Source organism: Gossypium arboreum, chromosome 5, assembly GCF_025698485.1.
Source record: "Gossypium arboreum isolate Shixiya-1 chromosome 5, ASM2569848v2, whole genome shotgun sequence".
Lineage (NCBI taxonomy): Eukaryota > Viridiplantae > Streptophyta > Magnoliopsida > Malvales > Malvaceae > Gossypium > Gossypium arboreum.
Window position 1 is genome coordinate 87205014 of NC_069074.1, and position 72089 is coordinate 87277102.

At 32.2% G+C, this 72089-nt stretch overlaps 2 protein-coding genes and 1 long non-coding RNA gene across 3 annotated transcripts; 2 read left to right on the forward strand and 1 right to left on the reverse strand.

Annotated features, from left to right (window-relative positions):
- The first annotated feature begins 24256 nt into the window (after positions 1-24256).
- LOC108452006 (NAC domain-containing protein JA2L-like) lies at positions 24257-26240 on the forward strand. Its single transcript, XM_017749734.2, has 3 exons — positions 24257-24587; positions 24685-24953; positions 25474-26240. Exons 1-3 carry the CDS (start codon positions 24407-24409, stop codon positions 26050-26052), a joined length of 1029 nt encoding a protein of 342 aa, XP_017605223.1. The 5' UTR covers positions 24257-24406; the 3' UTR covers positions 26053-26240.
- Positions 26241-27498: 1258 nt separating this feature from the next.
- On the forward strand, positions 27499-28942 carry LOC128292715 (uncharacterized). The gene is made up of 2 exons (XR_008282646.1): positions 27499-27830; positions 28714-28942. It is a non-coding gene; the product is annotated as an uncharacterized LOC128292715 (long non-coding RNA).
- Positions 28943-35818: 6876 nt separating this feature from the next.
- LOC108451707 (uncharacterized) lies at positions 35819-36811 on the reverse strand. The gene is made up of 3 exons (XM_017749367.1): positions 36703-36811; positions 36129-36364; positions 35819-36013 (listed from the first exon to the last, which is right to left on the reverse strand). The coding sequence occupies exons 1-3, from the start codon at positions 36809-36811 to the stop codon at positions 35819-35821; spliced, it is 540 nt and encodes a 179-aa protein (XP_017604856.1).
- Between the last annotated feature and the right edge of the window lie 35278 nt (positions 36812-72089).

Genomic DNA, 72089 nt, shown 5'->3' on the forward strand with positions numbered 1-72089 from the left:
TCATTGTTCTAGAATTTCCCTTCGTATAACATTTCGTTGGGTTAATTGTTGAATCATATCATTCTGTTGGTTGTTTCGATGCTTAAAGGTAAGATTAAACCGTAGTAATTTTGGTTGTTACGTATGAATTGCAAAATTTCTTTGAAATCTCTAAGTGAAGGTGTTGATCAGTTTTGTTTTACTTTGTTTGCTCATGGTTACGAAAAGTTAGGGAAAGGTCAAGAGACGTCTAATGCTTCTCTCATCGTCTAGAACTCGAGTGTGCACTGTTGAACTTTCGGTAAGCAAGTTTTCTTCATTTTGAGTTTGTATGTTAAAGTTTGAGACGTTGATTGTTGTTTTAATTTAGCAAATTCCTTTGAATCTCTGTTAATTGAGTAATTGGATTTGGTTTCTAGGTTTTGGGAGTTTTAGGATATCTTCTAGGTCGTCATTGTTTTAGGTAGGGTATCGAAACCCTTTTTCTTTACGTTTTTTTGTCGTCGAAAATGGGACAATTGACAGCACATGAACTACCAAACGGGCATGTGGAAAACCGTGTGGTGGACCGTGTAATTGACTTACTTTGGATTTATGACACACAGACAAGTTACACGGGTGTGTGGTAGGTTGTGTGTGAGATGTTATGGTGCAGTGGTCACATAGGCTGGCACATAGGCGTGTGTCCAGACATTGTGACTCATTATTTATGTGTTAGGGACATACGGGCAAGGAACATAGGTGTGTTCCGGATCGTGTGAGGTACATGAGCAACACACGAGCGTGTGCCCAAACTATGTAACTCATTGACTTGGTGAATAGGGGCATACGGGCAGCCACACAATCGTGTGCCAGGCCGTATGGAGTCATACGGGCACCCACATGGGCATGTGAGCCTGAATCATCAAATTTTTATTAATGCAATGATTTCTGTACAAAGCGGGTGTAAGTCGTGTTTAGGATATGTATAAACTAAGCTAGACTGTATGATCTGCTTTATTATGATTATAAATTGGTTCTACATACCTGTATGAAACAATTCATAAGAATTTCAACCTTCTCTTATATTGGAACTGTATGATTGTATCTGTATAAGAATATATATAATTGGTCGTTTGTTCTCTACATTTGCATAGGGACGAAATTATGAATTAAAGGAAATGTTCTGTATTGATTTGGTGGTCAAACCACCTGAAATTATATCTAACCTGCTAGTGAGACTGTAAACATTACAATGTGTTGTACCAACACTATAAGGTGTGTAGGGTTGGATGGGTATTATATACCTACAAGTGTGTTGGGTTGGTCGAAAATGGTGTGTAACAAATGGGGGTAGGATAATTGCGTCTGTATCTATATTTACATCTGAATCTATTTCTGTATCTGATCTACTGTGTATCTGAACTGCTTGGTATCCGAAACTATTGTGAATTATTAATCTGATCGAATAAGACCAAGTGTGCTATATGAATTTTTAATGATATCTGAGTTATTTTACATACGTTGAGTATTTGTATTCCACATCAAGTTGCAACGTACTAACTACACTGAACGAATTTCAGGAACCTTCCAGAATTAAGCGGTCGGAGGACGCAGGACTTGGTCATCTAATAGTCCTATTTTAAATATATATGTGTGTGTGTTTAAAATTGTTATTGTTTTCTGACTTTAAGTCTTAAGATTGAATCATGTTGAATGGTTAATGGTTTTAAGACTTATCTATGTATTGATTAAACTGGCTTTAAGTGCATCTGTTTTCTGAAAAGTTCGTTTGACATCCTAGACTTGGTCTTTCCATCTAGGCCGAGTTTAAGGTATTACAAATATTGACAAACAAACCATCAGCCCATCCGGTTAACTCTTATATCTCTCATTTTCTAATAAAAAAATTTAAAGCTTATTCAAGTCCGACGAGCAAGAAGGTCACCTTTGTAAGGAAGAGCTCAACTCTTCTTGTTTAGTTTAATTTGCTTGTCCAAGGAGCTTAATTACATGTAAATTGAAGCCACTTCCTTATTAATATTTTCAATTAGAATTGCTTTTTTAGAAATTGTAATAAAAAAAACAAAGAAAATAACATATATAAGAATAAACTAATGGAAGAAGTTACTTGTATTTCATCTCTAGGGTTAGCTTGTTTGTATTTAAGTTTACATAGTCTAAATAATGAAATAAAATAAAATCCTAGAATTAAGCCTAAGAATATGTAACACTCCTCCTCAAGCTAGAGCATATATATGTTGATCATGTTCATCTTGTTACATAAGTAGTTAATATGATTCTCTTTCAGCGCCTTTGTGATCAAATCAACAAGTTGCTCTTCTGTCTTCACATAATTCGCAAAGATTGAGTTATCCAAATTTTTCTTCTGAAATAAAGTGATAATCAACCTCAATGGTTTTGGTTCTTTCATGATAAACTAGATTTGAGGATATATGTAGAGTTACTTGATTATCTTACAAGAGCTTCGCTAGTGATGAATACTCCAACCCAGTTTCATTTAAAAATTGACGTATCCGCATAATTTCAAACGTGGATTGTGTCATAGCACTATATTTTGATTCAACATTTGACCTAGATACAAAATTATGCTTCTTGCTTCTCCATGATACTAAGTTTCCACCAATAAAAACAAAGCACTGCAATAATAGACAATTTTATCTATCTTGGATTAGGCCCAATCAACAGTTGCAAAACACTCAATGAGTATACCCATGATTTTTGTATAATATGTCACATTTAGGAGTTGTGTCTATATTTTTGTTTCAAGCTTTTTAAGCAATTGTGCATCTGGATATCTTTATAAACATAAATGTTTTGAATTTGCAATGGTCAGCTTATCTTCCTCAATTATCCATGTAATTTCTGGCTTGGGAGTCTTTACACGTCTAATATCAATATTGTGTAGCTTTTAACCAGATAATATTGTCCAAGCTCTTTCATCTAATGACTTGATAATTGACCTCATCCTAGCTTTTTAGTAAGCGTTGTTGGAACCATCAAGCATATGGGCCTTGAATTTGAGCTTCCTTCCATCTCTAATAAATTCAATAGTAGGATCTTCACTTAAAACGTGAGGTGTCTAACTTTGATATCAATTGTTAATGTTGAGTTGCTTGTCAATTATAAGTTAAGTTGCAACTAGAGTAAGAATTGAAAGAGTAAAAAGTGGAGATGGACACAATAATTAGTTACATAGTTCAAATGCTTTTCCTATTTGCTAGGTCTTACCTAAAGAGTGGTCCACTATTAAACAACAATACATGTTGTGATTTAATTTCAACTCACTCACCAAGTTCCGACCTTACACTTATACATCAACTAAGATCGTTCTTCCCACTAAGAATTTTTCGTTGAAAGCTTAGATACAAAATGATCATAAAAATAATTTGTTTACAAGTATTCTGCCCTAAAACATGTTCCTTTCAATGAATAAAATAAGTTCACTCGATTCTTACATAATCAAATAAACAATTCTTCTTTAAATAAGTTGTAGACTTGTAATCTTTAACTATTGTAAATAAGATTTGTTGTTGTAATTGTTCTTCAATTAATCTTCTATATGGTATCAAATAAATAGAGACGTTCTCCATTTGACCTATTTGAACTTCTATAGAAACTAGATCTCATTAAATATAATAGTTCCATCACACAAAAACTATTAAAATAAAATCTTTACTTGATTGATATTTAACATGATTTGATATCATATTATTGCCGTTCAAAATACTCAAAGAGAAGAATTTTTAAAATAAAAAAATATGCCAAGATATAAAGAAGTTACACAACAATCTAAATTAATGATGCAAATGGGATACAACAAAAAATATGTCTCATTTATCTAATGGGATACAAATGTATAATAAATTATCAGTATGCCAAAAATACATTAAATACAATAATGTTATAAAAAAATAATAACAAAAACATGATATAAATACACTAATATTCTTTCTTTCTTTTTCCTTTTCTTTCCTTTTCTTCTTTCTCATTTTCGCCAAACTAAAAAGAAAAAAATTTTTGTTTTAGCCCAATTAAAAATGTTTTAGGTGACAATAGATTTTTTTAAAGAAGGAGATATAGCTATTTGTATACAAATCTATAAATTTCTGGTTTAATAAATTTATAAAATTCTGTAATTTTTATTTGACACTTTTTACAGAAAAAGAAAAAAAGTTTAGATTTTTATTATTTCAATTATTTATATATATAAATAATCTGAAACTTAGTTTTCTCTTCAAACATGTGAACTAAAATCAAAGCAAAAAAAAAAGAAAGAAGGTGGTAAACAATAATTGAAGAAGGCGATCTGTAAAATTGCCCAATCAAAATACCATTTGTTGAACTCTAGTTTGGCAAAAAGAAAAAGAAATGAGACCCTTTTTTAAAAAAAAAATCTTGAATTTTTACAACCCAAATAATATGCTGCCAAACCTCAAAAAAAAGAAAGAAACTTTCTTTATTTCTTTGTCATCAATAATTATTTATAAAGGGCTTCAACTTGAACTCAAAAGAAGCCCTTTTGATTCTTTGTACCTTTCAGTAACACATTTTCCAGTCTACATGTTTATCAAAATAAGAAAAAGGAATCAATTATGTTCAAACCATATGACAGCAAATGCAAATTTTTTTACCGAATTTTTTGAAAGATTGATTGATTGCATATAATAAATATTTTTAAAAAAATTAAAATTAATTTACTTTATTTTATTTTTAATGATGTATTGTAATTAGATTCATTGATAAATTAATTCAATTTTCAATCCAATTTCCTTTAGTGCCCCCAATGCCTCATCTCCCAATCACAACTAGCTTTCTAGCATAAGAAAAAATAAGAACAATTCCTTTATGCTAAAATTGACCCATGGAAAGTTTTCTATTTCATTTTCATTTTACTTTTAAAAAAGACAAATGAGCTTTAAAAATAATACTAACAATAATCAACATTTTGATATGTTCAATAATTTCTTATCTCTATACTAAATCTCTTAGTAGAATTCGTAATCAGATCAAATTCTTATAAACCTTTTAGAGAAAAAAATGCATGAATCTTGAAAGATTTTCGAATACTTTTATCTTTAATTATTATTTTATTCTATACTCAAATTTGGAATTTCATCAGTTTATTTTAATTGGGATTATTGCATACACAAATTTTAGTTATATATTAACTTTAATTTTGTGAGATTTTATATATATAATTTTTATTTGATTCAACTTTGATAGGTCACTTGGCGGCATTGACTAATTAACACAATTTTGCGTTGATATATTGCATACACAAATTATTACTTTAATCTAATATGAAAATAAATGTAACACCCTATAGCTGTCGAGATAATATGGCGTGTATCAAACAGCCAATCAAACCGCCCAACGGACCAGGGCATTACTGACAGATTCAGATCCTTTGGCATTACTTAATTATTTTAGAAAACAGTTATAAAGATTTCCCTTTTAAATTTCAAAGCATTTTTCTTTCTCTAAATCGGTAACGCGTCTTTAAAGTAAATGAAACAATAAGGGTCATAATCAATGGTGATTCCGTAAAGCTTGGTGTACACTTTTATAATAAGGGTAAAATCTTTTTTTTTTTTAAATGGAACAATATACAGACCATAAAGTGAAATACAAAAATTGGTTACAAAATGGGTTTATGCACCACCCGCCAACGTAGCCATGCATGATACAAAAATTAACAAGTGACTCACTTGTTGATGTAGCTTTGACATAGTCCCCTTCTACAGACATTCTTCTACTAATCAATCACCTGATAAAAAAAGGTAACGAAGTAAGTTGAATTGAACTTAGTGAGTTCTAGATAGAGAAATAATGTTTAACAGGTTACCCATAATCAACCCAAAAATAAAGTCATGTTCAAGACTCAGTTTTACAGACACACTACATCAGGTTGCCACTACAATTTTCTGACGACAACACTTCATCAAAACAACACACACAGTGCCCCTGGAGGACTTATATTGCCAACTTATACATACTTCTCTCAATCATGTATGTTTACCTATAACCCAACTTGTGTCAGCCTTGGACCCATTTTTCAGAAATCAAAATTGCATATCAGCCATAATCATATCTATTTTCATATTCCTTGTTAAATTCAACACGTGTTCTCCCACAAGGTCGAGCCGTGATATGCCATTCTAATTTCCAATAAAGCTTCCCTACCGAAGGCATCACAAATAAAATTTCTTTCCACATTTTCACATGTCACAAATAGTCTAGTAATTGGCTCACAAACAAGGTGGGTGTTATCTCGACCATGGCCATGCTTACTCACAACTCTGACTTATTGCACATATGTTAATACACACCACATCGACCTATCTCCAGCAGAGACAAGTTACCTTACACAACCACATATCATAAAGTTTCAAACCCAAATGAAGCAAAAAGGAACTCACCAGAATCTTTTGTCAGAATCTACTCTATTGGCCTTTTGTCCCAATTGCTCGGACCTTCACTAGTTTCTTGAGCTAAATAAAAAAAAATCATAATTATCAAACCCTTTTATGTACTAAAAATTGATCATGCATGCACTAATGCAAAGACGTAAATTTCCTTTACATCAACCTAAGGGTTTTCCAGAAATTACCAGTTAACTGGTACTTATCAATGAAGTTTTGACAAGCTCCTGGAAACCTTCCTCGTCTGTGACAGCCCTATAGTGACCCTAGTCGGAAAGCGGTTTCGGGACCGCTAAACCGAGTCACTAAATTATTTGAATGTGATATTTATGGTCTAAAATATGTGAATATGAATGTGCGAAAATTTTAAGCTTCGATTTAGTTAATTGCATGTGAATGTAGTACATAGGACTTGTGTGACACTTTTGAAATGTGATAAGCTAATCTATAAGGATCTAATAGTGCATGTAATCAAAAGGGAGGACTTGCATGTCAATTTTCCCCCCTAATTAGTAGTGGCCGGCCATGAGCATGGGTGGACAAAATGTTATGGCTAAAAACATGTCATAAACATGTTGGGTTAATGCATTATGTAAGGAATAATAAAATAAAGAGCATGGGCAATGTGTGTGATTGTTTTCCCCCCCATTGCCGTGAGTTGAAGGAAAGAAAACAAAAAAAAAAAGTGTTCATTCTTGAACATCTTTGGCCGAATAGAGGAAAGAAAGGAAGGGGAAGAGCTTGAGAAAATCGGCTATGGTGGTTTGCTAGACTAAGGTATGTTTGATGTTGTCCATGAGATTCATGCATGTTTTTAGTTGTTAGTTTGAGTTCTAACTAGGCCATGGTTCAAATCTTTACTATGTCATGGAGATGACATTCGGCTAAGGTGGATTGTGTTGATGTCATTTGCATGCTAAAAGTGAAGCTTTGTAATGGTGCATGTGATGGTGGATTGATGACTCTTGAATCTTCTTTTTAGCATTTTGAGTGAGACATTAAGTTCTTTGTTTAACCATGACCAAAATTGAAATGGTATGGTGTTGTGATGCATTCGGCCATGGTAGGAAGTAGAAGGGAAATATGGTTGTTGTTAGATGAAGTAGAGTCTAACAAATGAGCACATATGTGCATTAGTTGCTAGATGGAGAAGAATCGGCTAGCAAGTTGTGTGCCAAGGCCGAATATAATTTTGTATATTAATGAGTAATGCATGTGTTCAATTGATGGAAAGGGAGAGGATGCTTTAATAGTGTATATATGTGTATTAGCCAAGTTTTGAACTTGAAACAAAATGGTGTTTAGTCAATACAAGTGACCATACTTGTAGAATGTATTAAGTGTTGCAATCGGCCTCAACCTAGACATGTATATTCGGCCACATGAAATAGATTTGTGTTGTATGTGTTCGGTTAGAGGCAAGCATATTGATGCTTTTATCTTGGCTTAGATAATTGGCTAAAAGAGAGTGTGGGCTAAAATGTTGAGTTTGATTAATAATTCTATATATATGTGACTCTAATGCCTAATGTATATATGGGCTAAGTACCTTGAGGTCCTCTTTTGATGTTCAAATGAATTGTGTTAAATTGCTTAATGTGATTAAAAATGCGCATGACCATTGTGTATTTGAGCTAAAGGGTGGCCATATGACCTATTAAACTCCTTCTCATATTCGGCCATAAGCTAGCATAATGAGACTTTAATAAGTTAAATTTGTTTGAATTAGCTCAAGAGCTTAGAGGACCACAGTTGGATAAGGGAAAGGAAAAAGTTATCGAATAGCCGCCGAAATCGTTCGACCACATCCGAGGTAAGTTTTCGAGTAATGGAACTTAGATTATGATTTGATTAGATCATGTTTTAAGCAAATCAAAATCATGCTCTTTGTATGTGGCTATTGAGCCGAAATTGCAAGTGTGATAAGTGTCTTGTGTTTGAGCTTTGGTAATGAAAATGAAATACGGATGTGTCATGATTTATTGATAAATGTGCATGGTTATTCGAATGATGTCGGGCTAAGTCCCGAAGGCTTTGTGCTAAGTGACTATATCCGGACTAAGATCCGAAGGCATTTGTGCGAGTTACTAATTCCGGGCTAAGCCCGAAGGCATTGGTACGAGTTACTAAATCCGGGTTAAGTCCCGAAGGCATTTGTGCTAGTTACTATAATCGGGCTATGTCCCGAAGGCATTTGAACGAGTAGCTATATCCGGTTGAATTCCGAAGGTACGTGATTCGGGAATGAGCGATCTTGCTGTAAAAATTTCAGTTAATACGCTTGCAAAATCCCAACAATGAGGTATGTTTCAGATGTGCATTGGAATAGTTGATTCCTTGAATAATATTCGCTCAATGAGTAATGAGCTTCCAGTATTTGGCTAAGATGATCCCTTATGTATGAATATAGGGGTTGGAATGTGAAGTAGGAATGATTTGAGAATATGTATATATGGAATTATCCGTTTAGTTATATGAATGCTATACTTTAGTTGTGCTTAAACTCTTTGCTCAAAACTTACTAAGCATTTAATGCTTACTCAGTTTATTTAATTCTCTGCTTTATAGATTTTGGTTCTTCACTATCGGACTCGGATTTTTTTGAAGTCGAAGTCGCCCACACTATCAAAGCTCCTTTTGGTATACTTTTGGTTGAACTTTGAAATGGCATGTATAGGACTACCCTTTTGTTGTTGGTCATGTACCCTTCGGTTTTGTGTAAATTTGGATAGCCATGCGAAAATGGCTTAAATATACTTTGATCATAGCATTATAATCGTTTTGTATGTTGTCCGTCGAGAGGTATGGAAATGTTGGTAACGGTTAGCCATGGGAATGGTTATTCATGATCACTTTTGGTATATGTATGACAAACTCTAGTTGATCCATGGAGGATCATGAAATAGGTAAAGTTTACCTTAAAAATAGATGCTGGCAGCAGCAGTGATGTGGATGTGAAAAATCACTAAAAATAGTAGGAATGGAATTTAATAGTGAATAAATTATGTAATCGAACCTTGATGAATCTATTTTCATAGGAAAGTAACGAAACGTTCATATGAGCAGTATATTATGAGATGTTAAAGTTTTCGTGAGACAGGGCCAGAACGGTTTCTGGATCCCCTGATCTGACTTTGGAAATTCTCTAAAAATTAACCAGAGACAATTAGAAGTCATACCATATATGTATAGATTCCTTTTTGAGTCTATTTTCATTAGAAACAAATGGCATAAGTATTGAAGCCCTGTACAAGGAGTTATCTAAGTTGCAATGCAAGAAGGTCAGTGTAGTCGAACCCTGTAACAGGGGAGAATATAACTAATAAACTGTACTAATTGGCCCGACCAAAAATTCTAGAAAAAAATCTGTAGATGGACATATGAGTCTAGTTTCAGGAAAAATTACGAAACTGATTTACAAGTTTTGGAACTCAAGAAATGATTTTTAAGGTGACAGTGACGCAGTTAGCCAACTGCCTGGAAATGTTTAAAATGGACTGTGAAAGCAAGTGATTTAAGTCTGCAAACCCCTCGTGTCCGACTCCGGCAACGGTCTCAGGTACGGGGTGTTACATCGTCTCCTCTAGTGAAGATAAAAGAAATTTCTTAGGGACGTAGGGAAAAACATAGAGAGGAACAAAAGTGAAACATGTCGGTTACAGACATCCTTTTATAGCACAAACAGTGGAAAAAAACTTAGTGGGAAGGTCAAAAATCCCACTATCACCCTTGAAATCTGAGACTAAGCTTGCCTAACAAGATTTGAAATCTAATCTTTTACCAAAAGCAACTATTACCACTAATCAGAGCGGTAAAACATTGCTTGTACATTTAAGCAACCAACTAAACAAGTCATACAACTGCCTAAACATATCAAGTTGTAATCTACAGTACTCTAGTTCAATTTCAACTAGGTCTCAACTAAATTCTAACGATACTCATCGAGCTATCGTTTCCACGTAAAATAATTCTATCGCTCCGCAAACTAACAAGTTCGCTTAGGACATCTGTAACGGCCTAATTTTCAGTGGTGTCGGAAACGGTGATTTGAGATCACTAAATCCGACAAATAAGATTGAACAAGATAGTAATTTAATATTTATGAGTCAAATAAGAATTTAGAAGAATTTGTGAAATGGTGAAATTAGTGAATTAAAAGAATTTATTAGGTCAAACGGGTCAAAAACGAGGTATCGAGACCTCGAATTTGAAAATCAAGCTATAAATATTTTTATAAATATTTATGAAGTTTCATTTAGCTAGTATTAAAGTTTGGTTGAGAAATTTTAACGATTAGGTAGTCAATTAAATAAAAAGGACTAAATTGTAATAAAAATAAATTTTGCTAAAAGGATTAAATAGCTCAAGTGTTAAAAGAAGGAAGATTTAAAGGGAAATTAAGCCTAAAAGTGAATAGGCTGGACGGCAAAGGCAAGAAAATCAGCAGAAAGATAAGGGAAATAAGGGCAAAATTGGAAATTTTATAATTTTAACATATAAAATAAGGATAAAATTGAAGAATCTAGAGATCTCTTCATATTTTATCAGACAAAACGCCATAGAGGGTCTGGAGAAAGCTGGTCTTTCATATTTTACATCATGTAAGTTTAATTCTTGCTTTTTCTTGATAATTTTTATGCTTTTGTGACTTTTACAACTAGGTCCACTTGTAGAATTCATTAGTTTTTGATTTTATGGGTGAAATTGGAAGTTACCCTGGATGGATAAGGGAATTTTATGATGAATTATTATGAAATTTAAGTTCTAATTTCATATTAAGGTGGTTTTATTAAGTGATTTTGATGGGAAATGATATTTAGGACCTAATTGTGAAAAAGTTGTGAATTGAAGGTTTCTGTTGAAATTCAGAACATAAAAGGTTTTGAAATAGTTTATAATGATAAAATAAAGAGTTAATTGAGAAAAATTAGTTCAATTGATGGGTGAATTGAGCAGGACTAAATTGTGAAAACAGTAAATTTTGGGGTAAAAGTGCAATTTCGAAATTTGAACAGCATAAATTGTGAAGTGAAATAGAATTGAAATGGATGCTAATGAAGGAATGATTTTATAATTATAGATCAAGAAAACAAATGAATCGTGGAAAGGAGAAAATTCAAGAATAGTCCACAATTTCTACGACTTTTGCAAATTAGTCCGTAAGTTCATATGGCAAAGTTCAATGTTTTGATATGAAAATCTTATGATTGTTAAAGTATTTTATTGTTGATGAATACTATCAATTTGCATTAACTAATGAATAATGTGTAACTAAAAGTACAAATTAGTGGAACAATGGATTTGAGTGCTTCTATTCTCATGACCTCGATGAATTGACGAAAAATATGTGATAAGTGCGCCGTTTAAGACCATAGCTGGGCTATGGCATCGGTGCAATGTGATAATGTGACTCAGATAAGACCATAGTGGGCTATGGCATCGGTATAATGTGATAATGTGATTCAGTATAAGACTATGTCGGGATATGGCTTCAGTATGATATGTGAACCGTGTAAGACCATGGCAAGGCTATGGCTTCGTGTGTGATGCGTAACAATGTGAAAGTCCATAGTTTACTATGGCAATGTGATAATGAAGCACTCAATTCTCTTATTGTTCCCTAATTTGACAATGAAGTAAATGAGAAATGGGCCTAAGAGAGTTAATTGTGAGTAGCCATATGGAAATTATTCCAATGAGTTATTAATGAAATTGTGATTTGGAGGATGAAATAGTTAAACTAATAGATATATGATTGTGTACGATATTTGGTATGATTTGTGTTTTTATGCCTATGAGCTTACTAAGCTTCAATAAGCTTACTTGTGTGTGTTTAATATTTTTATGTAGATTGACTTGAAGTGAAGTGGGTAGATCGGATCAACACAACAGGGCACACTATTCAGATCAATTCTGGTAGTTTTTGTTTTATGTTTAAAGATTTATATGGCATGTATAGAGTTTGAATGAATTGAAGTAAAAATGTTATAAACTAGTTAACAATATTTGTAATAAAACAGTTTTTGGTAAGTAGCAGTAGTTTGACTTGAAAAATCACTAAAATAGTAGAAATGGAATTAAATAATGAATAAGTTATGGAATCGAATCTTGATGAGTCTATTTTCATATGGAAGAAGCAAAACAGGTATATGAGCTATATTTTATGAGATGTTTAAATCTTTGTGAAACAGGGCCAGAGCGATTTCTGGATCCCTGTTCTGACTTTGGAAATTCACCATAAATTTTACAAAGATAATTAGAAGTCATACTTTATATGTACAGATTCCTTATTGAGTCTAGTTTTATTAGAAACAAACGGCATAGTCATTGAAGCTCTGTACAGAGAGATATCTGATTCGTAATACACAAAGGTCAGAGTAGTTAAACCCTGAAACAGGGGAGATTTTAACTAATAAACTGTATTAATTGGCTTGACCAAAAATTCTAGAAAAAAATTGGTAAGTAGATATATGAGTATAAATTCAGGGAAAATTTACGGATTTGGATTTCGAGTTTTATAACTCGAGATATGAATTATTTAGCAACTATGACGCAGTTGGACAGCTTGTCTGAAAAGTATGATATCAATTATCTAAATTTGGTTAAGTGCTCAAATAAGTTTAGTAGTGCCTTGTGCTCGACTCCGGCAACGGTCTCGGGTAAGGGGCGTTACATTTATTGGTATCAGAGCCAGGTTTAGCCGATTCTCGGAATATGTATGATATGAAAAGTATCTAGAATTACATGCCATATAAATCTGTGATAGTGTGCTGTGTATGATCCGATCTAATCCTTGTTTTTATTATAGATTATCTTCGATTTGAAAAGATGTCAGATAGACCAGAACAAACTGAGCAAGAAGAAGTTAATAGCAGAGTACAAACCTCTGAACAAGGAACAAATAGTGAAGCTCCGATTTCATTGATGCGAGAACAAGAACTCAAAAATATGATTTATGGATTCATGAATCAGTGGTATAATGAGAATGTGCGAGAAAGAAATCGGACTCATAACCTCCTCCCCTATCTCAACATCTGTAGTACCCCGGTTGCTCCTCCACCTCCTCCGAACAACTGAATCGCAAACGTTCTCCATTTGAAAAGCTCAGAAAACATGGGGCTGAAGAATTTCGGGGAAGAACAGATGATGACCCCGTTAAAGCTGAATATTGGTTACAAAGTATAATGAGGGTTTTTAAGCAAATGGCGTGCTCACCAAATGATTACTTAATATGTGCCGTGTCATTATTGAAAGAAGAAGCTTATAACGGTGGGAAACAATAGAAGGCGTAGTAAATTTGAGAAGATCACTTGGGAATTTTTTCAAAATGAATTTAAGAAGAAATATGTCGTAGAAGATATCCGGATAAGAAGAAAGAGAATTTCTCGACTTACGACGGAAACAAGTCGGTGGCTGAATATGAAAGAGAATTTGTTTATCCGAGCAAATATGCTCGAGATATAGTACCCATGAAGAAGAAATGTATCGATTTGAAGAAGGGCTTAATGATGAGATTAAAATGATGATAGGGGCATTGAAATACGAGAATTTGTTGTTCTATCGGATCGTGCTCGAAGCTTGAAGAAGTATATAATAAAAAGATACAACGAGATAGAAGAAGTAAAGAATCTTTCAAAAGAAGTGCATCTAAGTCATTTTCGGCTTTACCGGTGAAGAAATCTAAAGAGGAATTCAATCGAGCCACTTGATCTAGGAAAGATCGGGAAAAAGTAGGCCAAGACAATCTGATTACAAAGCATCCGATGACCCTCATGTTAGTGTGGGTAGTGTACAAAATACCCAAAGGCCTAAGTGTCAACATTGTGGAAGAAGTCACCCGGTGAATGTAGAAGTAAGTTAGGGCTTGTTATAAATGTGGGGCCACCGATCACTTTATTCGTGATTGTCCCCAATTACAAGTAGAAGAAGTGGAACAGAGGAGAAATGAAAATTCTTCCTCAAAAGGAAGACGCTCGTCGAGCGCGATCTTCTGAGGGCTACTCGTTCGGGTATGAAAGATACTACTAGCCGATCGAAGTTAGGGCTCTGCTCGTACTTATGCCATTCGAGCGAGAGAAGAAGCAATGACTCGGATGTAATTGCTGGTACTTTCTATCTTTATGATGTTCCTGTGTATGCTTTAATAGACCCTGGGTCTACTCATTCGTATATTTGCACTATGTTAGCATCTGAAAAGAATTTATTTGTTGAGCCTCATCGATTATGATGTACAAGTTACAAATCCGTTAGGTCAAAGTGTGGTAGTTAATTTAATATGTCATAACTGCCCTTTGAAAGTTAAGAGTCGTGATTTCCCGATTTGATCTTGCTACCCTTTCGTGAATTTGATATTATCTTAGGCATGGACCGGTTAATGAAACATGACGCGTAGTGAATTGTCGAGAAAACGAATTAGCTTGAAATGTCAAACAGGAGATATTATTTTGGTTGAGTCTGGAAATTTGGATGACATGGTTAGAATGATTTCCTTTATGTCGGCTCGAAAATTGTTGCGTAAAGGAAATGAGGCTTATTTAGCCTATATTCTTGATACTCAAGTTCTATATCAAAGTTAGAGCAACTATCTGTTGTAAATGAATTCATGGATGTATTTCTGAAGAATTACCGGGTTTACCACCGATAGAGAAGTTGAGTTCGTGATAGATGTGCTTCCGGAACGACTCCCATATCGGTGACACCGTATAGAATGGCTCCAGCAAATTAAGAGAGTTAAAAGCGCGCTTGCAAGAACTGTTAGACAAAGGGTTTATCGACCGAGTATGTCACCATGGGTGCACTTGTCTTATTTGTGAAAAGAAGGATGGTTCATTGAGGTCGTGCATAGATTACTGAAAATTGAATAAGGTAACGATTAAAATAAATATCCTTTGCCTCGTATTGATGATTTATTCGATCAGCTTAAGGATGCTACAGAGTTTTCAAAATTGATCTCGGATCTGGGTATTATCGATTAAAGGTAAAGGAATGTGATGTCTTGAAATGACTTTTAGAACTCGGTATGGTCATTATGAGTTCTTAGTTATGCCATTTGGTTTGACAAATGCTCCTGCCGCTTTATGGATTTAATGAATCGAATTTTCCGGTCTTACCGGATAGATTTGTGGTTGTGTTTATTGACGATATCTTGATCTATTCAAAGACGTAATCCGAACACGCTTCGACTTGAGAATTGTACTACGATATTAAGGAAAAACAGTTATATGCAAAATTTAGCAAATGTGAATTTTGGCTTCATGAAGTGGGATTCTTGGGTCACATTGTGTCGATTGATGGTATACGGGTAGATCCGAGTAAGGTGTCGTGGTGATTAATTGGAAAACTCCAAAGAATGTTACTAAGTGCGAAGTTTCCTTGGATTAGCTGGTTACTATCGTCGATTTGTGAAAGATTTTTCACTGATTGCTTCACCGATAACTAAATTATTACAGAAGAATGTTGAGTTTGTATGGTCTGATGAGTGCCAACGAAGTTTTGATCAATTAAAGAAAATGTTGACAGAGGCTCCGGTGTTAACTCAGCCTGAATCAGGTGTGCCATATGTAGTATATAGTGATGCGTCTCTGAATGGTTTAGGTTGTGTATTGATGCAGTCGGGAAAAGTTGTAGCATATGCTTCTCGACAGTTGAAACCACATGAGAGGAACTACCCTACACATGATCTTGAATTAGCTGCCATAGTATTTGCTTTAAAAATTTGGAGACACTACCTATATGGAGAGAAATGTTATGTGTATCTGCACCATAAAAGTTTGAAATATTTAATGTCGCAGAAAGAGCTGAATTTGAGACAGAGGCGATGGTTAGAGCTGCTGAAAGATTACGATCTTATTATTGATTATCATCCGGGTAAGGCAAATGTAGTGGCAGATGCACTTAGTCGGAAATCATCATTATTTGCTCTTCGGGCGTTAAATGCTCATTTGTGCATTAATGAAAATGGTTCTATATTAGCTGAATTAAAGACAAAACCAGATTCTTTCAACGAATTCGGAATTGCAAGATGAAGATCCGAAGTTGGTGTTGAAACGACAAATGGTTCGGATAATTTGAACTTAGATTACTCTATTGATAATAGTGGTATGTTATACCATCGTAATAGAATTTGTGTCCCAAATAATCTAGAATTGAAGAAGGATATCTTATCGAGGCTCATAGTAGTATGTACTCGATTCATCCGGTAGTACGAAGATGTATTGTGATTTGAAAAAATGTATTGGTGGCACGGTATGAAACGGAAATTTGTGAATTTGTGGCAAAATGTTTAATCATCAACGGTAAAAGCTGAACATCAAGTGCCTACTGGTTTGTTACAACCCGTAATGATTCCGAATGGAAGTGGGAACATGTGACGATGGATTTTGTATCTGGATTGCCGGTGACTCAAAGAAAAAGATTCGATTTGGGTGATAGTAGATGATTCACTAAATCGGTAGCATTTTATTCCTACGAACAGATTTTTCACTTGATAAGTTAGCGGAATTATATGTGTCAGAAATTGTGAGATTACATGGGGTGCCGACATCAATTATTTCTGATCGAGATCCGAGGTTTACTTCGAGATTTTGGAATAAACTACAGGAAGCTTTAGGTACTAAGTTAAAATTTAGTACTGACTTTTCACCCTCGATGGATGGACAATCGAGCGAGTGATTGATTTTGGAAGATATGTTAAGGTGTTTGTATACTCGAGTTCGATGGCGGTGGGAAAGGTACTTACCTTTAGCTAAATTTGCTTATAATAACAGTTATCAAACTAGTATCAAAATGGCACCGTTTGAAGCTCTGTATGGAAGGAAGTGCAGAACCCCGTTGTATTGGTCAGAATTAAGTGAATCGAAATTAGTCGGAGTGGATTTAATTCGGGAAACTGAAGAGAAAGTTCAGATTATTCGAGAAAGTTTGAAAGCTGCTTCCGATCGTCAAAAGTCGTATGCAGATTTGAAAAGAAGAGATATAGAGTTCAGTGTGGGTGATCGTGTGTTCTTGAAAGTTTCTCCGTGGAAGAAAGTTTTACGGTTTGGTAGAAAAGGAAAGCTTAGTCCACGATTTATCGGACCATCTGAAATCATTGAGAGGATCGGTCCAGAGCTTATAGATTGGCCTTGCCTCCGAACTTGAAAAGATCCATAATGTATTTCATGTATCTATGTTGAGACGATATAGATCGGACCCTTCACATGTAATTCCTCATCTTGAGATAGAACTACAATCAGATATGACTTATTCGGAGGAACCAATGAAAATATTAGCTCGGGAAGTTAAAGAACTACGGAATAAACGAGTACCGTTAGTAAAAGTGTTATGGCATCGACATGGATTGGAGGAGGCAACTTGGGAAACAGAAGAATCTATGAGATCACAATATCCGCATTTATTTTCAGGTCTGAAATTTCGAGGACGAAATTTCCTAAGGGGGAGAGTTGTAACTACCTAATTTTCAATTGGTGTCGGAAGCGGTGATTTGAGATCACTAAATCCGACAAATAAGATTGAACAAGATAGTAATTTAATATTTATGAGTCAAATAAGAATTTAGAAGAATTTGTGAAATGGTGAAATTAGTGAATTAAAAGAATTTATTAGGTCAAACGGGTCAAAAACGAGGTATCGAGACCTCGAATTTGAAAATCAAGCTATAAATATTTTTATAAATATTTATGAAGTTTCATTTAGCTAGTATTAAAGTTTGGTTGAGAAATTTTAACGATTAGGTAGTCAATTAAATAAAAGGACTAAATTGTAATAAAAATAAATTTTGCTAAAAGGATTAAATAGCTCAAGTGTTAAAAGAAGGAAGATTTAAAGGAAATTAAGCCTAAAAGTGAATAGGCTGGACGGCAAAGGCAAGAAAATCAGCAGAAAGATAAGGGAAATAAGGGCAAAATTGGAAATTTTATAATTTTAACATATAAAATAAGGATAAAATTGAAGAATCTAGAGATCTCTTCATATTTTATCAGACAAAACGCCATAGAGGGTCTGGAGAAAGCTGGTCTTTCATATTTTACATCATGTAAGTTTAATTCTTGCTTTTTCTTGATAATTTTATGCTTTTGTGACTTTTACAACTAGGTCCACTTGTAGAATTCATTAGTTTTGATTTTATGGGTGAAATTGGAAGTTACCCTGGATGGATAAGGAATTTTATGATGAATTATTATGAAATTTAAGTTCTAATTTCATATTAAGGTGGTTTTATTAAGTGATTTTGATGGGAAATGATATTTAGGACCTAATTGTGAAAAAGTTGTGAATTGAAGGTTTCTGTTGAAATTCAGAACATAAAAGGTTTTGAAATAGTTTATAATGATAAAATAAAGAGTTAATTGAGAAAAATTAGTTCAATTGATGGGTGAATTGAGCAGGACTAAATTGTGAAAACTGTAAATTTTGGGGTAAAAGTGCAATTTCGAAATTTGAACAGCATAAATTGTGAAGTGAAATAGAATTGAAATGGATGCTAATGAAGGAATGATTTTATAATTATAGATCAAGAAAACAAACTGAATCGTGGAAAGGAGAAAATTCAAGAATAGTCCACAATTTCTCGACTTTTGCAAATTAGTCCAGTAAGTTCATATGGCAAAGTTCAATGTTTTGATATGAAAATCTTATGATTGTTAAAGTATTTTATTGTTGATGAATACTATCAATTTGCATTAACTAATGAATAATGTGTAACTAAAAGTACAAATTAGTGGAACAATGGATTTGAGTGCTTCTATTCTCGTGACCTCGATGAATTGACGAAAATATGTGATAAGTGCGCCGTTTAAGACCATAGCTGGGCTATGGCATCGGTGCAATGTGATAATGTGACTCCGTATAAGACCATAGCTGGGCTATGGCATCGGTATAATGTGATAATGTGATTCCGTATAAGACTATGTCTGGGATATGGCTTCGGTATGATATGTGAACCGTGTAAGACCATGGCAAGGCTATGGCTTCGGTGTGTGATGCGTAACAATGTGAAAGTCCATAGTTTACTATGGCAATGTGATAATGAAGCACTCAATTCTCTTATTGTTCCCTAATTTGACAATGAAGTAAATGAGAAATGGGCCTAAGAGAGTTAATTGTGAGTAGCCATATGGAAATTATTCCAATGAGTTATTAATGAAATTGTGATTTGGAGGATGAAATAGTTAAACTAATAGATATATGATTGTGTACGATATTTGGTATGATTTGTGTTTTTATGCCTATGAGCTTACTAAGCTTCAATAAGCTTACTTGTGTGTGTTTAATATTTTTATGTAGATTGACTTGAAGTGAAGTGGGTAGATCGGATCAACACAACAGGGCACACTATTCAGATCAATTCTGGTAGTTTTTGTTTTATGTTTAAAGATTTATATGGCATGTATAGAGTTTGAATGAATTGAAGTAAAAATGTTATAAACTAGTTAACAATATTTGTAATAAAACAGTTTTTGGTAAGTAGCAGTAGTTTGACTTCGAAAAATCACTAAAAATAGTAGAAATGGAATTAAATAATGAATAAGTTATGGAATCGAATCTTGATGAGTCTATTTTCATATGGAAGAAGCAAAACAGGTATATGAGCTATATTTTATGAGATGTTTAAATCTTTGTGAAACAGGGCCAGAGCGATTTCTGGATCCCCTGTTCTGACTTTGGAAATTCACCATAAATTTTACAAAGATAATTAGAAGTCATACTTTATATGTACAGATTCCTTATTGAGTCTAGTTTTATTAGAAACAAACGGCATAGTCATTGAAGCTCTGTACAGAGAGATATCTGATTCGTAATACACAAAGGTCAGAGTAGTTAAACCCTGAAACAGGGGAGATTTTAACTAATAAACTGTATTAATTGGCTTGACCAAAAATTCTAGAAAAAAATTGGTAAGTATATATATGAGTATAAATTCAGGGAAAATTTACGGATTTGGATTTTGAGTTTTATAACTCGAGATATGAATTATTTAGCAACTATGACGCAGTTGGACAGCTTGTCTGAAAAGTATGATATCAATTATCTAAATTTGGTTAAGTGCTCAAATAAGTTTAGTAGTGCCTTGTGCTCGACTCCGGCAACGGTCTCGGGTAAGGGGCGTTACAACATCTGGGGTTGGCGGATCGTTTCATAGAAGAGTCAGCCAAACCTTAGAGTTCACCAAACCTTAAAGATCGCCAAATGGTTAATTCTAGCAAGGCGTCCCCCAAAAAGGCATACTATTAAATTCACGCAACATGCCAACCAAACACTTTAACTGATAATTCACCCTTTTTTTACTCTGGCTTACTCAATTATACACCAACAACATATCAGTATGATCTACGCTGAGCGAGCTGTTACAATAGATGTATGTATTTATTTCTTTAAATGTGTACAATTGAATCAAAATCAAAGTTTCTTGTATATATATGAATCACAATTCAAGCTTCATGTTTATAATTGCATCAAAACAAAGTTCATATATCAAATTGTACATTAAAACAAAGTTCATGTATAAATTTAATATTTATCCCACTTTATTTTGACATAAATTTGTCCCTCAATTTATATACATGAAAAGTACATTTTAGGATATTTGAAAAGTACTATTTAAATATTATTAGTTCCAATTAAAAAATATTATAAATATATCCAAATTAACAACACCGTTAATAACTATGGTTAAAGTAAATTAAGTAAATATTTTTCACTATTATTTAACCACACAATTAATGTCATATGAAAATTCTCAATCAACTAAATTTAACTTATAATAAATTTAGAAGGTTGTTTAAAAAATTCCACATCAAACTTAAATGACAGCAATTTATAGTGTTATTAATTTAGACATAATACTAACATTATAGAAATAAAGACACTAAATTATATCAAATTAAAGTGCAAAAATTAAACCTCAAATTTTAACATAATAGAATGATTAGAATCAAAAGTAGACCAAATTTTAATGAAATTTAAATTAAAAATTATACTAATTACGTATAAAAAGTTTAATCAATCTGATTTGACTTAAGATATTCTTGCACAAAAGTAGAGACCTAATTTGCCATTTTGGTTATCACTATTTTGTGAACATAAGCTTTAGATTTAGATCAAATTTGTAGTGAACTTGTCAAAACCCATTGCTCCCATAATACCAAATGTCACTTTCTTTATGTGAGCTAAACCTCCCTTACGTGCCCCTTTGACCCACCAAACACTTATGCCATGCCTTTACCTATATCTTTTCTCCATAACTAGAAGTCTCCACGCATGAAAATTTTTTGAAAGAGACAAAAAAAATAAAATAAAATAAAATAAAACCCAAAATGGAAATTTATTAGAAAGTGAAGTCAAACAATCAAAATTTAACTTGATTTTTGTCCAAACAATTAATCAAATATATTTTTCACATTTATTTTACGGATTATGAAAAATAATTTTATAATTATCTCTTTTAATAATATTATATTAAATTTGAGTTTTTTTCAAAGTGTAATGTATATTACAATTACACGATGAGCAATCATAATCTTAAAATGTATAAAACCTATGAAAATATTACATCTAACCCTGTTTTGATACATGGGTTTCGTTGATTCAAAAGTTGAATGGAACCATTATAGTTTTACAAGCATCTAAAACAATTGAATAAAATAAAAGCTAAGAAGAATCTAGTTCTCTTTTGAAAAACCACTCAATTTTTTTTTTTTAAATGTGCTAAGAACAATTCAAAATGGTCCAAACCCATGTAATGCATGATAACTTGTAAGCTATCCATAGAAGTTCTTGAGTGAAAGAAAACCCTAAAAATCCCAATAAAATAACAAAAAGAAACCATAATAAAAAGTCAAGTAAACGTGTCTCTAAATAAAACCAGCCACCATTTTTCTCTCTCCTTTTTCATATCATTCACCTCCCTTTGTATTCGTCACAAAAATTCTTGCCTAACTCTCACATTTGGATGCATATAGTTGTCCAATATTTCTAACATTTAATAATTTAAAATATAATCGTGTGACATAAATATACACATAAAAATCATGTATTTAAAATGTAGACGTGTATTTAATCATAAAATACAATAAACAATGAAAAGTATAGTTTGAAACAAATTAATCATAATAACATATGAAAATATATACGATATTAAAATAAAAAATAAATTAAATTACGAGTAAAATAAAATTTAAACATATAAATACATAAGATAAACAATACTAAATGCTACTGTAGTTATTTATCATGTTTTTGTCATCAATTATGAGTTAGTGTCGAGTTGCCTTGTAACACCAACTCAATGAACATTACTGTATACAACTGATGGAAATAATAATTTATGTATATCAAAACAAAAATGTTTAAAAATACATTAAAATTAAGCTTTGGTTAAGTGGTGAATTTATTTATTTTAATTTAATTAGTGCAAATTCAAATCTCACCATATGTATATTTTAATTAATTTTATTAAAATAAAAGACTAAAAATCTTCAAATAATATAATTTGTTATAATTACGAAAGGTCAATTTCATAATTTTCTGACTAAATTGATGACTCAATTAAGAATAACATCGATTAAGTGAGAGGCTTAATAAATAATATATTAGTTATATATTATGTGAAATGGTTAATAATGTAATGATGAATTATTTGCATGGCTTAAGGTCTTATTGATACAAAGTTTGGTTTAGATTTATACAACACCTTCAAATTATTACTTTTTAAATATATACATTAGATTTTATCACATTCATAATTTAATTGAAAGAAAAAATATTAATAATTAAGTTATAAGTGGAATAATAAAGTGATTACATTTAAATATATTTTAGGTTTGGTTTGATTTTTAGATATTACATTTTAATTGTTTTATTTAAATATTTTATATAAATATTTTAAAATATGAAAACAATCCTTTATTAAAAGAGAGTTTTTAAGTAATTTTCTAACTGAATCAATATTGAGTTAATTAGTTACATCAACTTAACAAAACTCTTTAAATAAATATAAAAGAGTATTTTAAATACATTTTAACATATAAAAATAAAAAAAGTATTATATAAACTAGATTTTGTTACACCTAGGGTGAAAAAATTTCTTTTAATTTTTTTCAATAATGAATATAAATAGAGTGATAATAAACTTATATTTTAATGCAATTGAACACGTGTTCGATTTTTAGATTTTTAATTTTATTTAAAAATAATATAAAATTATGAAAAGACAAAAATATCATTATAATAAAATTATTTATAATTTAAAAGAAAACATATTTCTATATTTTTATAATTAAGTTAGTAATCCAATTAAAAGTGTCACAAATTCAATAAAAAGTTAAAATAATAATATAGATATATAACATAAAAAAAGTAACCATTTTTTAAATTTCTTTGAGTTTATGAATTTTAAGTAATTTTAAGGTATGTATCAAATATTTTTAATTTATATTAATAAATAGTTGGATGCGATGGTGAGGTACATTACTCAATAGAAGAATTTAAATTTAAACTTTAAAAATAATATTATTAAAAAATAATTATAAACTTAAACAAAAATTACCGACATGAAGAATATAAAAAAACTAATAAATTACATGAATTTTAGTTGCTGGACAATTTAGGGGTGAAGCAAAATAAAATGGGAAAAGGACACGTGTCTAAAGAACTGATGACTCACTTTTGTAAATTTTCGTGATGGTTCATGCACCCTCTTGGTCGGATAAGGTCGGCCGCTTGATGATAGGCACGTGGCATTCTTTCAATGGTGATAAAAATAAAAGTGGGTCGCATTTAGAAAAAAAAAAAACGAGACAAGGACGTCCGTACTTTCTCACACTCACTTTTTAATAACTATCCATTTTCTCTTCTATTTAAATACCTTTCCAATCCCCCAATCTCTAATAGAAAATAGAAAGAAAAAAAAAACATTTTTTTAATTTTTCTTATTCTATTTATCTCTCTAGCTAAAACAAACTACTCTTTAATTTTCTGTTTGGTTGTCGAGAAAATTTTGAAGCATGGGAGTCCCGGAAACTGATCCATTGGCTCAATTGAGCTTACCACCGGGGTTTCGGTTTTATCCGACGGATGAAGAGCTTTTAGTACAATATTTATGCAGGAAAGTTGCAGGGCATCATTTTTCTCTACAAATCATTGCTGAAATTGATTTATACAAATTTGATCCATGGGTTTTACCAAGTAAGTTCAACCAAATGGTTTACCTTTTCTTTCCTGTTTGGCTTATTATGAAATGTTATTTCTTTGGCTAATCAATGTATATTATTATTTTTCATAGGTAAAGCTATATTCGGTGAAAAAGAATGGTATTTTTTTAGTCCGAGAGATCGAAAGTATCCGAACGGGTCACGACCCAATAGAGTCGCCGGTTCCGGGTATTGGAAAGCTACCGGAACCGATAAAGTTATCACGACCGATGGCCGAAAAGTTGGTATCAAGAAAGCTCTGGTTTTTTACGTTGGAAAAGCACCTAAAGGGACTAAAACGAATTGGATTATGCATGAATATAGATTGTTGGAAACTTCCCGTAAAAATGGTAGCTCCAAGGTAATTTTACTTCATTATTTCTAAACCTTTTAGCTCGTATACCTCCAACATCATTCAAGCATATATATAGTTATTATATAATAATAATTACAACCCGACTCAGAATTCGATTCAGAATTCAACTCGATTACTCAACCTATATAATAAAATTCTAATGCACGGGATTAGAGGTTTCTTATTCCTCTCTGTTTCTGGTTTTCTGCTCTTGGAAAATGAAACCACTCAACTCCATCTTATTTCATAACCGTTGATCGAGTGTATCAACAATAGTAAATGGAATATGATTAATTTTTCAAATTTTAATATTTTCAAAGAATTTTTCCTTTTTTTAATTATTATGTCATCCGTTTTTTAAAAACTCTTTTTAATATATAAAATATTTATATATATAAATTTGGGTTTTCCTAAAATTTTAATAAATAATAATAATTTAGAAGATATTCATTATCAATCATGTGTGTAGAATAATACAATCGCTTGAAGAATTATTTTTTAATTTAATTTGATTTATTTGTTGTAGTTGGATGATTGGGTATTATGTAGAATTTACAAGAAGAATTCAAGTGCTCAAAAATCATTATCATGTGTTTCAAGCAAAGAGCATAGTAACAATGGCTCTTCTTCTTCTTCTTCTTCCCAACTCGACGATATGCTTGAGTCATTCCCCGAGTTACACGATCGTTACTTTGCTTTGCCTCGGATGAACTCGTTGAAGACACTTCAAAACGATGACAAAACGGGGTTTCACAATCTGGGCAGTGGGAATTTAGATTGGGCGAGTCTTGCAGGGCTTAACTCGGTGCCTGAGTCTGTTCCCAGTGGACAAACTCAGACTCAGGGGATTCAAAGTTATGTAAATAATGACCTGTATGTACCCACGATGCCGCCTACGCTAACCCAGATGGATATGTCAATGAGTAAAGTTGGTAATTCGGTGGAAGAGGAAGTACAGAGTGGACTCAGAACTCAGCGAGTTAACAACTCAGGGTTTTTTCAACAGAACTCTAGTGGGTTGATGACCCAGAACTTTTCTAACTCAATTGACCCGTATGGATTCCGGTACCCGACTCAGCCTGGTGGGTTTGTGTTTAAGCAATAAAAAGTTGAAAAAACAGAGAGGGGGAAAAGAGGTATGGAATTGAAGAGGGATTTCAAAACTTTGTATACTTGTTTGGAATTCTTTGGGCTAACCTATTGCTGTTATTTTTGAAATGTAACAAAATGAAAATCCGCAAACTGATGAATTGAAATTTAATAAATTTTCATTTATAATTTATTTTCGAGAAATACATTTAAATACATTTTTTTACTTATTGTAATAATAACAATGTTAATTAAATTACGGTTCAATCAATAAATTATTTATACATTTATAAAATGCTTGCAATAAAATCAAATTTTGGTTGGCATTTTCTTCCATCATCTTTCTACATAGTTTTGTCAATTGGAAAATGTTACTATGTCAATTTTTTGGGCACCTACCTTGATAGTAAATCTAATATTGTACACAATTGAAAATATGGTCAAATAAACACACACATAAAAAAAATGAAAATATTTTATTGTGTAACCCTTGTCTTATCTATGAAGACAAAAAAAGAAAAGAAAAGAAATCATTTATCTTATGGATTTTGTTTTGTTTATTTGACCATATACCAAGTTGAAGATAGTTGATATTTTCTAGTTTAATGTAGATTCGGGTTAATCATAGTATCATGTTAGCATTGGAAAATTTTTGTCATAAAGTTCAATAAATTCTTATTCTACCACTAATTCGATTGATGTAACATCTATTTCTATGGTTTAAAATATAGAATTATAAAACATTTCTTAAATGATTAAAGGTACCATGAATATGAATGTCATTTCATTAAATTTTCAATCTTTTTTTTTTGTGTATTTTCCTTATAGGATGAGAGGCACGTAAGCAGGGGGTTTTACCTCTAATAATGGATTTTTTTCTCGAAATTAGAATAATCATCGTCAGTAATAATAATTAATCCCTTAATTATAGGTGTTTTTCGAAAAGAGAAATAATTGATTATGAAATATGTTATATTCTTATAAAAATTAATATTTTTGTCCCTTCAATTATTATTATACTCCCTAGAGCTTCAACACATGTCAATATTATGAGCTGTAGGGATTGGCCTCTCTACGCTTCGACATCTTCCCAGACCAAGATACTCATTCTCTCCACCTAACCCCTCCTATTTTCAGTTAAAAAATTGGACCACCCGCTCTGTGGCCTTGGCCACTTGGTACCATGACAAGACCATCTGCTCATCAGGATACTAATATTCATTAAATTAATTAATAAATTGATTAAGACAAATGTACATATTAATTAATAGTATAATTATAAGGAGCACAAATATTGTTCTCTTGAAGACTATAATTACTAGTAATTTATTTTATTTTTTTCTATTTTATTTTGTTTTCCCTTAACCCACGTTTTGGCTTTTGTTCCCCCACTTTGCGCCATTTTGCACATTCCCTGCTTCTGCAATCTGTTTGTTTCTTTTTCAATTCAATTTTGTGCTCCTTATAGCCTCTCACGTCTGTTCTTGTTCCTTTCGTTGCTGCTGATGCTTTCAAATTCTTGTGTTCCATATTCCAATTTTTCAAGTATTTTTTAATCTGTTTTGGGTTTTTTTTAGTTGGTTTTCAATCCATAAAGGTAAGGTTGATCGCTTTTACTCGATTTTGTTGTTGCAAGTGTTCGTTAAGCATGTGCGTTGGTTGAATTTCAGGTTTATGGTACAAAGGGTGTATTTTGGATTAACTAATTAATTCAGTTCGTTTTAGGGGATTTTCATGAGACGATTGGCGATCTTCCAACGACCTAAATTTCGTGTTATTGTTGTACGTTAAATGGTAAGGGTTTTGATTATGTTTTGGAAGGTTTTAGTTAGTTGTTTGTGAACAGTGTTTGTTTAAATTCGCAAATTGTTACTGAGTTAGGTTGTGTTAATTATTAGTTTAGGTGTGAAATTATTCGGTTGTGGAATTCCATTAGAAATTATTCAGGTGTGTACCGAAAATACTAAAAAATAGTAGTTGGCGAAAGTCGAAAAAGTTCATTATCAACGCCACACGACTGTGTGGTAGAACATGGGTGATGCGCGAACTGGGCTATTTGGGCTGTGTGGGCCACACGGGCTGGGCCGTATGTGCCATATAGCATGTGGGGCCAAAAATCTTAAATCTTTTCTAGGGCCGTATACGTTGTTTCAATCGACTATGGACTTTCTGTATGGTCGATATGAGATTAAATGTGCTGTAAAATATGAAATTTAGGCAACTATTTGCATGAATTTCGATATCTATTCGTATAACTAAATTGTCACATGTTGATTAAACCTTTGTATTTGTTATGCTATGTGGTTGTACTGTGAGCATGTTTGATATATGTTATATTTTGTATTTGCATTTAGGATGGGGTATATTAATATGTGGAGAAAGTGTTTAGAATGACGATAGTTCACCTAATGATCCTGCAACTTAGCTGCAACTATTTTGTAAAATGTCCTAACAACACTAAGTGGTGTGTAAGGTTGAATGGGTGTTTTACACCAATATGGTGTGTTGGGATAGACAAAGTTGGTGTGTAGCAGTTGGGGGTAGGATTATATGTTTGTATCTACCCCGTTATAAATATGTTTCTAATAAATCTGTTTGATATGCATTTAACTGTTTTAAGTTATTCGTTATACACTGAATTTCAAAAACTCACTCTCCGTTTGATTAATATTTTCAGGTAATCCTCACACTTTGGCGGGTCAGTGCAAACGGGAGCTCAGTTAATGTAATAACCTATTTAAATTGATTTATCTAAAATTTGGTATTTTGGTTCTATAAATTTTTGGACCCTCTAAACTTTTTAGACGGTTTAGATTTTTAAACTTTATTTCCATATTTTGCTTTACTACTCAAATGTTTTAGTTGACAAAATTCGCTTCTCTATAAAATTAAATGCTTTCAAACAATGAACTGTGTTTCTCAAATATTCCTTTTATACAGTTTTTTGTTGCAAAAATTAGAAATTTTAGAAAATAAAAACAAAACAACATTTTCGGTAAATAGAATAACAAGAAATGATTTTGAAAAAATTGAAATTATGAAAATGTATGACGATTTTCGGGTTATTCAAAACTAAATTTTCAATTATATTAAGTAACAACTTCAAATTTGACCATAACGTCTATACTAGATTTAGAGTGTTACATAATTAATTATTAACATAATATACATATAAATATCATATAAATAAAATTAACAGATATTAAATTTTTATGCATTTTAAAATAATTTAATAAATAATACAAATTTAAAATTGAAAACATCGAAAAATTGAATTGTTTTATAAAGTTAACCACAAATAATAACACGTAGGTAAAGACAGAAAAGTGGGATATTTTTTTTGTTCTTCTCAATCCGTTAGATCAATAAAGATGAGAAAATCAACGGTCACAGATGTATCAGGTGTTAAACAAGCATAGGCTGAAACATGTAAAATGATAACTACTAGGTTTTTTTTTTTTTTTTTTTGTTAAACTCCAAAAAATATGTATAATTGAGCCGTGTTCAAGATATGCATTGACTGTTCATTGTCCTTGCTACATGGATTTCTTCATTATACACACATAGGTAATGAGATTTATTCGAAAGGTTTTTATATTAAGAATTAAATTGTATTTTATTTTTAAATTAATTTTATATATTAAATTGAAAAGAAAAATTATATTTTTGTTAAATATTTTATCTATTTTTACAGTTAAAATCGTTTATTATATATCAACATAATGTATATGTAGTACGTTAAATGTAAATTATATAATTATTCCGTTAGCTATATCAAATTTTAATAGTAGAAATTGATAAAATTTTAACAAAAAATTTAATGTACTCTTTATTTTTTATCACAAAGGCCTAGATTAAATTCAGAATCGAATAGATGGAATCTCATGACATCCTTTTTAGTTTTACTTTAATCTTTACATATAATTTATATTAGCTTGTACACTCGTGCGGTGCATAGATTAGTTGTATTTAATAATAGCATAATGGCTTATGACTTATTTGACTCTCTAACTTTTTAAAAAATTCATTTAGCCCTCCATTTATTTTTCGTCTATTTTAATTCTTGAACTTGAATTGTTGTCAAATCATCTCAAAATTGATGGAAAAGTTAACGTTAATAATTAAATAATTTTTAAAAATAAAAATATTTTAATATATTTTAAAATTTTAAAATATATTTTTTAATTTTTTAATTTAATAAAATTAATTAATTACTTATGTGGCATTCACACGACAATCTCGTTAGCAAAGTTAACAAATGTTAATTTTTCATTCATTTTCGGATAGTTTAACAAACAACACAAACTTAAGGGCTAAAGAGGTGAAAAATTAAATGGACTAAAATGATTTTTTATAAAATTGAAAGACCAAATAAATCATTATGCAAACAATAATTTATATATATCAAATAATTTAAAATTTTCTTACAAATTTATAAAACCTTTTGATAAATAATAAGCAATGTTTATGAATAAAATTGTTAATATATAACAAGTAATGTTGATAAATCAACTGAATAACCTAATAAATAAATTAACTGTGAATTTATAAATAAGATTGTTAAAAAGTAATAAGTAATGTTCATAACTAAACTTATTATTTTATAATATACATATCTCAAAGTTTGATTTATATTTAATTGATTAGAATCTAGAAAAATAATGTAAGTATTTATATGCATTAATATCAATACGTATAAGTAGGTTCGAGTGTCTTTGAAGCGTATTATTCTCCTATTTATAGGTTGAAGAATAGCTATGAATAATTCTAAATATTGTATCAAAAAGAGCAAATACGATCAAAATCTATAATGAAATTGTTTAAATATATATATAAAGAAGGTTTAAAACACTTTACTTGAGGACACCTTTTTTCTTTTTCTTTTTGTATTTTATATGAAAATGATTAAATATCATATTTGATTCCTTCACTATCCCTACAATTAAGACTTAATCTCTATTTTTGAATTTATATAATTTTCTCTCTATTTTTATATTGTCTCCTTCTACTTACATGTAGCACACCCAAACCATGGTCTCTTATCTTTTTTCATTTTACTAAAATGATTAAATTTCAATTTTGGCCCTTTAATATGTTTAAATTTGATATTTAATCTCTATACTTTAATTTTTAATATAAATTAGTCTTTATATTTTTATAATGTTATTAATTAATCTAAATAATTAATATTTAAAACATTATGTTGTTATATATAATTTGAATACCCTTATAGTCTTATAAACGAACAAGTGATTTCCTATTTCTTTTAGGCTTGTGTAAGTCTTACCCTTTGTAACACCCCAAACCCGGCCTGGATGTTCTGGCCGAATCTGGCGAAGTCACATGAGAGTGTTTTAGAAAAAATGTATTGACCTTTAAATCGTTTCATTTATTAGCTTTTACTCGGTTTGGGAATTCGAGTTCTAATTGATTTGATTCAAACCATCTCTTTTAAGCGGAAACTTTTGAAACCCAAATAATTAGTTTTAAGTAAAATCATTTTTATTTACAAAAATATTAGTTTTTAGGAAAACTGTGTTTTGATAAGTTGCAGTTTAAATAATCACAAAACCGTAATAAGTCCCGAATGAAAACCAAACAGTCCAAGTCCAGAATTACATCAAAAACCCCAAATAAATAATTAAAAACTGGATGTAATCGAAAAAAAACAGTTTAAATATTTAAGTGTGGCCACCCACGAGACCTCCGCCTCACCGATCCATCAAGTCTGGGATTACCTACATAGATTAAACAGAAAAAGGGTGAGTTTTAGCAACTCAGTGTGTAATCCCCTCAGAAAAACATGCATACAGACGTATATCAGATCATAATCATAATCAGTCTGGACCGGAGCCCCTTACAGAAATCAGTGTAGGCCTTAACCCACTCAGATGCAGAATCAATCATATATATTAGGGCATTGGCCCATCTCAGATACAATATGCAAAACAGAACAGATTAAACAGAGTCCTACCCACTAGCCTCTACACACCAACTCCGTCCAAACTTACACACCATGTAGGGATAAAATCGACCCACCCATCCCTACACACCATGCTGTACCGAATGCGGCACATAATCAGATAATTGCAGCTTTGCTGCCACATATTAGGCTTAGGAGCCTTTCAGAATACTTCCTCCATATACATTAACCTAACCCCGATGCAATGCAGCATACAATACATGGCAAGCAAATAAGCAATTATTAGATCATACATACAAACCGGTGAGCATGCTAAAGCAAGTATAAACATAGTCAAATCACGAAATCAGGGGTCAAGTAACTCTTACCGACTTTACAGTAGGTCCTAATCAACATGGGTGACCTGAGCAACCTTTCAGATTCAGAGTGTTTTAGAAAATTGGGCTCACACGCCCATGTAGCCTACCCGTATGGGCCCACACGCCTGTATGGCCCATATGACCCAAACTGGCCTTGGCCGTATAGACCACACGGCCTGGACCAGAATTCCACACGCCCATATGGTTCGCTCATGTGGTTCACTCGTGTAGGCCCACAAGCCCGTGTTGCCCACAAAGCCCAATTGGTTGAGCCTGTGTCTCGTACATGGCTTTACCGACCATCATATGATCGTGTCATGCGTCCGTGTCTTGCGCACACGGCCTGACTCATCAATTACACGCCCGTGTACTGCCACACGGCCTACCACATGCTGGTGTGGCGTCGACAGTTTCGTTTTTCAGTTTCGTCGATTCTTGTTTTCTGTGTTTTCGGTTACACACCTGGTTCCAAAACGATATTCAAGAAACCCCGATGCTCTCTAGAACCAACGATAAAATAATGTCCCTAATGCTCTACTCTCTGCAGCAGTACAAACTGATTACTGTTCTTCGCCTAAACCAAAAGTACCAAAACGATTTCCTTAGAAACTAACCAATAAACAATCGACAAGAGGCAACAAAAATCATTCTTACTGAATACACACGATTGAACGCGGCATAAAAAAAGATGATCTTGACTACAGAATTCGAAAAAGAAAAAGAGAGGGAGAAAGAAAATGCAGATTCTGCAGAGGGAAAAAGAGATAAGCAAAACGTCAAAATTGGGGAAAGAAGAAAGAACCGAATAGAGTTCCAAATCAGATTTTCTGATAACCTCCCACTTTTCCCCCAGTCCCCACATATCCACCACTCAATTGTCTATTGAAATTCAAACTCTTAAATGCCACCGAGCAAAAATAATCCCCTTTGCCCACTTCAAGAATCAAATACAAGACTTCCAGCATATTAACACTCCACTTAACCACTAGACCAGTAGGCCCAATCTGATATGTTTTTATAATTAAACGAATAAAAACCTACTGAACAGATATAGGGCTTAAATCTAAAAGAACCCAAAATTTGCCCAAGTCATGGCTTGAACCTGAGATCACACACACACACACCCAGAACACTTAACCATTGAAGCAGATACACATTTGTGTGTCAATTAATCGCAAAATCAGAAACATAAAATTTGGGGCGTTACAACTCTACCACCTAAAAGAAAATTTCGGCCTCAAAATTAGAAACTGCTTTCAGTCGATCTCTAATCAATCGAACCTTATCTTCAATTTCACAGACCAATTCTGGACCCAGAACACGTTGCTCACTCAACTCAGTCCAGCACAAGGGAGTGCGACACTTACGACCGTACAAGGGCTCGTAGGATGCCATCTGTATGCTAGATTGGTAGCTGTTATTGTAAGCAAACTCCGCCAAAGGCAAGTAATCCTCCCAATTGCCTCGAAAATCGATAACACAGCTCCTCAACATGTCCTCTAGTATCTGAATCACCTTCTCTGACTGACCATCTGTCTGAGGATGAAAAGTAGTACTGAAGTCTAACCTTGAACCCAGAGCCTCATGCATTTATTTCCAGAACCGAGACGTGAAACGAGGATCCCTATCAGAGATGATCGAGATAGGTATCCTATAGAGCCTCATTATTTCAGAGATGTAGAGTTTAGCTAACTTTTACAGAGAAAAGTCTGTCCTGACTGGGATGAAGTGCGCAGATTTGGTCAATCAATCCAAGATGATCCAGATAGAATCCTTCTTAGTGGGTGTTTGATGTAACCCACAAACGAAATCTATCGTTACTCGCTCCTATTTTCATAACGGTATCTTCACCGGCTACAACAAACCTAAAGGTAACTGATGTTCAGCCTTAACCTACTAACAAGTCAAGCAGCGAGCAACGAAGTCAGTAACCTCACGTTTCAACCCTAGCCACCATAATAATTCTTGTAGATCTTGGTACATCTTGTTCCCGCAGCGATGCATAGCATAAAGGTTACTATGCGCTTCCCTCAGAATAGACTGCCTCAAGTCCCCATCATTCGGTACACAAATTTGACCGTGAAAATACAATACCCCATCCTTATTAATCCCAAAATATGTAGTAACACCACTCTCAGCTTGACAGAAACGCAACTCCAGAGACTTATCCCCTATTTGTTTATCTTTGATCTAATCAACCTATGTCGGTTTAACCTGAAGTTCTACCAACAGACTCCCATCATCGAAGAGACTAAGTCGAGCAAACATCGTTCTCAGATCGGTCATAACCCTACGGCTTAACGCATCGGCCACTATATTGGCCTTACCAAGATGATACTCGATAGTACAGTCATAATTCTTAAGCAGTTCAACCCATCGATGTCGCCTAAGGTTCAACTCCTTCTGAGTGAGAAGATACTTGAGGCTTTTGTGAACAGTGTAGATAGTACACTTCTCACCGTACAGATAGTGCCTCCAGATTTTTAGAGCGAAGACTACCACTGCCAACTCCAAATCGTACGTAGGATAATTAGCCTCATGAGTCTTGAGCTGTCCAGACACATAAGCAACTACCTTTCCGTTTTGCATCAGAACACAACCTTGACCCACATACGACACATCACAAAAACCACGAAGTCCTTACCAGGCTCAGGTTGTATCAGAACAGGAGCTTGAGTTAGAACAGTCTTAAGCTTATCAAAACTCTTCTGCTATGAATCAGTCCAAAATAAAGGAACTCCCTTACGTAGAAGCATAGTCAAACGGAGCTGCGATCAAGGAGAACCCCTCTACGAATCGTCGATAATATCTTGCCAGCCCTAGAAAGTTACAGATTTCAGACACATTCTTCGGTTGTTTCCAACTCAACACAGCCTCAATCTTATGAGGATCAACACGAATTCCTTCAGCCAAAACCACATTCCCAAGAATGTTACTTATCAGAGCCAGAACTCACGCTTGCTGGACTTCGTATACAGCCGTTTCTATCGCAGAATCTGCAAAACTACTCTCAGATACCCATCGTGCTCATCCTTAAACTTAGAATACACCAAAATATCATCGATAAACACCACCACAAAGTAATCTAGATAGGGTTGGAATTCTTAGTTCAGTAAGTCCATAAATGCTGCTGCCGCATTAGTCAACCCAAAGGGCATCACTAAGACCTCATAATGACCATAACGAGTCCTAAATGTCGTCTTATGCACATCGACCTTCTTGAATCTCAAGTGATGGTATCCCGAACGCAGATCAATCTTAGAAAACACAGAAGCCCCTCTAAACTGGTCGAATAAGTCAGCTATCCTCAGAAGTGGGTACTTGTTCTTGATCGTTAACTTGTTCAGCTGTTGATAATCGATGCACATCCTCATCGTCCCATCTTTTTTCTTTATAAATAGAACAGCTGCTCCCCACAGAGGCACACTGGGATGAATAAACCCACGGTCTAACAGCTCCTGAATATGAGTTTTAAGTTCCGTCAGCTCTTTCGGTGCCATTCAGTAAGGGACGATAGACACCGGAGCTATGCCAGAAAATAGCTCAATCCCAAACTCCACGTCACGACTCGAAGGTAACCCCAGTAACTTCTCAGGAAACACATGTGGAAAATTCCTCACTGTAAGAGTCTCAAGAATCAGAAATACTAACATAGGCCAAGAATGCCTCACACTATTTTTGAACCAACTTTTCCTCTACCAAAGCTAAGATCACATTAGCCAGGTAGTCACAATGTTCCCCAATCACAATTACATTGTTGTCCTCGTCAGTTCTTAACACAACCTTTTTTGTCGTACAATCCAGACTTACTCTGTGCTTTACCAACCAATCCATCCTCAATATCAAATCGAACTCCCCAAACGGAAGCTCCATCAGATCAGCCCGAAATACTGTCCCTTGAACCTCTAATGAAAAGTCTCTATATAATTTACTAACTTGAATGGATTGCCCCAAAGGACTCACAATAGTCATCTCACTAGAAATATCCTCAACCAAAATCCCTAAAGTTTCAGACACAGTGCTAGCTACATAGGAGTGTGTAGAGCCTATGTTTATCAGTACAAGATAAGGTACATCAAAAATTAAGAACGTACCCATGATGACGTCCAGAGCATCTCGGTTCTCACGGCGATGTGCAACATAAACCAGTCCAGGCTGCCTCGCCTCAGTCGATCCAGTACCTCTGCCCGATGCTCTTTGTCCTCAGCCTATACCATTACCACCCCTGGCCTAACCTCAGCCCCTAGGTGGCTGCTGAACTACCCTCAGTGGCTGTGCAGTACCGGTACCCTTAGCTTGAATCAGCTCGGTCCTTAATGGACAATCCCGAACACAGTACTCAATCGACCCACACCTCAAGCATGCACCAGTAGTCCTCCAACACTTGCCAGGATGGCGTCTACTACAGTGTCCACAGAGCGCCCTTTAGAAGGTGTAGCAGGAGGCCCAACTCTCACTGGCCTATCAGATTTGGCCTTTTTCTTAGGCCTCATCCTAGAATTTGAAGGTTCCGAATCCCTCTTAGCCTTTTATTTCTCTTGATTTTGGCGCTCAGTATGTTTAACCTCCTCGGCGATCTTCGCCTTCTCAACTAGAACAAAGAAATCATGCTCCCTCTGTGGAGCTATCAGAACTCACAAACTATCCCTGAGACCATCCTCAAATCGGACACAACGCTCATACTTAGTTGCCACTATGCCTCACGTATAATGGCTCAACCTCATATTCGATCATTGAACGGTCTCCTTAGATGAGATTAAGGAACTCACGCCTCCTGGCATCAATGTAGCTGGCCCCTACATACTTACCCTGAAACGTAATCTTAAAATAATTACAAGTTAATCGGTCAGGCTGAGTGCCCTCCTTAACCGTTAACCACCACTGGTACGCCTCATCACGAAACAGAGATACAACCCCCTTAAGGTTCTGCTCAGCAGTAAAATCCAGGTCGTCCATAATTCTCTCCATGGCCTCCATCCAATACTCGACCACATTAAGGGCGACTCCAACGACACCCCTGATTAACTCAGCCCCATTAGATCGGAGTCATTTCTTAACCGACCCACGGCCTCTATATCTAGTGTTGGGCCCAACGACCCCCTCTAAAATCCGTAGCATGGTGTGAGACAGTGTGTTGTCCACAGCCGCACGATCATGAGACCCAGACCCAATCTTTGTCGCAGGTGATACCGGCGTCTCACTAGTATCTAGATTCAGAATAGTATCAGATACCAAGGACTCAGCTCGAGCTCCTCTACGGCCCCTACCACGTCCTCTAGTACCCTGTCTACGAGTATCACGTGTGCTTATCATAAAATTTAGAATTTATCTGTATTAACAATTTTATGCATTAGTTACAGTTCCAATATTTATTAATAGACACTTTATGTAGAACAGTATCAGAAGTTTAGAGTCTGTTATTGCGATTCGTAGTCTCACTATAGTTTTCAGTTTGCACTTCCTAGAGTGTTTTTGGTGTGGCATACTACTTAAAGTAGTTTTTAGAATATTCTAATCATATTTTCAGACAATTCTAAATAGAGGCTCCGTTTGTTTGCCAGTAAAATGTTTTCTGGAAAATGATTTAGTTTTCTGGAAATAATTTACTTTTCTGGTGTTTGGATGAATCTAAGTAAAATATTTTCTGTTGTTTGGCAGATTTTCTGAAAATATTTTCTGGAAAATCTATTTTTACATATATTAATAAATTTATATATATATTAATAAATTTATATTTTAAACTGTTTTACATATATTGTAATAATTTATTTATAAATAAATAAATAATGATTAAATTTAGTATACGTGAGACTGTCATGCGAGTTTTCATATTTAAAATTTAACCATTTAGCTAACATTTCTATTAAAAGGAATTAATTCAATTATTTTTAAAAATTAATGATTAAATTTGACTTTTTAAAAATTAAAGACTAGATTTAATTGACAAAATATAAATATTAATAGCTAAATTTGATATTTTACCTTTTGTTTGGTTGGATACTCGGAAGAAGGAAAAAAAGGAAAAAGAAAATGATGGATGTTTTGACAAATTCATAGTCCTTTACTCCATTTTTTGTTTTGATATGTAGAAACACACTACTAAAAGTAAAATTAGAACCTTATTCTAGTATTTGAAATACAATACTATCTTTACATAAATATAAACTTATTTAACTTGATAAAGGAAAAAACAAAAGCTTTTTCCTTCTGTCGGTCCATGCCATTTAGAAGTGGGGGAATATGGATTATATTTAAATATAAGTGGATCTTAACTATTTTAGGATTCATATATGAGAGTTAATTGTCATATTAAAACAACTTGGTAAAAGTATCATAGAAGCTTTATATTAAAAGTTAGATTACAATTCGCTCCATCTATTAAAGAAATGGTCAAATTAATCCATGTGTATTAGATTAAAGAGCAGATGAATTCTTTTGTTAAAAATATCACTTGAAATTGCGTACAGAACAGCTTTTTCTAACGATTGAAATCGACGTGCGGCAAGAGGAGATAAAGAAGCAAAGGAAAAAACCTATTTCTACAGTTAAAAACTGGTCATTGTAGATCAACATAAAGCACACATAACTGTCTGGTTGTTCTGACAATCATGCCAATTTTAACTATAGAAATAGATGAAATTTTTAATAAAATAGATTAATTTACTATTTGATTTCACATAAAATAACTAAATTGTCCATTTTTTGAATAAAAGAGCAAAATACAATACAGTCTTAATAAAAGATCTCTATGATACTTTTACCAAGTTTGGATTTCTAGGAATCTATTTAAAACATAGCAATTTAATCCGGACTTTGATTACCCCTATCTAACATTGACCTAACATGTGCCAGACACAAGTGTCTAATTCAAATAATTCAAGAAAATTGTTTAAAGTGAAGAAATTGCAGACAATAGTATGAAAAATTAGAGGTGAAAATTGTTTACATACTTGCAAGGAATTTTAAGGCAACTACAAATGGGGCCATTTGCCCTAACAACACTGTTCAAGGCACAAGCAACTTAGCTTGCCATCTTCAATAAATATCAAATTCTAGAGACTATGATAATTCATATGAACTGTGTAGAAAGTTATTCACCTTCCCAACCCATTTGTCAAGCTCTTTGTTCCCATATCGTGGTAATTTTCCTCTCCTTGATTAGCAACACCTCACTGCTCTCTCTGTCGCCTCAGAGTTTCTATGGTTGCAATACACTTTTCTGCCTCCCTTAGATATTGGGAAGCCACCCTTTTGGCTTTACCAAAGGTAATGTTCATATAGTGAATGTGCTCTTCGGCGACAGCTTCTTGCAACTTCAACTCTTCGGTTACAAGGTCCACAAATTGCTTCTCCATCTCTTTTTTGAGATCAGGGTCGTTGCTTCCACAATATGTGTGTCGCCGTTAATCATATTATACGTGTACGATAAACAAAAATGACGAGTATAAAGTAATAAATTATAATATCAACTGATTGAAGTTGCAGGAATGAATCTAACCCTGACTGAGAGATTGGCCAACCCTGCCAAAAGAACCAAAAAACGCAGAAAAACATGTGAGCTATTCACATAGGTAACCAAAAGTTTCGAGTACCAAATACATGAAAACATGTTACAAAACTTTACAAGCACCACCATGATGACTAGCAGAACGCATACAGCACACACACAAAAAAACCAACAAAGACAAAGGACCAAAGAGTTACGCTCACAAGTACAAAAATGGAAGTTCATGTAATGTATAAAAATTCTAAGCTAAAAAATTTGAGGCAACCGATAACTTCCAATTAAACAACCAGTAAAATTCTAAGCTAAAAAATTTGGCAACCTGAAACAACCAAAAATTTGTTGAAATCTTCTATTTAAAACCTTTAAGCCTATCTAGAATGTGGTTTTTTTGCAGCTAATATCAATGACAAAAACCTGCAGCTAGAAAATTAACAGTAAATTTCACTGCTGCAGAACTATTGGGTTAAAATAATGGATAAATAACATTGGTCCATAATTCATACACTAAAAAGGTGAAATCCCCTACTCTGACTAAAAAAAAGCTTAGATCAGTGTTTCCAGACTGAATTGTGCGTTTTCAAGTTCCTGTTTACTTTGATATGCACTTTTTATTCAAAGCTAATGTCGAATCATTTCCATAACTAAGATCAAAGTAAAAATAAAGGCCAAGAGATGTATTTCCAGTATTAGAAACAAAGTTAAATGCTTTTCATCATGAAAATCACGAATTAAAATGACCCAAAAGTTCAGAAAAGATATTTCCTTGGGTACATATATATAGCATTATCAACTAAGAAAACATAACCTGCAGAAAGAATCACAAAAGGATGATAGTAATATTATCGTGTGTAGATCAAAAGTCAAATGCTTAATGCCTAATGATAGTAATATTTCTAAAGCACACCAACAGTGGTGGATGTTCCCAATTTAGCCAAAAGATGACTCTTATCATCCACCACAATTTATTTCCTTTTTCTCCATTCATGTTTTTCTCCACTGTGGCCCCAAGAATTTCACGAAATTTACCCAAACCTAGAAAAAAAAGAACAAGAAGATGCCGTACCTTAGAAAGAGAGATTTGCCTTTGCTTGAGAAATGAGATTTGCCTTTGCTTGAGAAAGAGAGAAAAAGAGGAATGAGATTTGCAAAAAGAGATAAAGAGAGAAAGAAGATGAAGAACGGAAGGAAGGCAGAAGGATTTTACCCGGATAAAGAGGAGATGGAAAATGTCTTACGGAAAAAAATCTGTAAGACATTTTCCCCAAAACAGTGTTAATTTTACCCATGTTTTGGAAAATATTTTCCAAATGTAAATTACTTTCAGGCTTCCAAACACCGTAAAATGGGGAAAACATTTTCCAGAAAATCAAATACAAGTAAACAAAAGAGCCAGAGTTTCAGAAATTTATACGATCGGCACCAGAGACTCAGTGTGCCAAATACTTTTTTCTAAAAAATATTTCAAATTATTTAGAAATCATTTCTTTAAAACCCAAATCCACAGCCGAGTTTTGCAACCTGACTCTAATACCACTAAATGTAACACCCCAAACCCTGTCTGAATGTTATGGCCGAATCTGGCGAAGTCACATGAGAGTGTTTTAGAAAAATGTATTGACCTTCAAATCATTCCATTTATCGGCTTTTACTCGGTTCAGGAATCTGAGTTCTAATTGATTTGATTCAAACCGTCTCTTTTACGCGAAAGCTTTTGAAACCCAAATAATTAGTTTTAAGTAAAATCATTTTTATTTACGAAAACTTTAGTTTTTAAGAAAACCGTATTTTGATGAGTTGCAGTTTAAATAATCACAAAACCGTAATAAGTCCCGAATGAAAACCAAACAGTCCAAGTCTAGAATTACATCAAAAACCCCAAATAAATAATTAAAAACTAGATGTAATAGAAAAATATATTCTACATATTTACGTGTGTCCACCTACGAGTCCTCCGCCTCACTAATCCGTCAAGTCTGGAGATTATCTACACAGATTAAACAGAAAAAAGGTGAGTTTTCACCACTCAGTGTGATATCCCCACAGAAAAACATGCATATAGGCGTATATTAGATCATAATCATAATCAGTCTGAATCAGAGCCCCTTATAGAAATTAGTGTAGGCCTTAGCCCACTCAGATGCACAATCAGACATATATATTAGGGCCTTGGTCCATCTCAGATAAAGTATCCAAAACAGAATAGATTAAACAGAGTCCTACCCACTAGCCTCTTCACACCAACTCCGTTTAACCCTACACACCATATGGGGATAAAATCGACCCACCCATCCCTACACACTATGTTGTACTGAATGCGACACATAATTAGATAATTGCAGTTGTGCTGCCAGATATCAGGCTTAGGAGCCTTTCAGAAAACTTCCTCCATATACATTAACCCAACTCCAATGCAATGTAGCATACAATACATGGCATGCAAATAAGAAATTATCAGATCATACATACAAACCGGTGAGCATGCTAAAGCACATATAAACATAGTTAAATCACAAAATTAGGGGTCAAGTAACTCTCACCGACCCTACAATAGGTCCTAGTTGACTTGGGCTACCCGAGCAACCTTTCAGAGTATTTCAGAAAATTGGGCTCACACACCCATGTGGCCTGGGCGTGTGGGCCCACATGGTACAAATTGGCCTTGGCCGTGTGGATCACACGACCTGGTCCAGAATTCCACACGACCTGATCCAGAATTCCACACGCCCGTGTGGGCCCACACGCTTATGTGACCCACACTGTAACACCCCCTTAACCCCGTCCCGTCGCCAGAACAAGATTACGGAGCATTACCAGTCCTTACAATACTTTTATGCATTAAACAAGGATAATTATGATACATAAATTAAAATTATGCCATTTTGCATCTTAAATGGGCCTATATTGATTACTATAATCATTTGAATCCAACCGGGGTTCGATCGGAAGCTTATAAAAATTTTTGTGAAAACTTAAAAATTCAATTTTATGAACAGTGTCACACGCCCGTGTGACCTAGGGGACATGCCCTTGTTCCCTTCTTACACGTCCGTGTGGAATCACCGTGTTGTTTTTCTTTAGAATCTGTTAATTTTGCACGGCCAAAGCACACGCCCGTGTGCTTAGCCCGTGTAGCATTTCCAATATACTAATGGGAGAACATTTTGGGTGCAGGGGACACACAGCCTAACGACACGCCCGTGCGCGAGCCGTGTGTCTCACACGATCTGATCACACCCCCGTGTGATCTGGCTGTGTAGACCTATGATGAGCTTCGTTTTGCAAGTTACTAACCCTTTAAATTTCAATCCACAACTAATACAAATACCAATCCAATGCATTTTATATATTATCTAATACTTAACTTTAAACACTTATCACGTATCATTATCAATTATCAATTTACTTATTTCACTATTACAATCACGATTCAATATGACACACTTAAGACATCCTAGGTACATGCCACTACCGATAATTAACATGCTTTACCCTTTTTGAGTTCGGGGCCGGCTTAAGATGCTAATTTGACGATCTATTTTTAACCTAACCTGCGCACGGAAACAACCGTACGCTGAGTATAAACTCAGTGGTATTTCTATAAACAAAATTACTGAATAGTGTAAGAAATTTAACATTTACTTAAGTCATATAATAATCATAGTAAACTTGTAAATCACTAAATAATAATACTCATCATTCATATATACATTTGAGCTTTAAACTTTAACTTCATAGTCTCTATACTATAGTCATTTAACTTAATTTAATAACATATAAACCTTAACATTTGAATCGGTCTACCTTCATTGTCCATTTGTACCTTTCATTTCATCATTCAACAATTAATATAACATTTACTTTCATTAACAATCAACATTCATGTAATCTTAAACTTTAAGCATTACTTTAGAATCTTAATATTTCAACCATTTACTCTTCATTATTTAGCTTTAAAACCTTATTAATCGGTCTTCAATATACTTTCATTACTATACAGTAATCTTCATCTGTCATGCAATCAAGCAGTCTTTTTAGACATTTCAGTCAATAAATAATAAATTAGTAACATTCATTCTTTGATATCCTTGATTATTCACCTTTCATTCAATATTCAGTACTATCTCATTTCAATAACAGTCAATATTCTTTAGTAACAACCAATTGATCCTTATTGTTCAAGCATCAATCCAACAAGAATAATCGGTTAATCAAGAATATTTATTTATTCAAGATCGATCGCTTATTCATAATAATACCAATTATTTAGTAGTCGATCTTTAATACTTTTCATTACCCCTATTAACATGACTCGGACCTGGACGGATACACGGATCCAAATCCAACCCACACACCAAGGATATAATACAGTGTTTCATCGGTCAAAGCTGGAATACACCGCAACGGTAAAGAATAAGAATAAAGAATAAAGATAAAGAATAAAGATAAGAATAAAGAATAGCGGTACACAAAGTACCTCATCAAAACGAATCCGGAACAGTCACAGTCTGGCGACACATAAAGTGTCTCATCGACATAGAGTCGGAATATCCCTAACTCCACTGATCCTATGGCATGCCAAGTATATCCGACTAGCCCGACATTATTAATAGGGTTTTCAGTCTTCTTTTAAATAACAGTCATTTTTTCGATGTTTAAAATTAGTAAATATTTCAATTCATTTCTCAATAATCACACACTAATCACACATTCAATCCAATATTAATAATCACATATAATTCATGAATTCTTATTCTATTCAATACCATAATAATAATTATTATTACCATTGATACTAAATAATAAATTCAACAAATAATTATTAGATTCGGTTTATAGAAATACAAACCGTAATTCTTGAGTCCACTCGATATCCTCGTCCATTTTCTTTTTCCCTTTCCTCGATGAAACTTTCGGCACTATATTAGCTACGGAAAAATTAACACAACATTTAAGATTATTAATATCATATTCTCTAATTTTCCATGTAACTTTTTCATAAATTCCATTTTAGTCCTATCACCATAACTTTTCTTTTCTTCAAAATTAACCTAGTTTTCATCTTTATACTTACTTTAAAGTAATTTCCAACTTTTCATATTCAACATAAAACTTCAATTTTGAATTCCTTTAATTTAATCCTTACTATGTCAAAACTTAATTCTCTCTTTACGATTTAATCCTTATATCATTTCTAACTTGAATTTCTATCAATTTAGCCTTTAATTCATCTTTTTATTCAACATGAACAATATTTAGAAATCTAATAACTTTCAAAATATTAACTTAATTTCATCAAAACCTTGTTCTAAAGCTTTTAAAACATCAAAATTAAGTAAAAAAGGCTAAATTGACTTACCTATTAAAGTTTAAAGCTTCAAAACCTTGATTTTCTCTTTTCTCCCTTTCTTTCTTTCTGTCCTTTCTTTCTCCCCTGTTCTTCTCTGTTTCGTTTGTTTTGTTTTTCTTTTCATTTCTTTATTTTATTATTAAACTATTATAATATTTATTATTTATACATGTGTATATTTATTAATACACATGTATTCATTTATCACCTTACACTTGTCATAAATTTTATTTATTTAATTAATTAATATAAAATAATATTGATATAATATACTTTAATTATTAATATTTTACTTATATAATAAGTAAATACACAAGTATAATACATGTGTACCATTTATATTTGTACACATTTAACTTATTTTAACCATACATTTGTCACCCTTTTTGGCTTATTTGCCTATTTAGTCCCCTCACTTTTCTTTATTCTATAATTAAACCTTTATTCTTTATTCAATTTAATCCTTCTACTTAATTATTCCTAATTAAGCTAAATTCACTTTATTAAACTTTAATTAATCACTTACTTAACTTCATAAATATTTTTAATAAATATTTAGGAATCCAATTTTCATAAATGGAGACCCGAAATTACACTTTTCCAGTATCGGTAAAATTCGGGTCATTACACACACGGCTCAATTGGTTGAGCCCGTGTCTCGCACATGGCCTCACCGACCGTCATACGGTCGTGTCATGCGTCGGTGTCTTGCGCGCACGGCCTGGCTCGTCAATCACATGCCCGTCACGGCCTACCTACCACACAGGCGACCACACGCCCATGTGGCGTCGACAGTTTCGTTTTTTAGTTTTCAGCAATTCTCGTTTTCTGTGTTTTCGAGTACACACCTGGTTCCGAAACGATGTTCAACCAACCTTGATGCACTCTAGAACCGATGATAAACCAATGTTCCTAATGCTCTACTCTCTGCAGCAGCACAAAATGATTACTGTCCTTCGCCTAAACCAAAAGTACCAAAACGATTTCCTTAGAAACTAACCAAGAAACAATCGACAATAGGCAACAAAAATCATTCTTACCGAACACACACAATGGGACGCGACACAAAAAGAGATGATCTTAACAATAAAATTTGAAAAAGAAAAAAAGGGGGAGAAAGAAAATGCAGATTCAATAGAAGGAAAAAGAGATAAGCAAAACGTCAGAATTGGGGAAAGAGGAAAGAACCGAGTAGAGTTCCAAATCAGATTTTCTGATAACCTCCCACTTTTCCCCCAACCCCCACATATCCACCACTCAATTGTCTACTGAAACTCAAACTCTTAAACGCCGCCGAGCAAAAATAATCCCTTTTAACCACGCCAAGAATCAAACACATGACTTCCAACACATTAACACCCCACTTAACCACTTGACCAGCAGGCCCAATCTGATATATTTTTACAATCAAACGAATAAAAACCTACTGGGTAGAGATAGGGCTTAAATTTAAAAGAACCCAAAATTTGCCCAAGTCATGACTTAAACATGAGATCTCTCACACACATCCAGAACATTTAACCACTGAAGCAGATATATACTTGTGTGTCAATTAATCTTAAAATCAGAAACATAAAATTTGAGGCGTTACACCCTTTTTCTTTTGTAGTTTTAAAAAGATGATTAAATTTCAATTTTGGTCCCTCTATCAAGCCTAAATTTGAAATTTGACCACTACACTTTAATTTCTAATGTAGTTTGGTCCATATATTTTTATATTATTATTATTATTATTAACTAGTCTAAATAGTTAATATAATTAATTTTGATTAAAATATTATGTGGTTATATATAATTAGAATGCTTTAAGGGTCTTAGAGATGGATAAGAAGCTTTATATTTTTTAGGTTTGCCTTGCTGTATTTTTTTTAACATTATAAGACAATAGTCAAACTTCAGCTTTTAGCCTTATACTATTCTCAAACTTGAGATTTAATCTATATGTTTTATTTTTGACATAATTTGATCTTTCTACTTTTATAATTATATTAATTAGTCTAAATATTTAATATTGTTAACTATTTCAATAAAATTGTTGACGCCAATTTTCTTAGGAACAATATTCCAACAAAAAATTATTTTATCATGATGAATTTGAATGAACGTTTTGAAGAGAAAAGTTCCATATAAACATTTTCAATGTTATTTTCATTGTTAAATAATTACCAAGTGATTTTTTTTAATTTTAAAATATCACATCAGTAAATTTAATAGAAGAATTTTAACCATGGTAATAATAGGATTTAAATTTCTAAATCGAAAGGTAGGATTAGAGTATTTTTAACTTCTATATTTGTATTTCATAATTTGACACAAACAAATAATCAATTTAACGTAAAGCGAGAGAATTATACTAGTATTATATTGAAGTCATGACCTTTAATATATATAATTTCAAAGAGAAGAGAAACTTGAAGCTGTATTTAAAATGCAAATTTTAACATGTAAAATGAATTATATATAAAGCGAAAACAAAAGTAAATAAATTGTTATGAAAACATAAAAAAATAATTTTAACAATTTTGTTCTATTTTATTCAAATTTGTCATACCATTTCTTTTTTATTAACATTTATTTGATAAGTTATTATACATTGTTAAATAGTTATACCTAGCAAAAGTGTTCAATTAACAACATTCTTTTAAATAATAATATTTTAACTATTCTACGTTTCTAAAGGTTGATCAACAGGGTTGAATTGATGATTAAAATTAAAAATAAAACCTTAAAATTAACACAATAATTTATAATGATTCGGTTTCAATTATCTACATTCACTACCATAATTTTTTAACTAACGACTTTTCCGATCACCCTATTAAATTTGATACTTTTTAACAACAAAGTATCTCTAGCTTTTAAATAGGTGATATAACACCACTAATCCATGTTAAATTTTCTACCCAAAAATTTAAATAATCTCACAAATAGAAAACATAAACAGAAAATAAAAAAACCTCTCAAAGCTAATAGTTTACAAATTTTAAGGAGTCACTAATAAAAAGTAAACACTTGAATAAAAGTATAAACTTACAAATAAAATTGAGTAAAAGATGAATAAAAGAATAAAATCTTTGAATGTGTGAACTTCGAGGTTTGATAATTGTTCCATTTTTTCATTAGATTGGTGTAAGAATCTATTTATATAGTTTTTCATTGATATTTAGCATTTGAGGTTAGTCATTAGAAACATTAAATTTACACATTGAAAGCCAGTTGCAAGCTTAAGCATTAATACTCATAAATATGGTATCAATACATATGAAAGAAAAAAAAGATACCTGCTAGAAAAATTAAGTATCGATATCTTGAAGGTTAGCATCAATGCCTCAAGAATAAATATCAATACTTTACCTTTTTAGATGGTACTGTAGCTAGTGACTTGTCAAGGTATTGATGGTATCGATATTTTATCCCTTTAGAAAGTGATTTTATAGTTTTCTTGGAGGGGTATCGATACCAAAAGTTTAAAGATTAATACTTATCATTAAACTGATTTTGAAAATAATTTAGAAACATTTTTAAAGGATCTTAAGTTAAAGTATTTTGTAATTTTATTTTTGAGTATTTGTAACACTAAAATATTTAAAAGATATTTAAATTGATTTTAACTTATTTGATTAAGGGATTGAAAATCTATATTATTCTTAATTGTTTTTATATCAAAATATTGAGGGCAACAAAACAAGGAAAAGTTGGGAAACTAGAGAGATTGTAATCTGCCTCTTAAAGCCTCAACTTAGCGCCACGTTTTACCTCGAACTCTACACTTCCATTTTGTGTTTTATTTTTACTTTGGTAATTATAGTATATCACCTGGAGGTGAAAATTTATTTTATAGAATGAATTTTATTTTTGGAAAAAAAACTTATAATTTCAATTATAGATAGAATTAATTTTGTTACCGAGAGTTATTATAATTTTTCTTTTTCTGTAATTGGCTCATGATACTTTGAGTCCATATTCAAAATAATTTATAATTCAAGAATAACGAAAAAAATTATTCGGTAAAAAAAGGTTGAGATTGACTTAATCACCTCATATAAAGTAAATATAATTTCGATTAAATTTTATTATTATAAATATAATTTTAAACTTCTCTTGTAGCTAAAAGACACTGTTTTCTAGATTGATTTTTCCCAAACACCTTCAAAGTAAAATCAACCGAGGTGGAAACAATGACCCAAGACCCCCTCCAATTACACTGGGCAAGATTTCGAAATTGAGGATGCAACAACCAATTGACGAGAAAATAGAAAGGACAAATTCCACAAGCAGAGGACCTAAGGACATTGATAGCAGTAATAGTGATCAGTGATCAGACTTAAGTTTAGGAAGGTGTCGTATAGAACTGTTAGGAGAAAGGTCCGCTCACAGGTTATTACAGATCGCCTGATTGAGTCTCTTAGAAAGGTTCCCACGATTCCAAGTAAACATAGGTACGTATCTGAAATTCCATATCATGTATCCTATTACCGAAAAGAAAGGAGCGAAGGTTTTTTACCCTAATAATAAAAAAATAAAATAAAATACTAAAATGGTATATTGTTATGATTAAAGACTAAAATGGTACATTTAGATGGGTGGAGGGTGTCAGATAGGCAATACTAGTAGAGGGTGTCAGATGGGCGGCACCAGTTGTGTGCCTATCTGATAGGCGGCACTGGTGGTACCTATCTGATAGGCGGCACACTTAGTATATTTTCCCCCTAACATTTATTTGGCATATTATTTTTTGATTATTTTAATATTATTTTTTATTTTTATGTAGGTAAAAGATGAGACTATTGATATGGAATTTGGAATTTATGAGATAAATTAGGAATTAGTTTATATGTTTATATGTTTTAATTTTTAAGATTTTATGTTTTTTTAAAAAGTTATTTCATATTTTTTTATAAATAATATGAAATTTATTTTGAACTTCTATGAAAAAATATATTTTTGACAATAATTAAGTTGGCATGTTATTATATATATATATATATTATATTATATTTTAAACCAAAAATGTTTACTTATTATCATTTTAAAGTAATAATAAAATATTCATATTTATTATGTATCATTTATGTTATGTTTTATTATTCTTTTCCAAATTGATACTGAGCGGATGGGGGAGTAGAGGGAAATACGAATATTATTGTTTTTGGAAAAAAAGTGCCACTAAAGGTCATGTTCTTTAATGGCGTTTTTAGTAAAATTGTCGCTAAAAGTCATGTTCTTTGACGGCATTTTTGGGTAAGTGCCTCTAAACGTCATGTTCTATTCTACATAAAATTTAGCGGCGTTATCTATAGGGCTTTTTTGAGCGCTTATCAAAATGCCACAAATTGTTTTAGCGGTGCTTATAAGTGCCACTATAGGCCCCAAAAAAACACCGCTAAAAACCTATTTTGCTGTAATATTTTTTCATATCATATGTCACTATGTGATTGAGTCATGTCATCATTGACTATCTTTAAATAATAATTGATTGACACAAGTATCAATGTAAGGAAAAAGCATTTTATATACCACTTTTGACCAATAAAAAATTTAGGTGATAAGATGAAAAAAGAGAATATAATTTAAGTATCAATTTATATTTAAGCTTTAAAATAATCTTTTAAAATTTTTGCAACTAAATATTATTCGTCTTTCCACAAATTATTTGGGATAATGATCTATAGATGTTGGTATTCATTTTAGTTTGGATATTTGTTCCTTTCTCACGCACTCTATTTTTTCCCTTTAGAATGAAAAGAAAAATTAGAAGATAAAATTATGGGTATAGGGTCTTCAATCACTTTCAATAATTTGTGAAATGAATAAAATATTTTAGGCGTGACATTTACATGCCCTCACGTGAAGAACAATTGAGAAATTAATTTAGAGATTGAGAAAATAATTAAAATATGGAAAGATAATGACATATTCCATTTGCATTAGGCATAGCATCAACTTACTGTAAGATTCCATTTAACAATAACATGTTTTCTCCCATGTTATTCTTTTCAAAGAAGATGATTTATATAAAGGAAGAATATATATATATATATATATATATCATTTAAAATGTATACAACCTTTTAAGAACAAATTATTTTCTATTAAAGATAATTGAGATTTTAGAATGAATTGTATTCAGTCAAACTTTTTAGGACTGGACACATAAAAAATATTAAAATAAAATTTAGGGTGTGTTTGGATGGATAGAAAAGTAAAGGGATGGGAAGAATGAATGAAAAAACGGAAGGAAAAATAAAATTTGAGTGTGCTTGATTGGGAAGAAAAGTGAGAGGAAAGAAAATAGGAAGGATGTCAATTTTCCATCCTAATGTATAAAAACTTTTTAGGATCCTTGGGGGGTTTGGGGGGTGTCCTTTGGATCCTTTGTTTATCAAAACTTTGTTGGTTCTCATTCTTAAGGTGCCTATCCTGGACACAATCTGTCAATTTTTTCCTATAAGTTTGTGTTCTGTCTTGTACAAACTTGTGCCTCGAAAATATTTGATTGATGTGCAAGTATTTACAATTGTTGACAAGTAATTAAGTAGTAAGTGTTATCGTCTCTACAAGGACTGTTTATGCAAATCAAGAATTGAAAAATTAATTCTTAGCAAATTGATTGGTGATGAGATAAATTAAAGTGTAATGAATTTATAATTACACTAAAACTAACCTAAGTATGCTCAAAATTAAAATAAACACAAAAGAATTAAGTACGCAAGTTTTAAGAGTTAATCACAATAGTATGCGTGTGTTAGAATAATTTTCCTTCCTAACATAGAATTATTTAAACAATGTTAAGAGATGTTACAGAGATTTTGTGACAAGTTGATAATTTACTAACCTTATTTAATTAAGTTATAATGTTAAACGATTTAATTACTTAGTCTATCTAGCATATTTCTATGTTTAATAAACTTACTATTTCATAAGCAAACATTATACAAATGTTATGTAAGGTAATAATATTTTTACTGTTATTACTAATTTAATCACTAAATGATCAAAACATACACCATATAAGTATTGTGCCAATTAATTAAAATCTTTATCAGATTAATTAATTAATTCAGTTGCTTCCCTTCATTTAAAATGCATGCGAAACATGTTCATAATTTTACTTGCATGAGTAAACAAATCGAATGCACAAAACATCTTTAACAGAGTTAAATAATCTAAGCTATGGAACTTAAATCATTCTAACACTAACAAAATTAAGCAATCATTGTTATATTAAAAGCATAAAACTTAGTTGCAATCATGTTTCTTGAATTGAACAAAAATAAAAGATTGAAGAGAAAGAGAAATGCTAAGTCGTTTCTGGTGTATTTCCGTGGCACAACTCACTTTGCTCCTCCTTCGTTCTCCTCTTCTTGCCATGACTACCAAGCTCAGAAGCTTTTCATATGGCCAAACGTGGTTGCTCTCAAAGCCTTGCAAACACTATTTCAAGAGGGAATTGATGACTAGAAAATGGGAAGTGAAACGAGAGAAAATGGGAGAAGAGATGGTGAGTGAGGGATGAATGAAATGAGTGACTAGCTAGGGGGTATTTATAATTGAAGAGGTTGGCTATTTTTAGCAAATGAGATCTTTGAAATTCTCTCTCCCTATGGTCGACCCTTACTTCAAGGAAAGAGGGTGGATGACTTTGCTATTTTTAGCTAGTTTCATGCTTGATTCATGGGAGAGAAACTTGAAATGAGGAGGGGAATTGAACGGTCACATGGAGAATTTTTTTGGCTGCTTTTAGATATTTTACCAAATATTGGGTGGCTAATTTGGGAACCTCTATGGACGGTTGGGCCTTCTTGTAACACCCCCAACCCGTATCCATTGCTGGAATAGGGTACGAGGCATTACCGAAGTTTACTAAATATTTTCAGATAATTTTGAATCATTTATTATTCATATTTTGAAAATAACCATAACGTTTCTCTATTGGGCCTCAAAGCCCCAAACATACATTAAAAACCAACCGGAATTGAATCGGGATAAAAAAAAAATTCGCAAAATCTTAAATTATATTTTCATCTAAGTACTTACCATTTCAATGCTCCTTATAATTAAACATGTTACCATTCAATCAATAGCTTGGCACTTGTCTAAGCATCATACAACAACATTGTTAGTATACTTGCACATACTTCATATAAACTCAACAATGATATACCTATTTTCTCAACATATCACACTTAAGTTCAATAATAGTCTCAACTTACATAATTTCCTTATATCAACATATCAAAGATAATTATATATGTACATGTCACAAAATATATTATTCTCTTACTATTTCTTCATAAGCATATATCATTCATTTCGTTATATCAATATTTCATGCATCATCTTTTCCTTATGTCTTATGTATATTTACTTTGATAATAGTTCGTATTAAACTTAACATAAATTAAATTCCATGTATCTATACTTATTTCATTTATCTATCTTCTTAATTATTTCATACAACTATTTTGTACATATATTTCCATATGACCAATTCTGTAAACATTTCACACAACCATTTTGTACAACCAATTTATATAACTATTTGTCATCCGGTACATATTACACGAATATTGGTTGTTCAACAGATATCTTAGCGCTCTCTTCCACGGTCTTATTTATCTTTGACATGATGCCATAGTGTCTTTCAACTATGGTCTTACTCATTTTCTATCATGTTGCCATGGTATCCTTCAACCATGGTCTTGTTCATTTCATGTCACGCTGCCATGGTATCTTTCAACCATGGTCTTACACATTTCATATCAGGCTGCCATGGTATCTTTCAACCATGGTCTTACACATTACATATCAGTTGCCATGGTATCTTTCAACCATGGTCTTACACATTTCATATCGAGAGCACACTCCCTGAACCTCATCCTTACATGGATTACCACCCAAAGCTAAATCCTCGCAATATAAACTCATAGAGTATTGTCGGGATTACCACCCGAGCTAAATCCTGCAACGACAATTACTCTAATGAGCTTGGATCCAATTACTAGTCCAGGCTAAATTTAGACCCTAATTCGGATTACTCGTCCGGGCTAAATCCATTTTACACATATTCTTCAGGAGGGCTATATCAGGATAGGATCACCCCGTCCGGGCTAGATCCTTTTTACCACCAATTCCTTTTCAGAGATCCATCGAAATTTTCCTTTCATTCAACCGGGATTTCTTCCCATTTTATCAAATATATCAATGTTTCATCAATTTTCATATAATAAACATTCAAATCATATTCACATCAATAACATACAATCTCAAGCATTTAAGAATATAATTCAAGTTACATAAACTTACCTAGCGAAATTGTAGAAATATCAAGATTTAGGGACATTTTGGTAATTTACCATTTTCTCAATTTTCACCCGATATTAAATTGACAATTTCATTCAATTTATTAATTTAGATAATAAAACAATTCATTCCCTTCAATTTGATCATTTTGACATTTTTACAAAATTGCCCCTGAAGTTTTACTTTTATTCAATTTAGTCCTTAAGCCTAAAACATGCAAATTAGCCATGCAAGCTGGATATTCATATATATTTTTCCTCCTCCTCCTCTCCATTCCACATCCTTAATGTATATAACACACTTGTAAGTAACATCATCTATAATTTTTATTATTTACTTTTATGAATATTCAAGCTGTCTATCTGTGTCATAGTCATTAAATTATTTATATCTGGAGCTCTAGAACTATAAATTAAGACCAGATAATTTTCCCTGAAACTAGACTCATATATCTTCTTACCATAAAATTTTCAGAATTTTTAGTTTAGTCAATAAGTACAGTTTATTCTTTAAAGTTACCCCTATTCTACTGTCTGACAGTTGTGACCCTTCTTCACTAAAAATTAATTATCTTCTCGTACAGAATTTGAATGATGTTCCTGTTTATTTGTATTGAAACTAGACTCATTAAATATTCTAAAAATATAAATTTAACCCCATAATTATGATTATCCAATTTTTTATGATTTTTCAAAGTCAGAATAGGGGAACCAGAAATCATTCTGATGTTGTCTCACAAAATTTATTATATCTCATGATTTACAAATCTATTGCTTATACCGTTTCTTCTATGAGAAACTAGACTCAATAAGATTTAATTTCATATTTTTTTCATCTTCTAATTCGATTTATAAAATTTATGGTGATTTTTCAAAGTTAGTCTACTGCTGCTGTCCAATATTGTTTTAGTGCAAGTTGTTTATTACCATTTTTCCCTTAAGCTTTAATAAATAACAATTTCGTCCCTACTCAATTAGCCTCTCAATTGAGCTGATTTTTCTCAATTAACACTTTATTCTATCACTTTAAACTACTTTACAACTTTTGAAAATCATAATTTCAGCACTAGACTTTAATTCCAACATTTTCACAATTATGTCCTAAAATCAATTTCCATTAATTTTACTAACTTAATTCATACTCTATTTCTATTCAAGTTCCATCCCAACTCAAATTTAACTCCTAATTTTTTAGCTTATTTAACTAGTTTCAGAATTTCCTCAAATTAGCCCTTCAACATAAAACTTATGAATTACTTTACAATTCAATCCTTATTTCATTTCTAACTTGAATTTCTATCAATTTAACCCTTATTTCATCATTTTACTCAACATGAACAGTATCTAAAAATCTAATATCTTTTCAAAATATCAACTTAATTTCATCAAAATCTTGTCCAAAGCTTCTAAAATATCAAAATTAAGTAAAAAGGGCTCAATTGACTTACCTATTAAACTTCCAAGCTTCACATCTTCGATTTTCCCTTTTTTTTCTTTCTTTTCTCTTTTTCTTTCTTTCCTTCCCCTGCTTTCTGTTTCGTTTGCTTTGTTTCTTTATTTCTCTCCTTTATTTCTTTTTTCCTTTTTATTTTCCCTTTTTTATATACACGCACATGTATTTATACTTGAATAATAAGTATTATTTATTTATTCATGTGTATATTATTAGTACATTTGTATCCATTTATAACCATACATTTGTTATTATTTAATATATTTATCATATAAAATCTTATAATATAATTATTTAATTAATAAATATCTATTTAATATCTAATACATGTATTACAAATGTATGTATTTTTATCCTTACACTTGTATATTTTATTTACTATACATTTGTCTTTATATTAATTTGTTTATCATATAAATATCTTATAATATAATTATAATAAATTAATTTAATATCATTTATTACTAATATATATATATATATACATATTAATTAAAATCTAAGTAAAAATCTTAGATTTTTATTTTATATGCTGCCTCACTTATGCTAAATGGCATAATTGCCATTCTGTCCTTTTATTTTCTTTTAATCTATAATTAAACTTTCACACTTTATTCAATTTAATCCTTTTATCCAATTATCCTTAATTAAGCTAAATTCACTTAATTAAACTCTAATTAACCACTCTGAACTTTTTAAATATTTTTGATAAATATTTACGGATCCTTTTTTTTTTTTTAGTAACGAAGACTCGAAAATACACTTTTCCGATAACCGCAAAATTCGGGTTATTACACTTCTCCTCCTTAGTGGACGGTTTGGGCTCGTATCTCCTTAGCATGCTGTCCATTTGCCAACCTAATTCTTGAGTTGGGTCAAACAAGTTTCCAAGGTCCACTATTTCTTTAATTGGGAATCCAAAGCTAATCATGAATCAACCCACTTCTTCATGACTCAAGCTGTGGAAATGATACAACATTGAGCATCCAAAAGGTGAGCTTCAAGACTGCTTTTTCTTCTAATGCACCAAACTGTGTCCAATTGGAAAAAATCTGTAAAATTAGTATGTAAATAGGTAAGAATTAAACTTTGTCTTTAATTTTATCCTACTTTACAAATTTGTAGTAAAACCACAACATTTGTAATCAAAATGCTTAGAATTTGCATGAATTACTCGTCAGAAAATGCTGTAAATATCTATATATTTTAGAGTTATCACACCCCAAACGTAATTCATTGCTCGTCTCGAGTGATGATATATGCTATCTTACATTAGAATTAAAGGAGTCGCTTCTACAAAAATCCCTTCAAACTAAATAAACCCTTCACATAGTCAATTGTTTAGCAAAATTATGCTTAAAAAAATTGTAAACATGCAACTTGAGTACATGTATCACTCAATAATTTTCAAATATTAATATGCCAACAAAAATATGTGTAGTTAGTGATTTCCAATCAATTTTTACATCCCTCAATTAAATTGAGTAGCAATCCTAAAGTTTAATTATGCCTTCATATGTTAAGCTCAGTAATTCCCTCCACTAATGTAGTCAACACATAAATCTAAATCAACAGGTCTTTAATATGGTTGTAATATGGCTCGGATCAAGGTAGGAAAGAGATAGATAATTTTTAGACTAAAACCTTAAACTCAAATTACCTCGGACCTTCCAAATACAACTGTCCCCAAGAACACCAACTTCTTTTCAGTTTGAGTACTCATGCTTTCTTTACATCTTTTTTTCAACGACTTAATTTTTTTTGAGTAATCACATATGCTTTCTTGAGCATACAATGCAACATTTTGTTCTTGAGCATTCTAATATGTAACACCCCAAACCTGGCCTAGACGTTATGGCAGAATCTGACAATGTAACATGGAAGGGATTTTGAAAACAAGGCTAACTCGATAAAAATTGTAACACCCCAAACCCGGTCTGGATGTTATGGTCGAATCTTGCGATGTCACATGATAGTGCTTTTGAAATCGTATCATTGCTATCACCTCATTTTCCGTTTTAAAACACTTCATTATCATAACACTGGTTTTCAAACTGAGTCACCTATTTAGTTTATCATCACCAAAACGTTAACCTACGCGGAAGCTTTCGACACTGTTGAGTGGTCGTGAATATTTTGATAAAACGTTTGTTTATTTTGAAAACCCGAGTCTTCCTACTACTAGCAATAAAACCATAAAATGTTGCAAAAACCCAAATTTAAACAAAAACCCATAATGGCCATAATTACATCAAAATTTTCCCCAAATAAAAATTAAAACCATGATAAGCATAAAATTGTAAATTTATCGTGAGGCAGAAGCAGTGGTCACCATCGAGTCATTCGCTGCACCGATCTATCTAATACTGGGGATTACCTGAACAGATTAAATAGAAAAGTGTGAGTTTTTGCAAACTTAGTGTGTAATTCCCACAGAAAAAAAATATACACACAACACAATATCTAAAATCAGTCATATATTTACATATAGTTCGGGCCTGAGCCCCTTACAGAATCGGTGTGGACCCTAGCCTACTCAGATATAGTATCAGACACAAATTAGGGCCTTAACCCATGTTAGATATAACATGCAGAATAGAAAAGATTAACAGAGTCCTACCCACCAACCTCTACACACCAACTCCGTCCAACCCTGCATATCATGTGGGGATAAAATCGACCCACCCATCCCTATACACTATGCTGTACCGAATGCGGCACATAATTAGATAATTGCAGCTGAGCTACCAGATATCAGACTTAAGAGCCTTTTAGAATACTTTCTCCAAAACATCAACCTAACCCTGATGCAATGCAACATACAAATATGACATGCTAATGGGCAATTTATCAAATCATACAATCAATTTAGATATCACAGTTCATTCTCAGTACCAAAATCAGACAATCAGAATACTCGTTTAGGGGTCTAAGTAACATTAACCGACCCTACTGTAGGTTCACAGTCGACTTAGGCGACCCGTGCCACCTTACAGATCGTTTCAAAAAAATGGGCTCACACGCCCATGTGGCCTACATATGTGGGCCTACATGTCCGTGTGACCCACACGTCCCAATTTAGCATTGGCTGTGTGGATCACATGGCCTGGCCCAGAATCCCACACGGCCCAATAGGTCGAGCTCGTGTGTCACACATGGCCTTGCCCGCTCATTACACGGCCGTGTCGCCTGCACATGACCTGGTTTGTCGATCACATGGCCGTGTTGTGGCTCATAGCCTTGTACACAGCCTACCACAAGACCGTGTGGCATCAACAGAATCATTTTTTGGCTTTTTTTTACTCTCGTTTTTCACATTTTCAGGTACACACCTGGTATTGATTCGAAGCTAAAATGACCACGAGCACTCCCAAACCTTCATTTAACCAATATAATGCCAAATTAGTCACTTAAAGCCATGCTCAAACGAAAACGCATGAAAAAGACCAAATGCTAAAATCACAAAACATTATCTTCCGTCGTATAATCGGGGTTTCACATAGTTCACACTTCAATCAGAGATCTCCAACCCTTTGATTATCTCCTACACCAATCGACACGGTTAACAATAGATTCATTAATCTAAAGTTAGCACTAAAACGCTAATTGCATTTACCAAACGCAAAGAGAGAATAGAGATAATAGATTGCGAAACCTTAGCAGTAAGAAGAGAACGATTTCACGTAGGAAAAAGGAAGACAAAATCTGCAACAAAACTTGAGAACAAGGGTGAAGAAAATTGAAACTGGAGAAAGAAATTAGTTTTGGCAACAATTCTGATCACTTCCCTTAAACTCTCCTCAAAACTCTTACCACTAACCCACTTCTCAGATTTTTAGTAAAACTCAAACTCTAGCAGAAATTTGTAGCAAAAAAAAAAACCCTTGCCACTACAGAGATTCGAACACAAGACCTCTAAAAAACCCTTATTCCCTCTAACCACTAGACCTGCAGGCCCATTCTGACATAATTTTACCAACTTTCAATTAAGAGCCTACTGAACCCAGTTAGAGCTTTATTTATAAAAATGCCAAAATTTGCCAACGACATGGCTTTAACTTGGGACCCCTTATACACACCCAGAACACTTAACCATTGAAGTAGATACATAATTGTCAATATTTACAGAAACAAATCTATCAAATTTTGGGGCGTTATAAAAACCTTAAGCTTATAAGCCCTTAATTGCTTTCATTTATTTTAAAACATATATTCAATTAGTCCACTTACCTTAGTACGTATCATTTTAGCGAAGCTTAGGAAAAATCCCCGATTTTAAGGAAAACAGTTCGCATTTTTAGAAAATCATGGTTTCATGTTTTAGGTAAAACCATCGTAGTAATAAGCAAGTAAAATCCAAAAACCCAAAACCAAAGCCAAACAGTTTAAAAGAGTCCAGAGAGTCTTAGAAAATATAACCTCTCAAATCTCAATGCCAAAACTTAAGTAAAACCATTAAACAAAATAAAACAGTAATAGCGAGTGATCACCGTCGAGTCCTCCGCTACACCAATCCGCCTAAGACTGTGGATTACCTGTACAGATTAAACGGAAAGAAGTGAGTTTAAGTAAACTCAGTGTATAATCCCACAGAATTAAGCATGCATACATACAGAAATTCAAAATCAGACAGATACAGATTCAGGTCTAAGCCCGTCTCAGATTTAGACATAGATGTGCCAAAACAGAATCATAAATCAGAAATAAAAAATCAAAAATCAAAAATCAGAATCCTACTCCCATCCTCTACACACCATCTTCGACCATCCATACACACTATGTGGGGTTTAAAACACCCCCAGCCCTACACACCATATTGTATCCATGCGACACATAACAGATATAATGCAGCCATGTTGCTAGATAATAGGCGTAAATTGTCTTTCAGAACACTTCCTCCAATATACATCATCCAATCCCCAATATCAGATACAGAAATATACAAATACAGATAAACAGGCTAATATGCTCACATGCTTACATATAAGTGTACATAGATAACATATATGCAGATAATAGTGTGAGTAGATGTGCATTAGTATCCTAATCAGATCAATATATCAAAAATCAGATCATCCAGTTTAGGGTTTATTTAGCCCTTACCGACCCTACAGTAAGCCCACAGTCGTTTGAGACGACTCGTGGAACCCTAGGGAAAAATATTTAGATAAATGGACCTACACGCCCAGATTGGCCTTACCCGTGTGGATCACACGGCTTGACCCAGAATCCACACGCCCGTGTGGCCACACATGCAATTTGGCTTAGCCCGTGTGAACCACACGGCTACACCCCGACCACTACATGGTCGCGTCTTACGTATCATTTGGTCTTCGTCGATCACACGGTTGTGTCATTGCACACGGCCTACCACACGGTCGCGTGGCATTGACAGATTGCAATTTTGGCTTTTGCCAAATCCTATTTTTTTGTGTTTCGGGTATACACCTGGTATCGATTCGATAAGGAAACACTCCTGAGCCTTCCAGAACCTAAGAATCGACATACCAACGCTCAGAATCAGACTTAATACACGCTCAATTCATAATTATGAAACCAAAAACAAAACCAATACTTATTCTACCCTGAATGATTCGATTACGACAACGCGAGAAGAGAGCCTCGTTCTTCACAATTCAATACTGCCAAAACCCAACAATTAGACTAATGAAAACAGAACATTATCTCTAGAATGACACTAAATGAACCCACTCCTAATTCGAGAAGTAAAACTTACCATGATATACACCAAGAACCGAAAGCACCAAAGATTTAATCAAGTAAACGAAAAAAAGAGAAACAAGAAAGGGGAATTTGACAGAATAATGGAGACTAGAATTAACGTGATTCTTCTTGCGAAAGAGAGAAAATTTGAAATAGAAGAAGCAATAAAAATTTAAAATAAAAATAAAGAAAATAGAATCACAAGGTTATCAGGAATCCCTCAATTATCTCCACTAACCCACTACCCAGAATTCCAACCGCACTGAAACACTAGCACAGAACCAAGCAAAAATAAATTTCCATGCTTGTGTAGGGATTCAAACACAAGACCTCCAGCATACTAACACCTTTACCACTCAAACCAGCAAACTGATTCTAATATGAATTAATAGGCAATTTAATATAAGCCCATTCAACAGGGTAAGGCTTAGATCCAAAATTAACAAAATTTGGCAGAAGTGGGACTTGAACCCAAAACCTCTCACACACACCTAAAACACTTAACCACTAAAACAGATATACAATTGTGTCAAATTTTAACAAAAGCATGGATAAATTAATTGGAGCGTTACAACATACTTCTCTCTAACTCCCTTAAATTAAATAACAAAAATATTTTAATGAACTAAGTCTAAGATTTGGGACAAGTAGCGATAAATATTAAGGAAGGGATAACTCATTAATGTAAGGTTCAAAAGAAAATTAGGCCATATAGCTCAAAGTAGGGTTTCAAGGGATAACTATTTACTAATGTTGGCTTGAAAGGCTCAAACTGTCTGACAAAAATTTGCCTAAATCATTTTCAAATTACCATGCCTACTAGGATTTCGCCTCAAGGAAATTACCAAGTTAATTTATAAAGGCTTAAACTTTCATATGTGCTTAGTTTTTCTAAGGAATTAAAAATTTTCATGGTTTGAATTATACAGAATTACTAATTTCAACATTTTTGTCATAATTAAGTTGACATAAATTTAATTGAAATAATACTAACATAATTAAGAAAAAATTAAAATTTTGAGCAATATTTTACTTTAACATATTTTGATGGAAAAAATTACTTTTCATCAAAAATCAAAAAAAAATTTCTTGCCCTCTAAAGAGAAACAATGTTCTTATTGTTTAAAACATATAATAAAAGGGACAAAATCAAAGAAGTGAATGAAAACTATGCACTAGCTAAGATCTCAAGAAAGAAAAGTAAGTCAAATTTAACTACTTAAATATCAAGTCTTTCATTGATAGATCCAATCTTAAACATGCACATTTCTATTACCACACTTCTAATTTTTCTATGAATTAAAATAATGCGTAAGTTCACTCAATTTATTCATAATTGCAACTTAATATTTATTATGTTGAAAAGGGAAGAAAATAAAAATGATTAAAATATTTAAACCTAAAAGATCCTAGAAAAGAAAAAGAAAACCCCATTATTTATTAAGTAGCATCCTCGCTATCCGATATTGTTTCCACTTCTTCACGATCGTCTTTGCGCCTTGTTCCACTTTCCGGAGTTGGAGTCCATGGATCAAATATAAAATCAGGAAATTCAGGAACAAAATCAAACAGGTTACGTGAGAGTTTTCTAAATGCACCCCTCATCGAGTCGTCTTGTATTTTCGCATATCTCCAATAAGTTTGCTGCAGTCGATGCATGTTTATAGCATGTCAATGATTGCGGATAGGTCCAGTTTTTCAACAAGGTTAGATGATGGAACAGCTGGTGGAGGATTGGTCCGGTTGGTATTAACAGGTCCAATTAGTGTTGCAAAGTCAAGATAAGTAGCTGGTTCTGGTTCAGGAACAGGTTTCAACATATCTGGATAATCTAATGGTTCATCAACTGGTTTTGCTTTAGGTGGTTCATCAACTGGTTCTTCATGCTTCTGCCTAGCAGCATTACCTATTATTCTAGCAACATCACCCTCTGTTATACGTCCTTGGTGGTTTCTTACTCTGAGATCTACTTTTGGAAGGATGTAAGCTTGCAGACATAACAAAGTGATTAATGACTGAAAAATAGGCATAGCCAGCCCGCTTGGTAGCACACTCTCGAATTTCTTTGCAGATAATTTTTACCACAATGATGGACATTTCTGTCATCATAGCATATAATAAAAGCATTCATTCCATTGAGATAGTGGAATTGTGTGAGATAGGCATAAGACTGAATCGTATGAAATAAAACCATACATTTGTTGCTGATTTCAAAAACTATCTTCGGCAAGTATGCGTACCAAATTTAGAAGTTACCCATTTAGTTCCAGGAACTGTAACTTCCTGTAGTATCTCTCCCAGCATCTTTCAATCAATGTGTTTCAACATTTCTGAATAATCGTCTTCTACATCTGGTAAATCAAACAAATCATTAAAAACTTTAGGTGCGAAAGATACCTTCTTGCCTCGGACAAGAACTTCTGTTTCAGTAGATGACGTCAAGTTTGCATAAAATTCCCGAACTAATTCAACCTCCGAAAGTGGTCTTACGTCACAGAATAAATTCCCAAACTTTTTTTTTATAATTTTATGAGTTTTAAATGATTTTTAAATTTTAAAAGGGCTTAATTCATTTTAAAAAAAAAATTATTACTAAGGCATTTTTGACCCTTTAGTCTTAGTAGCTTTAAAATTTCTATTTTATTTCTAATAAAATAGTAAGGGTCAAATTGAATAAAAATAAAAATATTAAGGGCTAAATCTATTATTATACCTTATATATAAACACTAAATTTTAACATAGGGCTATTTTGCTTAGTCATCTAACGTTAGGGGTGAGCAAAATTCGATTCGATTTGATTCGAAAAATAGAAAAAAAATTCGAATTTCGAATTATTCGAATCGAGTTAATCGAATTAATCGAATCAACTCGAATTTTTTTTCAAATTTTGAGTTTGAGTGGGTTGAATTCTCGAATTTGAATAACTCAAATAATTCAAATAAACCGAATATAAACTATATTTTTAAATTTTTTTAAATTTTAGGCTTTTACTAATTACTAAACCCAATTACCCCTAAACCCAAATATTTTATTTTATCCCATTTTTTCCCCACCCCAACCCCAAGCCCGTTTGCTCAAAAATTTATTTTCCCCAAACCCAATTCCTCCCCCAAATTAATTCAAACCCCCATGCCATGCCCAGCAGCCAATTCCAATTATTATTTTTATTCTTTCCAGACTCCTCTCCATTTCCACCAAACCTTAAACTCTGTTTTTCTCAAAAAAAAACCCCTAAAATTAAAATCCTTCTTCTTCTTCTAGTTCATTCAAACTTTCAAATTAAAAACTTTTACTTATATTTTTTTATTATGATCTTGTTGTATTGTTTTTGTTGTTTTTTTGGACTAATGTTGTTTATCTGGGTTGATGTTGTGTTGCTTGTATTTATTCACTTATTTATTTTAATTTTTTGTTGTATGATCATGTTTAAAAACTTTAAAGAAAATTATTTTTTTTGAAAAATTACATAATAATAAATAACCTTAGAGTCATTTTTTTTAAAACTTAACTCGAACAAATATATTCGATTCGATTCGATTCGATTCGATTCGAATTCCATCTCACTCGACTCTATTCGAGAAAATTTCAAATAAAGTTAGGATGATAAAATAAGATTCGAAAACTCGATTAACTCGAAAATTTTCGATTCGATTCGATTCTATTCGATCGAATGCTCACTCCTATCTAACGTAAAAGATCTAATTTATCTATTTTTTAAATATAAAAACTAAAATGCAATCTAAAATATAATAGACGAAATTTGTGGTGCTTTTACCTAGAAGATATTGTGTTTATTGTTCATCTTTCTAAAATTCACTAATTAGGATTTAATTATTCTAGGCAATTTTGTCTAATGGTTTTCATTTTTTATTATTTAGAAAAAGCTTCATGTTGAACCTCATTCTACTCTTCATTACTAACAATGAGAATTTAGGGACTTTTATTCAAATGTTCTACTTTTACAATTATTTCCTAAATTATATGTTTTGTGGTCTAAGTTCCCAAAATATGTTATTTTTAGGAAGGTTAATTTTCATACGTATAGGTATAAAAATGTGGGTTTTAATTTTCCACTAACGCCATACCCTTCCATCAATGGAAAACTATAAATTTCAATAATATTTACATTCAAATATTTTAATAACAATTTTAGTAGATATAGAGTAGATGCAAATATTATTTCTAAAATATTCATTGTACCAATCAACTTCATTTTCGTGGTTAATGAATTTAAATTTGGATAATGAATATTTAAATTTGTTTTATTTTTATATATAATAAATTTAAATTTAGATATCCGAATTTATTATCAGTCTTAATCTTTATATTTTTATTTAAAAATACTTATTAAATCTAGATATTTAATGGATAATTTAATTTAAATTTGTATTCAGATAATAATATTTAGATTTAATGCTAATAATAAACTTGTTATAAATTTGTGGATTTATGTTCAAATTTTATAGAAATTGTAAATATGACTTATTGCTATCCAACCCAATTTTATAAAAATTTTGAAATTTCTTAATAATCCAACCCAATTTTGTTCCATTCGATTGAGATTTCTATACATAAGTAATTTTAAGTGTAAATGTTATATTTAAGAAATGAGTGATGATCCAAACAAGTGTAGACATCGTATTTTATTTATCAAAATTAGAAGGCTATAAAATCATTTGGTTTGGGCTCATTTAATTGCTAGGCCTACTTATTAATTCAAGGCCTTTGGGCATTTTTATTTGTATTTTTGGTTTTATGGCTCATTAGCACTTTTTATTTTTAACCATTTATATTATATTATATTATATTTATTACTATTGCAATAATTACAAAAATATAGATTTTCCATCAATTTAAGAATTAAGGGTTATAAATAGAATTAAACATAGTATAAAAAATAAAAACACATGAGTGGTTAAATTAGAAAAAGTGAAAATTATTAGGAAAGAAAATAATATTTTATAGAGAGTAAATTTCAAAAGAAAAAATATATAAATATCTTAATTGTGATTATATGGATAGTAATACTCTATGTAAATAATTAATTTAAATATAAACAACTCTTAAATACTTAGAACTTTAAGGTAGCATTTGATATGATAGAAAACGATTATTTTAAGTATTTTAATCAATTGAAAAGTTCTTTCAACGTTTGGTATAAAGGTAATTTTATAAATTATCATTATATTTTCAAAAAAATATTTAGTAAACTAAATGCGATAATGCAACTTTCCTGAATTTTTAATCAATACTTTCAATATATACCAAACATTGTAAAATAATTTTTCTCATCAATCACATTATCATTAATTACATTATAAAGAATTAGATTCTACCATAATCAACATGATAAAGCACCAAACACTACTTTAGATCCCACTTAAAAAAATTGGTGGTTGTAAAATATTTTTTTTTTTTTGTAATTACATGATCATTAAGAAAAAGAATTGTTGAGTAAAAAAAAAAAAGTAGACTTAGCTTACATAAAAAATTGGGAGTGACACCAAAACTCAGTCACTCCTATTATAAATAAAAAGTACTGTTTTCGATAAAGCAAATGTAGTCGTTAATGAGCTTAAGATGGAATACCTTGCAGGTAATGAAATCATAAACTTTACCCTTAATTTTCTTAAAAGATTGCTTAAGATAGATTCGTAACTCGAAACCTTCGATTTTGTAGTCCTTAGAGTGATGAATGCTAAACTCGAAGTTTTGGAAGTGGGAAGTTTGTTAGCTGGGCTTCAGATTAAACCAACCTTTATCTGACTGGATCAAAAAGAAATAGTTAAGCAATTAGAAATTGATGGTTAGAGTCAAACATATTGAATAGAATCACTCGATTGATTTTGGATTGGATGTCGATGGTGGATTGTGTTTAAGAGGTAGACTATGTGTGCCAGATGATGTTGATTTAAAACAAACCACAATACACGAGGTGCATGTTGGGATCTAATGCCCTTGGTATAATTTTTTTCAACTATGTACTTGTAATTTTTTAAATATATTACTTTAATAATTTCAACAGTTTTTGCATGCAATGTAAGATGAAAGAAAATATTGGTTCATTGATTATTTAACATTTAAATAATATTAAACAGTATTACGTGGACAAATCGTAATATAGAAAGACAACCTATATTAATAAACAATCGTAAAACGCTCACTTTTGAAATGTGACATGTGGTGACAGGGCTATATATTTAAAAGAAAAATATACTTGATTGTGTATGTGATGAGTTGAGAAGATTGTGTTTATGAATGAATATGCATCATTTATAATAAACATTATCCATTAGGGTAATGATATCATAGTTCTTCGAGAGCCTTCGATTAATTTTGCACTATTAGATACAATGTTGACATTTTCATTGCTTGCAATTAAGAGAAATATTTCCTATTTTTAAGCATAGTATATGCTGTAGCACTATCTGCAAGACATGTGTCTTCATTCTTAATCATGGTTTCAAGCAAAAGATCCATATTCTCCGGTAAAACAAAACATCATAAGCAATATTGTAAACACTAAAAATTATAACAAAACATACTAAAAGCATATTAAAGTCACACCAAGCATGAATAACAAAAATTATAAAATCATAAAAAAATATAAAATATTATTACATATTTTAAAATTCTTGATTTCTAGGCTCAAAGAAATCCTCTACAGCAATATGGGTCATATCAACAAAGTTTTTAAAACTATTATCATTATGAGCAAAATTAGCCTCTATAATATCATTTAGATAAAGCCAAATTTGTTTCAATTCTCTTTCTTTTCCTTTGGATGGTAGCTTGATAAAACTTTACAAGATGTTCATATGTATGATAGGTACATGACTAATGCTCACTCAAACCAAATTGATGGCACAAATTTTCAGTGCCCTTTGAAGGATTGCATGGACCATCACATTTCTCTTTGTATTCTCTTTTATTTTTCTTTTGGTGGTCATAATAAATGTTAGCACCTTGATAGCGATATTACAGCGTCCTCGACCATGTCCATGGCCATGGCCACGATCACGACCACGACCATGATTGCGATTTCTTTTATTTCTATAATTATTGTGTATTGTTGCATTCACTTTTGGGAATGGAGCAAAACCAGTAGGATTGCTTTCATTATTTTTCATTATAGCTCGTTATTTTGCTCAGCCACTAAAAGGTATGAGATTAATTTTGAGTATTTCTTAAAACCCTTTTCACAATATTATTGCTTCAGAAGCACATTAGATGCGTGAAAAGTTGAGAAAGTTTTCTCCAATAAGTCCCCTTCAGTTATTTTCTCTTCACATAATTTTAATTAAGAACTTGCCTTAAATATTGTAGAATTATACTCACTTACTGTTTTATAATCTTGCAAACTCAAAGTACATCCAATTATAACGAGCTTTTGGTAAAATTATCGTTTTCTGATGGTCATATCTTTCTTTTAAACTATTACACAATTCAAGTGAATCTTTTATAGTCAAATATTTTGTTGACAATCCTTCTTAAAGATGATGGTGGAGGAAAATGGGAAATTTTGAATTTATGAGATAAACCAAAAATATTGTCGTGATTATAAAAAATGACAAAAAAGATTGTCTTAAGTTCAATGAGAGTTTGACGGGGTTATAGACATCTATTATTAATGTATTTACGACACCATTTAGTTTCTTAAAATATTTTCTATTTTGAAAAACATGTTTGATAAATAAAATTTATTTCCGATAATGAAAACATGAAAAATGTTTGGTAACCCTTTTTATAATAGAAATATGAGAATTAAAATTAAAAAATTACATTTATATGAATTTAAATTAAGGTACCAGATTAACATTTAAAAACTGTTGAAAAAAATATTTTTACATAGGTTTGAACCATGTTCAATTTAGTTTAAAGTTAAGAGACTTTATTTTCATTTTTACAAAATATTTTAGTGAAATCAGTGAAAAATATTTTTTATCATTTTTCAGATATTTTCATTTTCTAAAATTATTTTTAAAATTTTTAGCCAAACTTATTTTCTTCTATATTTATCCATTTTCAAGAAAACGAAAATTAACATGAACAAGGTTAATGTTTGTTGAATTATAGGGAATTTTGAGGAAAAGCATATATGGGCCTTAAAAAATTTGAATGGCTTTACATTTGGAATGTTGGCTTGGGCCATGGATCTCTCTAGCATCTTCATGGGCTTTCTACTAGAGTTTGGAACTTGAAATAAAATTGATTTGTTGAATGTAATAAGTGAGATAAATATTGGATATAAGGCTTGAGAAATATATTTTTGGTGGCACCATCTTCTAGTGGATTGCCTATCAATTTTGAATATTTTCTTTTTAATTATCTTTGGCAAATTGCTTGGTCCATGAAAAAGGACTAAAAGGAAAAACAAAACAAAAAAGATTGTCGTGATTAGAAAAAATGGCAAATATTGAATTTAAGAGTCCAAAAAATTCTTAATAAGGTAGAGCAAACCCTGGCCCTTAATGCACCCATGTTTGCCTTTATTGAGCTTTACTTGTTGAAGTCGCACCCTATAATTTGTTCATCCATAGCTTTCCAATTTGACAAATGAAATCCATTTTCTTTTTTTATGAAATTGTTAATGCAATATGTTCATTTTGTCAAAGCTCTAATTCCAACTTTGCTATGAAAATAATGTAAACATAACAATATGTTGGAATTGGCGGCCATAAACATAATTCAAACAAAAGAATTGAGTGTTATTTCCTTGAGTAGTTTGTAAATTAAAGGATATTTTGTGGATTTTTTATTTAAATGCATGTGTCTGTTTTTATGTTCTTTATTTGATAAGAATAAAGATAGAGTTTGCAGAAATGTTGATATCAATACCCAGCTCGTTCACTCTAGCAAGTCCAACCAATGCTCCTAATTCGTCTAAGGCTTAAGATCCAATGTGGCCACCAAGAGACAAATGGTTGTATATATTATTTTTAGTTAAATTAGATAGAGTTATGTTATGAAAATTTTGGAATTTTTAATGATATTACATTCTTTACTTTGGGTATTTTAATATTTAAACGAGTTAATTTTTTAAAATTAAATATTTTTATAATTATATTAAGAGAAAAAAAAAGTTTTAAGTTTTATTTAATAATCACCCAATAACTTGAATTAATAGGAAATTACATTGAACTCAACACCTGGGTGTTAAGGTCCATTTAAATGCCCAACTCTAAACCAACCAAAGTTAATCTTCACCCTCATATACTCTTCTTTCCCAAACAAAGCCATAAACTCGAAATTTAACTCTAAATTTTTTATATAGTCAAACGTAAATTTTCTTATTTGTACACGTTGTAGTTAAACTATATGTCATAATTTATACAAGTGAGGAATTTTATAGAGAAATAGTTATTGAGAACAACCAATTTTATCACAAAGTGTTCGTACGAGGAGAATTTTATAGGTTTGGTCCTAAGTGGGTTCAAAAGGTGCTAAAGTGTTATATGGTCAACATGATAGAGCTTGATGAACCCTTGCATTAAATAACTACAACACAGACCAATAACCTTCATCGTACATGGCTAGAACAAACTACTTTGCATACTTGCTCCTTATCTACTACCTATGCTAGTATCTTAGCAATTGCAACTCGTAATTGGCTTCCTAATAGCCAAAGGGATGCACTAAGTAGGAGAATGGGTATTCTGTTGAGAAAAGTTGTTTAGATGGTTGAGTTTGACCTTCGTCAACTCATTTTTTATATAATAAAAAGTATGCAGAGAGGTTGTTTGCAAGGTTTTTGTTACCTTACCCCTCTTTAATCTTTCAAGTACTACACTCCCAAAATCCAAGATTGTTTGTGCTACCAAACAACACGAGAAGCCTACCTCTGAACTCAAGTTTTCTTGCAAGTGGCTTAGGGGAAAGTATGTTGTGAATGAACCAAAAGAGGTCTCCGACCCTGATACTAACCGCCTACGGACGTATCAACATCTAGAGTGTGAATACTGCTTCAACATATATGGAATTTGAGGCGGTGTTCGCAAGTATACGGGTCAGGTTGTGACCACCTCCGAACGTACTAACATCCACAATGTGAATACTATAATAAAATAGAGAGTTATAAGGCGATATCCACAAGTATACAGGTTAAGTTGTAATATAGATTTTACAACGAAGTATGTGAGTACTCCAAGGATCATTCCTAAGGGAGGCAAGTACTAAATCAATCTTAATCTAAACAATTAAAGATCTAATTAATACTTTAAGTCAGTTATAGTACGAAAGTAAAATAAGAAATATATTTAGAATTTGTAAAATAATAAAATAAAATGAAAAACAAAGAATTAAAATTGCAAGAGATATAGATAGATAAAGTGAATCAAATTTGAGGATGGGCGATTAACTCGCTTCAGCAATCTCAATTAACTATCATCTCCAGTTCTTTTTCAATCAACTAGTCGCTACCCTAGCAAGATCTTCTAA

What these genes read in the sequence shown, in the direction of transcription:
- LOC108452006 (XM_017749734.2), top strand. Translation starts at nt 24,407, where the DNA reads ATGGGAGTCCCGGAAACTGATCCATTGGCTCAATTGAGCTTACCACCG. An exon ending in TGATCCATGGGTTTTACCAA is followed by an intron (nt 24,588 to 24,684) that starts GTAAGTTCAACC and finishes TATTTTTCATAG; the next exon opens with GTAAAGCTATATTCGGTGAA. An exon ending in GTAAAAATGGTAGCTCCAAG is followed by an intron (nt 24,954 to 25,473) that starts GTAATTTTACTT and finishes TATTTGTTGTAG; the next exon opens with TTGGATGATTGGGTATTATG.
- LOC108451707 (XM_017749367.1), bottom strand. Translation starts at nt 36,811, where the DNA reads ATGAGGCCTAAGAAAAAGGCCAAATCTGATAGGCCAGTGAGAGTTGGG. An exon ending in AGTAGACGCCATCCTGGCAA is followed by an intron (nt 36,365 to 36,702) that starts GTGTTGGAGGAC and finishes TGATAAACATAG; the next exon opens with GCTCTACACACTCCTATGTA. An exon ending in ATTGGTTGGTAAAGCACAGA is followed by an intron (nt 36,014 to 36,128) that starts GTAAGTCTGGAT and finishes TAGCTTTGGTAG; the next exon opens with AGGAAAAGTTGGTTCAAAAA.